A 72089-nucleotide genomic window follows, 5' to 3' on the forward strand; every position below is an offset into this window, starting at 1 on the left:
AAGGAGGCAAATGTCGTACCGATTTTCAAAAAAGGTGATAGGGAGGAGGCACTTAACTACAGACCCGTATCACTGACAAGCATCCCCTGCAAAATACTTGAAAGAATAATTAGGCTAAGACTTGTTGAACACCTGGAGAGCATTGGGTTTGTAAACAAGCACCAACATGGGTTCTGGACAGGGAAATCATGCCTAACAAACCTTTTAGAATTCTATGATAAAGTAACAAGGATAAGGCAGGACAAAGAAGGCTGGGCAGACTGCATATTTCTTGACTGCCAAAAGGCCTTTGATACGGTACCGCACATGAGACTGCTATACAAACTTGAGAGGCAGGCAGGAGTAAGCGGAAAGGCCCTAGTATGGGTGAAGAACTACCTAACAGGAAGGAGCCAGAGGGTAATGGTAAGCGGCGAAAAGTCGGACTGGCGAACAGTAACAAGTGGAGTACCTCAAGGATCGGTGCTGGGACCAATCCTCTTTCTAATTTACGTAAATGATATGTTTACAGGAGTGGAATCATACATGTCAATGTTTGCAGATGACGCAAAATTAATGAGAAGAGTTGTGACAGACGAGGATTGTAGGATCCTCCAAGAGGACTTAAACAGGCTGCAGAGATGGTCAGGGAAATGGCTACTGGAGTTTAACACCAGTAAATGTAAAGTTATGGAAATGGGATCAGGTGACAGGAGACCAAAGGGACAGTACACAATGAAGGGGAACAGCCTACCTGTAACGATTCGAGAAAGAGACCTGGGAGTGGATGTGACACCTAATCTAACTCCTGAGGCACATATAAATAGGATAACGACAGCAGCGTACTCTACACTGGCGAAAATTAGAACTTCATTCAGAAACCTAAATGAGGAAGCTTTTAGGGCACTTTACACTGCCTACGTGAGACCCGTCTTAGAGTATGCCGCGCCATCATGGAGCCCCCACCTGAAGAAACATATAAAGAAACTGGAGAAGGTTCAGAGGTTTGCGACGAGGCTTGTCCCAGAGTTACGAGGGATGGGATATGAAGAGTGGCTGAAGGAACTGAACCTAACGACACTAGAGAAAAGAAGGGAGAGAGGAGATATGATAGGGACATATAAAATACTCAGGGGAATTGACAAAGTGGAAATAGATGAAATGTTCACACGTAATAATAACAGAACGAGGGGACATGGGTGGAAACTGGAAACTCAGATGAGTCACAGAGATGTTAGGAAGTTTTCTTTTAGCGTGAGAGTAGTAGAAAAATGGAATGCACTTGGGGAACAGGTTGTGGAAGCAAATACTATTCATACTTTTAAAACTAGGTATGATAGGGAAATGGGACAGGAGTCATTGCTGTAAACAACCGATAGCTAGAAAGGCGGGATCCAAGAGTCAATGCTCGATCCTGCAAGCACATATAGGTGAGTACATATAGGTGAGTACACACACATACACACACACACACACACTTGTGACTTGTCTTGTGACCATCGTGTTGGGTGGACGTGGGTTGGGAGCTCCTGTCTCACTAGTTGAGTGGGAGGGGTAATCAGGCAACTTCGAAGTGAAAAAGTGTGTACAAGTGAATGAAAAAACCTTGAGTTTTGGCCAGAGCCATAAGGTAGTGAAGAAAAACAGTTTAAATAGCGTAATTCAAAATAGTTGAGGAAGTAATTGTGGCAGTGTGGGAGCAGACCTCACCGACCTCTGACCGCGTGACCTCACCCCGGCAGCAACCTTCTACCACCACGCGGGACGACGCTTGGAGATTCACTCACCTATTGTGTTAGCAGGACGGTAAGATACTTGGAACCCCTGTGGGTAAGGTTGCAGTATAGCAATGACTAGGTCAGGAAGGGTGTCTAGGTCCAACAGTATTATGATTGAGGAAGAAGATAGGTTTGTGGAGAAGATGATTGGGAAATTTGTAGAGAAGAGGGATGTTTGGATAGGTGATCTAATCCAGGGGATTAAAAGTGAAGTCTTTAATAAGATACAGGGCGAGGTTCAAAGACTCAAACAAGAGTTTATGGATTATATTCAAGAGGAAATCAGGAAGAGCAGGGTAGAATGGCAAGGAGAAATATCTAGGCTTACTAATGAATTTGGCAGGAATAAGGGAAGCTTGGCAGGGGAAGGGGGAGTAGTAGTAGGTGGAGTAGCGGGTGTAGGAGGGGTGGGGGTCAGCCAGGGAGAGGGCCACCAGCATGACCATGAACTGAGAAAGAGGACAATCATAATCCATGGATTACTTGAAGCCAGGGCACCATCGAGGCAGGAAAGGATGGAGATTGAGGATTTGGAACTACAGGGGATCTTGAGAGACATGAGAGCCCAGATGGCAGGGAATGAGGTGCAAGTCCACCGACGCATTGGACCATACAACTGTAACAGGAAACGACCTGTCCTGGTACAGTTCACTAACGAAGAGGCAGTGGATTACATACTGCATCACAAACACCTACTCAGAGGTAGCGAAAATTACTACAACGTATTTATTGACAAATTCATGACGAAGGAGGAACAGATTGCCCACAGAGCAAGCAAACAACAGTACGACTCTTCCCATTTGAGCGCAGCTACACACCCCAGTGCTAAACCACCCCATGCTAACCAGCTCACACGTGCTTCTCAGGTCACCCCTTTCCCAAATCAGCCGCCCCTGCTTATCTCCCCAGCACATCCCTTGACCCCTCTGACCCCACTGGAGTCAAATTCATCCCACATTCCAAGGACCCCCTCATCACCTCAGCCCCCAAAACCCGTCCAGCCCTCATCCCCTCAACCCCCAAAACCCACCCAGCTCTCATCCCCTCAACCCCCAAAACCCATCCAGACCTCATCCCCTCAACCCCAAGAACCCACCCAGACCTCATCCTCTCAACACCCAAAGCCTACCCAGCCCTCACCCCTCCTCATCCCCTCTCCTTCCATGTGACCCCCCACCCTTGCGAGGGAGGTGGGAGGTCCCCCCCACCCCCTCTATCCTTCCCCCTCCCAACCTCTCAACCTCTATCTGTCTCCCAACCTTACGCTATCTCCCAACCCCTCTATGCCCTCCCCAATCTTCAGACCCAGTATGCCCTTCCTACTCCAGACCTACCTACCCAGGCCCTACCCCAGACCCTCCTACCTACCTTCCTAGAAGCCCAGCCCCCAGTAGCCCCCCAAGCACTCTTTCTGAACACCCCCCTCCTGAACTCTTTCACCCCCCATACACCCCCCGGACCCCCCCAGACACCCCCCGGATCCCCCCGGACATCCCCCGGACCCTCCCCGCCCCCAGTCATCCCCCAGACACCCCCCAGATCCCCCAGATCCCCTCTGCCCCCAGTCACCCCCCAGACATCCCCCAGATCCCCCCAGACCCCCAGAGAAAGGGAGAACTCTGGTACAAGAGTTTCCATGAAGAATCTCAAGGTTTGGTACACCAATGCTGATGGGGTATCTAATAAAGCAGAAGAGAGAAAAGAAAGAGTGAGTGAAGCAGATCCTGACATAGTTGCAATTGTGGAAACTAAAATTAATGACATGATCTCAGATGCAATCTTTCCTGAAGGGTACCAGGTGATACGAAAAGAGAGGACACAGAGACAGGGAGGGGGAGTAGCACTCCTAATAAAGCGGAAATGGAAGTTTGAAGACCTGGGAAATCGAGTTACCAATGAGTGCACAAGCTTCATACATGGAACTCTGACAGTAGATGGGAGGAAGATTGTGATCCTGGTAATCTACAATCCCCCACCAAACAGTAGAAGACCCAGGCAGGAGTATGATGACAACAACAAAGCATGTATAGATGAACTGCAGAAGGCAGCAACACTAGCCCACAGAATGAGAGCGAAGCTGCTGATCATGGGGGACCTAAATCATGGAGAGATAAATTGGGAATCAAGGAATCCCCATGGAGGGGACGAAACGTGGGGAGCAAAATTAGTAGATGTTATAGACAGGAATTTCCTGACACAACATGTGAAGGAAGACACAAGGGAAAGAGGAGGAGATGCACCGAGCCTATTAGACCTGATTTTCACCCAGAACGTAGAAGATATCGAGAATTTAGAGCATGAAATACCTCTAGGGGCCAGTGACCATTGTGTCCTAGTCTTTGACTACATGATGGAATTCAAACTTATGACCATGGGACAAGAGATCTGGGAAAGGAGAGCTGACTACAGGAAAGGGGACTATATGAGGATAAGGGACTATCTGGGTGAAGTGCAGTGGGAGGAAGAAATTAGAGGAAAAACAGTCCAAGATATGATGGACCTAGTCATACAGAAATGCCAGGAGGCCGAAGAGAGATTTATACCAACGGTAAAGGGAAAAAATAAGAAGGAATATAATAACCCATGGTTTAATAGACAGTGTCAGGAAGCAAAAATGGCCAGCAGACGGGAGTGGAGGAAGTACAGAAGACAAAGAACAGAGGACAACAGAAGCAGATACAACAGAGCTAGGAACGATTACATTAACATAAGACGAACATCGGAAAGGGACTATGAGAACGATATTGCAATCAAAGCGAAAAAACAACCCAAGTTACTACACAGTCATATAAGAAGAAAAATGTCGGTGAACGACCAAGTGACAAGACTAAGGAAGACAGAGGGGGCATATACTGAAAGTGACAAGGAAATCTGCGAGGCACTGAATGCCAGTTTCCATGGAGTGTTCACTACCGAGCCTGATCAGCTCCCATTGTTGGAAGGGGTTACCCTAGATGAAAGACTATCAGATATAGAGGTGACAGCAGAGGAGGTAATGAAACAGTTGACAACTCTAGATGCAACTAAAGCAGTTGGACCAGACAAAGTATCACCGTGGATACTAAAAGAAGCAGCACAGGCCCTCAGCGTGCCTCTGGCAATGATCTTTAATGAGTCACTTATGTCAGGAGAATTGCCCAGTTGCTGGAAGAAGGCAAATGTCGTGCCGATCTTCAAGAAAGGAGATAGGGAGGAGGCACTTAACTACAGACCTGTATCACTGACAAGCATCCCCTGTAAAATACTGGAAAGAATAATTAGGCTGCGACTGGTTGCACACCTGGAGAACATTAGGTTTGTGAACAAACATCAACATGGGTTCTGGACAGGGAAATCGTGCCTAACAAACCTTCTGGAATTCTATGATAAAATAACGAGGATAAGACAGGACAGAGATGGTTGGGCAGACTGCATATTTCTGGACTGCCAAAAAGCCTTTGATACAGTACCGCACATGAGACTGCTGTTCAAGCTCGAGAGGCAGGCGGGGGTGGGGGGAAAGGTCCTAGAATGGATAAGGAACTACCTAACAGGAAGGAGCCAAAGAGTTACGGTAAGGGGCGAGAAGTCGGACTGGCGAACAGTAACAAGTGGAGTACCACAAGGATCGGTGCTGGGACCAATTCTATTTCTTGTATATGTTAACGACATGTTTACAGGCGTAGAGTCCTACATGTCGATGTTTGCGGATGATGCAAAGTTGATGAGAAGAGTTGTGACAGATGAGGATTGCAGGATCCTCCAAGAGGACCTGAACAGATTGCAGAGATGGTCAGAGAAATGGCTACTAGAATTCAACACGAGCAAATGTAAAGTTATGGAAATGGGACTAGGAGATAGGAGACCAAAGGGACAGTACACAATGAAGGGGAACAGCCTACCTGTAACGACGCGTGAAAGAGACCTGGGGGTGGACGTAACACCTAATCTATCTCCTGAGGCACATATTAATAGGATAACGACAGCAGCGTACTCTACACTGGCAAAAGTTAGAACATCATTCAGAAACCTAAGTAAGGAGGCATTTAGGGCGCTTTACACTGCCTACGTAAGGCCAGTCTTAGAGTATGCCGCCTCATCATGGAGTCCCCATCTGAAGAAACATATAATGAAACTGGAAAAGGTTCAGAGGTTTGCAACGAGACTCGTCCCAGAGCTACGAGGGATGGGGTATGAAGAGCGCCTGAGGGAATTGTGCCTTACGACACTAGAAAGAAGAAGGGAGAGGGGGGACATGATAGGAACGTATAAGATACTCAGAGGAATTGACAGAGTGGACATAGACGAAATGTTCACACGGAATAGTAACAGAACGAGGGGACATGGATGGAAGCTTGAAACTCAGATGAGTCACAGAGATGTTAGGAAGTTTTCTTTTAGCGTGAGAGTAGTGGGGAAATGGAATGCACTTCAGGAACAGGTTGTGGAAGCAAATACTATTCATAATTTTAAAACCAGGTATGATAGGGAAATAGGACAGGAGTCATTGCTGTAAACAACCGATGCTCGAAAGGCGGGATCCAAGAGTCAATGCTCGATCCTGCAGACACAACTAGGTGAGTACAACTAGGTGAGTACACACACACACACACACACACACACACACAGCTGTTTCTGGGGTCTGGTAGCTTAGCGGACAGCTCACGGGAATCATAATTCTGTGGCCCGGGTTCGATTCCGGACCAGCCAGAAACAAATGGGCAAAGTTTCTTTCACCCTGATGCCCCTGTTACCTACCAGTATATAGGTACCTGGGAATTAGACAGCTCTTACGGAGCTGCTTCCTGTGTGTGTGTGTGTGTGTGTGTGTGTGTGTGTGTGTGTGTGTGTGTGTGTGTGTGTGTGTGTGTGTGTGTGTGTGTGAGAGAGAGAGAGAAAAAAATAAGTTAGTAGTTACAGTTGATTGATTGACAGTTGAGAGGCGGGTCGAAAGAGCAGAGCTCAACCCCTGCAAAAACAAATAGGTGAATACACACTCACACTCTCACACACACACACAGAGGGATTCGGTTGGTCAGCCAGGGAAGACAAGTGTGGGACGGCGCGTCCCTGATTTAGTTCAGTATTCCCGGGATATTTATGTGCCAGTGAGCCCAAAACATAGTGTTTGGTCCTATGAAGTGTACAGTAACGCAGTAATAGCGTATCATAGTGAATTCTTATAACATTAAATAAGGAAAAATTGAAAAAGAGCGAGTTTGTGGGGAGACAGTGTCACCGGCGGCAGTGGTGAGAAGGGAAGAAGTGGACCACCTCGTGGAGGGCAGTACTGGCCTACAGGAACGACAACAATTAAGGCGGACTCCGCTCCATAAATCACCTAGTTGTGATTCATTTTTTTATTTTTTTTTTGAGATATATACAAGAGCTCCTACATTCTTGTACAGCCACTAGTACCCGTAGCGTTTCGGGCAGGTCCCTGGAATACGAACCCCGCCGCGAAGAATCGTTTTTACAACCAAATACTCATTTTAATGTTGAGGTAAACAGAGGCTACAGTTAAGGATTTGTGCCCAGTAAATCCTCCCCGGCCAGGATACGAACCCATGACAAAGCGCTCGCGGAACGCCAGGCAAGTGACTTACCACTACACCACGGAGACTGGTGGTAAGGACCTCTCAAAGCCAGTCATACATGGTATACAGTGTCTTAGTATAATAATTAGCTTCGGATTCATGTTAAAAGTACGAAAAAGAATCTCGAGAGTCTCAGCTTGATACTAGTTTTCACACCTGTGTGAAAACTTACGCAGCCACCGGCTAGACATCCCCTCCCCCACTCACTATAAAACGCCAACGTAAATACACATTATTAAGATTAAGCAAGAAAGAGAAGGATGGGCGGACTGCATTATTTTGGACTGTCGGAAAGCCTTTGACACAGTACCCCATAAAAGGCTGATGCATAAGCTGGAGAAACAGGCAGAAGTAACTGGTAGGGCGCTCCAGTGGATAAGGGAGTACCTAAGCAATAGGAAGCAGAGAGTTACAGTGAGTGGTGAGACCTCAGATTGGCGGGAAGTCACCAGTGGAGTCCCACAGGGCTCTGTACTCGGACCTATCCTGTTTCTGATACATGTAAATGATCTCCCAGAGGGTATAGACTCATTCCTCTCAATGTTTGCTGACGAAGCCAAAATTATGAGAAGGATTAAGACACAGGAGAACTGTTTGAGGCTTCAAGAAGACCTGGACAAGCTGCAGGAATGGTCGAACAAATAGTTGTTAGAGTTTAACCCAAGCAAATGTAATGTAATGAAGATAGGTGTAGGGAGCAGGAGACCAGATACAAGGTATCATTTGGGAGATGAAATATGTCAAGAGTCAGAGAGAGAGAAAGACCTGGGTGGGTTGATATCACGCCAGACCTGTCCCCTGAAGCCCATATCAAGAGGATAACATCAGCGGCATATGCCAGGTTGGCTAACATAAGAACGGCCTTTTGAAACATGTGTAAGGAATCTTTCAGAACTTTGTATACCACATATGTCAGACCAATCCTGGAGTACGCGGCTCCAGCATGGAGTCCATATATAGTCATGCATAAGACTAAACAGGAAAAGGTTTAAAGGTTTGCTACCAGACTAGTACCCGTACTGAGGGGTATGAGCTACGAGGAGAGACTACGGGAATTAAACCTCACGTCACTGGGAGAGATAAGAGTTAGAGGGGGACATGATCATCACATACAAGAGTCTCAGAGGAATTGATAGAGTAGATAAAGACAGACTGTTTAACACAAGGGGCACAAACTAGGGGACACACGTGGAAATTGAGTGCACAAATGAGCCATAGAGACGTTAGAAAGAATTTTTTGTGTCACAGAAGTAGTCAAATGGAAGGCATTAGGCAGTGATGTGGTTGAAGCTGACTCTATACACAGCTACAAGTGTAGATATGATAGATCCCAGTAGGCACAAGAACCTGTACACCAGTTGACTGACAGTTGAGAGGCGGGGAACAAAGAGCTAGAGCTCATCCTCTGCAGGCACAACTAGGTAAGTACACACACACAAATAGCCTACCGCCAACCTCACCCCGGGACTGACCCTCCGTCACACCCTCCTGATTGTCCTCATTCCTCTCTCCCTCCTGATTGTCCTCATTCCTCTCTCCCTCACTCTCCTCTCTCCCTCACTCTCCTCTCTCCCTCCCTCCCTCTCCCCCTCTCCCTTACTCTCCTCTCTCCCTCCAAGTCCCCCTCTCCCTTCCTCTCCCCCTCTCCCTCTCCCTCCCTCTCCCCCTCTCCCTTACTCTCCCCCTCTCCCTCCCTCTCCCCCTCTCCCTCCCTCTCCCCCTCTCCCTTACTCTCCCCCTCTCCCTCCCTCTCCCCCTCTCCCTCCCTCTCCCCCTCTCCCTTACTCTCCTCTCTCCCTCACTCTCTCCCTCTCCCTCTATATTCTCTCAAGCGAGCCTCACGCCTCCAGCAAATTATCCACACTCATAACCAGTCACTTCTCAATATCCTGATTCACTGTCCATATTTTTAAATTGTCTGTCCTCTTTACTCAAGCTTTTTATGTATGTATCTTCATGTCTACACTTCTGTGACCTCTTATTCAGGTCAGGTCTTGCTGAATAACTCTCAAGGGGGAGACTCGTTTCTCCTGCAGGCTGAGATCATAACAATTCCTATCTACCATGCTCTCCCTCTGGCCCTCGCTCTCCCTCTCCCTCTCGCCCTCCCTCTCCCTCTCGCCCTCCCTCTCCCTCTCGCCCTCCCTCTCGCCCTCGCTCTCCCTCTCGCTCTCCCTCTCGCCCTCCCTCTCCCTCTCGCCCTCCCTCTCCCTCTCGCCCTCCCTCTCCCTCTCGCCCTCCCTCTCGCCCTCACTCCCTCCCGCCATCCCTCCACCGGTTAACCCTACTCCCCACCGTGCCACCCTTTCTCACAATAAACACACACACACACACACACACACACACACAGAAGAGTAAGGGGAGACATGATCACAACCTACAAAATCCTCAGGGGAATGGATCGGGTAAACAAGGATAAACTATTCAACACTGGCGGTATGCGAACAAGGGGACACAGGTGGAAACTGAGTACCCAAATGAGCCACAGGGACGTTAGAAGGAACTTTTTTCAGTGTCAGAGTAGTTAACGGATGGAATGCATTAGGCAGAGATGTGGTGGAGGCTGACTCCATACACAGTTTTAAATGTAGATATGATAGAGCCCAATAGGCTCAGGAATCTGTACACCAGTTGATTGACAGTTGAGAGGCGGGCCCAAAGAGCCAAAGCTCAACCCCCGTAAGCACAATTAGGTGAGTACAGGTCAAGCGATGTGGTAAAACAACAGAACAAAGTTGGAGGAGAGGAACAGAACGAGTCACACATGGTGATGATTGCTCAGGCATGGAAATAAATCAGGAGGAAATTGAAGGACATGAGGGAAACTATAAGTAAGCTGCAGGTAGAACTAAGTGCAGCATAAGAGGAGATAAAAAAACTAAAAACAGGCCCTCCCCAGCCTCTGGCCTAGGCAAACATCCCCCAGGTAACAGGGATGTAGTAATGGCAAGGACCCCTACAATGGGTGCCACCTTTTCTGAAATACTGAAGAGAGCCCCGATGCCAGGTCCACAGTCAAGGAAGTTGTTATGAAAGCAGTAACGTCACTGGAGTCAGCTAGATGCATGAGTCAGGTAATGGATAAAAAAGAGCGGCAGTAGTGGTAGGTATTAGGAAACAAGAGAGTTCCACAAGGGAAGAACGGAGGACTAAGGACAAAGCTGCAGTGTCAGGGATACTAAAGGAGATAGGAATGGAAGGGGACTGAACGAGACAGAAAAAAAATTCTGGCTTAGCCGATACAACAAAGACAAAAAGTGATTGATGAAGGTAAGTAATATTCAGGAACAAGGCCACCAGAGAGGACCTCCTAGTAAAGAAGAGCACACTGAAAGATTACCATCCGAGTGCCGGCGGGTGCGTGGTTCAAATAGCTTCGGCTATCACTTCCTTATGACCGGTCATGATGGTTGAGTGGATTAATGTGTCCTGTACACACCAGTTGCGTTGCTCCTGGAAGTATGGGTTCGAGTCACTTCTTGGGTGTGAGTTTTCAGTTGCATATAGTCCTGGGGACCATTCAGGCTTGTTCGCATTTGCGTTCCTCACGTGTGCCCCAAAGAATGAGGTGATTTGATAAAATAATATGCCCAAGATTACCATCCGAGTTCCGGCGGGGGGAGGGGGGTGGTTCAAATAGCTTCGGCTATCACCTCCTTATGATCGGTCGTGATGGTTGAGTGGATTAAGGTGTCTAGTACATACCAGTTGTGTTGCTCCTGGCAGTATGGGTTCGAGTCACTTCTGGGGTGTGAGTTTATATTATATATATATATATATATATATATATATATATATATATATATATATATATATATATATATATATATAATGTTGTACCTAGTAGCCAGAATGTCGTACTCGGCCTGCTATGCAAGGCCCGATTTGCCTAATAAGCCAAGTTTTCCTGAATTAATATATTTTCTCTAATTTTTTTCTTATGAAATGATAAAGCTACCCATTTTATTATGTATGAGGGCAATTTTTTTTATTGGAGTTAAAATTAACGTAGATATATGACCGAACCTAACCAACCCTACCTACCCTGTCTTTATAGGTTAGGTTAGGTTAGGTAGCCGAAAAAGTTAGGTTAGGTTAGCTTAGGTTAGGTAGGTTAGGTAGTCGAAAAACAATTAATTCAGGAAAATTTGGCTTATTAGGCAAATCGGGCCTTGCATAGTAGGCCGAGAAGTGCATTCTGGCTACTAGGTACGACATATATATATATATATATATATATGTGTGTATATCACGAAAATAAACACGTGATTAAGAATGTGACAATGTCAGACCACGGAGGAAAAATGAAACAGGAAATTTCCTTAAGTACTTTCGTATATTAAATACATCTTCAGAAGGTGAAGATGTATTACCTTCTGAAGATGTATTTAATATACGAAAGTACTTAAGGAAATTTCCTGTTTCATTTTTCCTCCGTGGTCTGACATTGTCATATATATATATATATATATATATATATATATATATATATATATATATATATATATATATATATATATATATATATATATATATATATAGTATGCATGTGTTTACGATATTTATATATTAAATCAATGAGCTGTATACCAAAATACAATTTTTTAAATATTGCTCCTCAGTAAAACACTATTATTGGGTTTCATATAATTGTTATATGCAACATGTCCTGCTTTTCAAGTTAAATTTTATTAATATCTAAATCTAACCCTATCTAAAACTGGCACTTCATTCCCACTCTTTGAGTTCACTTGACTGTTAAACAAACTCTTTAATTTCCTACTTATTAGAGGTCATCCTGGTTATTATTTTTGTGGATTACACTATTCTTTATTAACAACTCATCCTTCTGTTTAGATAGTACCTATTGTGACGATCATCAATTGTTTTGAATTTTTACGTAATTAGCTTTTAGACAGTAGAATACTGATTAGTAAGAAAAATTAATAAAAATTGAAGCTAAAAAATAAATTTAAATATCCCTAGGTATAGCACAAATATGTCCTAAATTAAGTCTAGGAAGGTTAGGTTAGGTAGTTCAGTTTGTCTTTGCAACACAAGTAAAAAATTGTTTTACGGTTAGCCACCTCAATAGTGCTGATTTCTACTTTCTAATTTCGTTGTACGTCGGTAGATATACTATGGTCCTCATTATTACTATAAGTAGTACCAAAACAGAAGGATGGACTGTACTATTGGGGACATTTGAACACAGTACAATAAACTGTCACATGAAATTTCTCGTGAGCCGTGCAAAAGTTTTTCTATCAACTCTAATTTTATCTCAGTCAAAAGAGATAATAATGAATTATCAGATAGATATTGTTCAATAAATAATTAACGTTTTCCTTTCTTCAAAATCATAATTTATTACAAATATATATGTCGGAAAAAGTTCAACAAACTCACATTACATATACCTGAACAATTATATGTTACTAGCAAAATGGACAGCTGTTAATTAAATATTTTATTAAATTTTCATTTGGAAGTAATTTTCAATTTGTTATCCATCGTATTTATTAAAACTGCAATTATTTACATGAATTTGTTAAGCTAGTTTGACTTTTATTTTTTTCAGTATTGTGTATTGCTCCTGTCACGGTAAAATCTCTAGGAAGTGATTCGGCCTGCTCCATCATCACCTATTCTATCATATCACGTCTATATATTCAAGAACTGCAGCAACAACAACTACTTTCCAGATGTCTAGACAATACCACAGTCTACCTACCCCACTCCCCATCACTTTATGGGGCCTCGTAGCCTGGTGGATAGCGCGCAGGACTCGTAATTCTGTGGCGCGGGTTCGATTCCCGCACGAGGCAGAAACAAATGGGCAAAGTTTCTTTCACCCTGAATGCCCCTGTTACCTAGCAGTTAATAGGTACCTGGGAGTTAGTCAGCTGTCACGGGCTGCTTCCTGGGGGTGGAGGCCTGGTCGAGGACCGGGCCGCGGGGACACTAAAGCCCCGAAATCATCTCAAGATAACCTCAAGAAGATAACTGTGGGCAGTGGGGTAGGTAGACTGCCTCGCACCTGGGTCGCTGGGAGCTCACGCCATCCGAAACAAGCAGTTTAAGAGCCGGTTAATAGTTAAAGAAGGAACCAGCGCCATCTGGACGGCCGTCGCTGTGTATATATAGGGGTGCCTAGCCCACTAAGATTCAGATTACTCCTGAGTGCTCTGCTGAGTAGACCTGTTGACATACCCCGGTGTGGTAACAGAGCTATTCAGTTTGACTCACAGTATTCCCGCACCATATTTTATTTGCACATTAACATAACGTAAATTTGATTGTTCATCTTGTTTGTTTTGCACACTTTGTGTTAGAGCCAAGCCTGGATATTTTGTTTTGTAATTTGTTTAATTTCATTTTTCTATCAAAGTAAAGTATTTTTAAATGTTTTTTCTCTTTTGTGCTTTATTCTACAGCTGCCACACAGTGAAGATTACACAGCAGTCTAATTTTTTTTTCTTTTGTGTGACTGACATTCCATCTGTCTAGAGACTGCAATACCATCTATTTTTTTCGTCACACTCCCAAATGGGCAGACACCAACATAGCGAATACGGGTTCGCCTTGGCCCGTGCTGCGTGGTTGTTTTACTCCAGAATGGCTGAATCTAAAACAACAACAACAACATGCTAGACATATTCATAAATATGGTCAAGCCGTATCCTCCCCCAAGATAGCAGCCATATAGTAAGGACTGATGATTGAAATGCGAGCAGAACACACAGTATATTCTTTCATGACCAAAAATCAAAGATCACATTCACTCTAAAAATTTACCATTTACTGGCTATTCATGGCCGTGCCACCTCTTGCATTACTTAATCTTCATCAATGAACCAGTGCAGAAATATGTTTAACAAAATTTCAAGGAATAATTCAGAGGCAGGTCAACTGCTGTTGTAGTCCCGTGACCTCAGCAAGTTATTAACCTAAAGATACTGAGTTTGAGCTTTATGAGAATTCTTCTGCCTTTGAAGAGGGAGTTAAGCTTTTCTGGTCCTTAATCATTTCCTGAGGATTTTCCAAAAGCCGTGACTGACGTCTGTGGTGTGCAGGTTTTGATGACTAGCTGGGCGCTTGTTAAGCTCGGGTCTGTGGCTGTTTATGCAGATTTAATGTTTCGTTACGACAGTCGATCGTTTCCGCTGCCTGGAGATGATGGTACCGTCACTGTTTCTGATCGCAGCAGATCTCGTAAGTATGGTGCGCTTCATGGTGTTCCATTCGAGTTCCCGGACAGTCTGTTACGACGATATTTTTGGAAATTTGCAGTTGAGGTTTACATCCGGAACAACATTATCTCCTCGGGCAGGTGGCAGGATGTCTTGAACAGGACCCGCACCCTGGCTTTATGTCTCAAGTCTCCTATACCATCTTCTGTTACGTTGCTTGGATTCACCATTCGCATTTTCTGGGCAGGTCAACCCAGGACGTGTTTCTGGTGTGGGATTGGAGGGCACCAGGCGGCGGGTTGCCAAAGTGGAGGTGCGGCCCCTGTAAATTTGTTCCAGAATTAAGACTTCCCCGTTGACGGTCCCGGACTCATGTTCGGGTGTGGGCACGTGCTCTTCGGAGGATCTGGTGGTGTCGCCTGCATCTGTGGCTCGTCCTGCAGGCACTGTGGCAATCATGCCTGAGGGCTGTGTGGTTCTTCCATCACCACCTGCTTCCACACTTCCTCACCCCGGCCTGGCCAGTCTCCGGTAGGTGTATCTTTGGCCCCTGTCGACGAGCACGCAGTGCTGTCTCCCGTGGTGTGCGATCCTGCGATCCCATTGCCCGGGTTGTGGAGGCTGCAATCTTACGTGATCGTGCATTGACAGGTGGTGAGCGGCTGCCCGGGGGTTCTGCTGTGGTGCCTCCTAGCGGGGGTGATAGTTCTGACGAACTGTGACCTGTGTCCAAGCGATCGCGGCGATCTTCCCCTGGATTGGCCTCAGCGGGCTCTGCCTGGGCACGACGTGGCGGCCCCTGGTGTTGATGGAGCGGCGTCGGCGATGATGGTGGCGGAGGTCAACGCAGCGGACGGTGGCGCTGGTGTTGGGGGTTCTGTATTGGTTCCTGTGTACACTGCGTCTCCTGATGTACTCACCTGATAGGTGAGTACATCAGAAAAGTACTCAGTACTTTCCTTTGACTCTTTCCTGATGTACTCAGAAAGTGAGTACATCAGGTTGTGTTTTGGCTCTTTGGTCCCACCTCTCTACTGATAATCAACTGGTGTACAGATTCCTGAGCCTACTGGGCTCTGTCATATCTACATTTGAAACTATGTATGGAGTCAGCCTCCACCACATCACTGCCTAATGCATTCCATTTGTCAACCACTCTGACACTAAAAAAAGTTCTTTCTAATATCTCTGTGGATCATTTGGGCACTCAGTTTCCACCTGTGTCCCCTAGTACGTGTTCCCTTTGTGTTAAATAGCCTGTCTTTATCAACCCTGTCGATTCCCTTGAGAATCTTGAATTTGGTGATCATGTCCCCCTAACTCTTCTGTCTTCCAACGAAGTGAGGTTTAATTCCCGTAGTCTCTCCTCGTAGCTCTTACCTCTCAGCTCATACCTCTCTTACTTGAGTTAAACTCTAACAACCATTTGTTCGACCATTCCTGCAGCTTGTCCAGGTCTTCTTGAAGCCTCAAGCTGTGTGTGTGTGTGCGTGTGTGTGTGTGTGTGTGTGTGCTCACCTAGTTGTACTCACCTAGTTGTGCTTGCGGAGGTTGAGCTCTGGCTCTTTGGTCCCACCTCTCAACCGTCAATCAACAGGTGTACAGGTTCCTGAGCCTATTGGGCTCTATTATATCTACACTTGAAACTGTGTATGGAGTCAGCCTCCACCACATTGCTTCCTAATGCATTCCATTTGTCAACCACTCTGACACTAAAAAAGTTCTTTCTAATATCTCTGTGGCTCATTTGGGCACTCAGTTTCCACCTGTGTCCCCTAGTGCGTGTTCCCTTTGTGTTAAATAGCCTGTCTTTCTCAACCCTGTCGATTCCCTTGAGAATCTTGAATGTGGTGATCATGTCCCCCCTAACTCTTCTGTCTTCCAACGAAGTGAGGTTCAATTCCCGTAGTCTTTCCTCGTAGCTCATACCTCTCAGCTCGGGTACTAGTCTGGTGGCAAACCTTTGAACCTTTTCCTGTTTAGTCTTATGCTTGACTAGATATGGACTCCATGCTGGAACCGCATACTCCAGGATTGGTCTGACATATGTGGTATACAATGTTCTGAAAGATTCCTTACACAACTTTCTAAAGTTCGTTCTTATGTTAGCCAACCTGGCATATGCTGCTGATGTTATCCTCTTGATATGAGCTTCAGGGGACAGGTCTGGCGTGATATCAACCCCTAGGTCTTTCTCTCTCTCTGACTCTTGAAGTATTTCATCTCCCAAGTGATACCTTGTATCTGGTCTTCTGCTTCCTACCCCTGTCTTCATTACATTTGCTTGGGTTAAACTCTAACATCCATTTGTTCGACCATTCCTGCAGCTTGTCCAGGTCTTCTTGAAGCCTCAAGCTGTCCTCCTCTGTCTTAATCCTTCTCATAATTTTGGCGTCGTCAGCAAACATTGAGAGGAATGAGTATATATCCTCTGGGAGATCATTTACATATATCAGAAACAGGATAGGTCCAAGCACAGAGCCCTGTGGGACTCCACTGGTGACTTCACGCCATTCTGAGGTCTCACCCCTCACTATAACTCTCTGCTACCTATTGCTTAGGTACTCCCTTATCCACTGGAGCGCCCTACCAGTTACTCCTGCCTGTTTCTCCAGCTTATGCATCAACCTTTTATGGGGTACTGTGTCAAAAGTTTTCCGACAGTAAAAAAATGCAGTCCGCCCATCCTTCTCTTTCTTGCTTAATCTTTGTCACCTGATCATAGAATTCTATCAAGCTTGTAAGGCAAGATTTACCCTCCCTGAACCCATGTTGATGGGTTGTCACGAAGTCTCTTCTCTCCAGATGTGTTACTAGGTTTTTTCTCACAATCTTCTCCATCACCTTGCATGGTATACAAGTTAAGGACACTGGCCTGTAGTTCAGTGCCTCTTGTCTGTCACCCTTTTTAAATATTGGTACTACATTAGCAGTCTTCCATACTTCTGGTAGGTTTCCCGTTTCCAGTGACCTACTATACACTATTTAGAGTGGCAAGCAAAGTGCACTCTTTCAATATCCATGGTGAGATTCCATCCGGCCCAACAGCTTTTCTCACATCCAGCTCCAATAGGTGCTTCTTGACCTCATCTCTTGTAATTTCGAACCTTTCCAAGGTCACCTGGTTTGCTGCCACCTCTCCTAGCGCCGTGACGTCTCCCTGTTCTATTGTAAAGACCTCCTGGAACCTTTTGTTGAGTTCTTCACACACCTCTTTGTCATTCTCTGTGTACGTGTCCTCGCCCACCCTAAGTTTCATCACCTGTTTCTTCACTGTTGTTTTCCTCCTGATGTGACTGTGTAGTAGCTTTGGTTCGGTCTTGACTTTATTAGCTATATTATTTTCATACCTTTTCTCAGCTGCTCTTCTCACACTAACATACTCGTTCCTGGTTCTCTGGTATCTCTCTCTACTTTCTGGTGTTCTGTTATTACGGAAGTTCCTCCATGCCCTTTTGTTCAGCTCCTTTGCTTTCATACATTCCCTATTAAACCACGGATTCTTCCTTTGTTTCTCTGTTTTTTCCTGTTGGGCTCGGACAAACCTGCTTACAGCCTCCTGACATTTTTTGGGTGACATAGTCCATCATGTCTTGTACAGACTTGGTTCCGAGTTCTGTGTCCCAATGTATATTTCCTAGGAATTAATTCATCTCCTTGTAGTTTCCCTTTCGGTACGCCAGCCCTTTGTTTCCCAGTTCTTTTTTGGGGGTGATAATTCCTAGCTCAACCAGGTACTCAAAGCTCAATACACTATGATCACTCATTCCCAAGGGGGCTTCCAACTTAACTTCCCTTATATCCGACTCATTTAGGGTGTGTGTGTGTGTGTGTGTGTGTGTGTGTGTGTGTGTATGTGTGTGTGTGTGTGTGTGGGGTTCTGTTTTGTCCCTCCCGCTTCCCGTGCGTTCCGGTGCTTTCTTTTGTGTGTCTGTGTTGGGTTTTTGTGTTTTCCCTGTGGCCCTTTTGGCTTGTTTTGTCCCCGTGTTTCCCATGTTACTTCTAATGTTCCCTTTTGTTGCTCCTGTGTACGTTTCCTGTGTATACTTCTTGTGTATATTTCCTGTGTTTTCCTGTTTCGTCTTCTGTACTTGTTCTGTGTTTATGCACTTGTTCTTTGTTTATATTATCTTTTGTTTTTGCGGCCCTCGTTTGAATTTTTGATCCTGTTTGTGTTGAAATGTTATTTCTTATTGTATTTATTGTATTTATTGTATTTATTGTATTTATTGTATTTACTTATATAAATAAAAAAATGGTCGAAAGTACCAATCTGTCGAGATGAACCATCGGTAAGTTTACTTTTGAGTTATTGAATTTGGGCAAGAGAGAATTTTTTACCTGCAATATATATATATATATATATATATATATATATATATATATATATATATATATATATATATATATATATGTCGTACCTAATAGCCAGAACGCACTTCTCAGCCTACTATTCAAGGCCCGATTTGCCTAATAAGCCAAGTTTTCATGAATTAATGTTTTTTCGTCTACCTAACCTACCTAACCTAACCTAACCTAGCTTTTTTTGGCTACCTAACCTAACCTTACCTATAAATATAGGTTAGGTTAGGTTAGGTAGGGTTGGTTAGGTTCGGTCATATATCTACGTTAATTTTAACTCCAATAAAAAAAAATTGACCTCATACATAGAGAAAAGGGTTGCTTTATCATTTCATAAGAAAAAAATTATAGTAAATATATTAATTCAGGAAAACTTGGCTTATTAGGCAAATCGGGCCTTGAATAGTAGGCTGAGAAGTGAGTTCTGGCTACTAGGTACGACATATATATATATATATATATATATATATATATATATATATATATATATGACTTAACCTCTTCTAACAATCCTAGACCAAATACATGCTTTCTTAGGCGTAATATATTACATGTATATGTATACTAGGCCTAAGAATACTTAAGTTTGGTTTTAATCTTAATTTTTCCGGACTCTATAAAATTAATAGTACAAAAAGTGGTTTACTGGTGGTCCATCACTACATATTGATATATTCGACGAAATAGTTACTATAAGTACCATCTTTGCAGGAGGATGGATTGTCTTAGCTATAGAAACATACTAGTCACATCACTACACAAAGCGGACCTACAATCACTGGTATATCCCCCAAACTTGGTATATATGTTCTGAGAGTTTACTTTTGCCCTGAATTATTGTCAGGGATTAAAGTATACTTGCCAGCTGGTTACTGAACTATTCTTATTGGCCTTCCTGAAGCTGGTACGCCTTGAGCCCAATAGTAAACCAAACAATACCATGCAGAGGCGCACCACTGACGCTATTAGACACAATAGATGGCTGTCATTGAGCTGAGAGTTCAGCACGCTCGGTTCCTGCGAGGTTTACACCAATCTTCTGCAGCCTCTCCTTTACATGTCCTCAATCATTAATGTGTACTCCAGGAGTCCGTATTCTTCACCACCAGCCAGGTTCGTTACTCTTGTCTCGCCGTCATTGCTTCCTGTCACCGACATGGTTGGGCACCTGTCCTTCATCCACATGGTTGGGCACCGGTCTTTCATCCACATGGTTGGGCACCGGTCCATCATCCACATGGTTGGGCACCTGTCCTTCATCCACATGGTTGGGCACCGGTCCTTCATCCACATGGTTGGGCACCGGTCCTTCATCCACATGGTTGGGCACCGGTCCTTCATCCACATGGTTGGGCACCTGTCCATCATCCACATGGTTGGGCACCGGTCCATCATCCACATGGTTGGGCACCTGTCCTTCATCCACATGGTTGGGCACCGGTCCTTCATCCACATGGTTGGGCACCGGTCTTTCATCCACATGGTTGGGCACCTGTCCATCATCCACATGGTTGGGCACCTGTCCATCATCCACATGGTTGGGCACCGGTCCTTCATCCACATGGTTGGGCACCGGTCCTTCATCCACATGGTTGGGCACCGGTCTTTCATCCACATGGTTGGGCACCTGTCCATCATCCACATGGTTGGGCACCGGTCCTTCATCCACATGGTTGGGCACCGGTCCTTCATCCACATGGTTGGGCACCGGTCCATCATCCACATGGTTGGGCACCGGTCCTTCATCCACATGGTTGGGCATCGGTCCTTCATCCACATGGTTGGGCACCGGTCCTTCATCCACATGGTTGGGCACCGGTCCTTCATCCACATGGTTGGGCACCGGTCCTTCATCCACATGGTTGGGCACCGGTCCTTCATCCACATGGTTGGGCACCTGTCCATCATCCACATGGTTGGAAACCGGTCCTTCATCCACATGGTTGGAAACCGATCCTTCATCCACATGGTTGGAAACCGGTCCTTCATCCTCATGGTTGGAAACCGATCCTTCATCCATATGGTTGGAAACCGGTCCTTCATCCACATGGTTGGGCACCGGTCCTTCATCCACATGGTTGGGCACCTGTCCATCATCCACATGGTTGGAAACCGATCCTTCATCCATATGGTTGGAAACCGGTCCTTCATCCACATGGTTGGAAACCGATCCTTCATCCACATGGTTGGAAACCGGTCCTTCATCCACATGGTTGGAAACCGATCCTTCATCCATATGGTTGGAAACCGGTCCTTCATCCACATGGTTGGGCACCGGTCCTTCATCCACATGGTTGGGCACCGGTCCTTCATCCACATGGTTGGGCACCGGTCCTTCATCCACATGGTTGGGCACCGGTCCTTCATCCACATGGTTGGGCACCTGTCCATCATCCCCAACAGTTCTCATATGGGGATATTGTCCTCATGTTTCTTCCCAAGAGCTACATAGTTACGCTATGGGGGTACCCGGCTATACCCGGGTATCTCCCCTTCATTCCTAACTCTCCCTCACTCGTCTCTCCATCCCTTTCCCTCCTCTCCAACTTTCTCCCCCTTGTCCTCCCCTCTCCCAATCTCCCTGATCTCTCCCCTCTCTTCCCGCTCTTCACCTTTCCCCATCTGCCTCCCCCCTCTCTCTTTCCCTCTCTTCAAACATCCTCCCTTCTCCTTCATTCTCTCCCTATCCTTATCATCTCTGTGTCTGCTTCTATCTGCCTGTTTGTGTGTTTGTTTTTTTGCCTGTCTTAATCCTGTCGCTCTCTATATGCCCTGGTCGACCAGCTCTTTCTCCAGGCCTCTCTGTTTATCTGTCTCCGTCTCTGTATGTCTGTCTCTCTCTGATTCTCTGTTTTTTTGTTGGCTACCACACTGTTTCTGTCTTTGTCTCTCTCTTATAAAAAAATATAATAGTTTCCCACTGGCGTGTGGGTGGACCACCGGTGGTAGGAGACTATCAGTGTGTGAAATATCACAAAATATATTAGTTTTCCATTAGCCTTGAGACTAGACCAGTGAGAACACCTTTAAATCTAGCTGTGTGAGGATCCTCTGTTTTATGCTGCTATGGGCAAAGTATTATGATTAGAAAATTTAGTGTATTTTTCTCTAGACTTGTGAAATTTTTTTCATATTTCAGTATGAAAATAGATGAGATTTTTATTGTTAAAATGTTTAGCAAAGGTGTGGCTGACAAGCAGTGTCAAAATCAGCCATGGGAGTCTGTGTGTGACGGTGGCAAGCTGTCCCCTCTTTAATTCTAGCGACCCCGACCTGCCTATGTCTGTCCCATACCCCAGACCATTTACGCACCAAAGTTGGAAGAGCCTAGCACCAAGTGTCTGGCCTCCAATCTTAGACAGACAGACATAAAAACAAACATTCTCTCTTACATATATAGATTAGCTTACCACTTTCTCCAAACAGCTTTCTCTTTTTCCCTTACCTCACTTTCATTGCTCACTCTCCCAGCCGTATAGCAGATTGCTCCAGCAGCAGCCAGTGTGCACAATATCCAGAAGCAATATTATATCAACACAGAGTGAACGCTTCCAACGTTGAATTAACGGCACTCTTGCATATTGTGACCACTGTGAATGCGTCGACACTGTCAACAACGTTACCAGCCAGCAGTGACCTCGTCACCAGCCAGCAGTGACCTTGTCACCAGCCAGCAGTGACCTCGTCACCAGCCAGCAGTGACCTTGTCACCAGCCAGCAGTGACCTTGTCACCAGCCAGCAGTGACCTCGTCACCAGCCAGCAGTGACCTTGTCACCAGCCAGCAGTGACCTCGTCACCAGCCAGCAGTGACCTAGTCACCAGCCCGCAGTGACCTTGTCACCAGCCAGCAGTGACCTCGTCACCAGCCAGCAGTGACCTCGTCACCAGCCAGCAGTGACCTTGTCACCAGCCAGCAGTGACCTCGTCACCAGCCAGCAGTGACCTAGTCACCAGCCAGCAGTGACCTTGTCACCAGCCAGCAGTGACCTCGTCACCAGCCAGCAGTGACCTCGTCACCAGCCAGCAGTGACCTCGTCACCAGCCAGCAGTGACCTCGTCACCAGCTAGCAGTGACGTTGTCTCCGACTGCCACCTTGTGTAATCAAATTTCATCTATGATAATAAGGTGTGATCTCTCAATACTAATGTGTGGAAGTTGTCATTAATGTTTCTCCTTGACTTCGTGGCTAAATAATTGATTTGCTGTCACAAGTCGCTGATTATCCGTAATGTTTCCGTTCAGCGAAGTAGCATGAACACTGATCCGCGTTCTCGAGCTGAGGTGATCTGGTTAGTCCGTTCTAGCGACGTCACATGCGTCAAATTTGAAGCGGTATTGCTTATCCGGAAGTTTGCGAACAGATGCTCATTTCGTCCCAGAAAGCGATAATATTGCGATATTCCTTTAATTTTTAGTCAGATATCGAGATTTTGACATTGAAGTCGATAGCGTTAAAATTGGGGTGGATTAATTGAGAAAACTGGTTGATCTGGTAGAATCATCAAGCATGAAGAATGGCTGGTGTCACAGGTGGCGTGGGGACCTGGTCGACCCATTCTCAACTTTTTGTATTAAGTTGATTTATTGTGTAACGATCCGGACGATCTTTTTTATCAAAGTAGAACCTGGTTTTGTCTACGTGATTAATGATCTTTTTTATATTATTATTATTTGTTTTCAAGGGAGCGCATTCATTTGTTTGCTTGGCCCCCCTTTCCCCTTTTACCCTCCCCCCTCTCACCTCCCACCTGCATCATCCTTTCCCCATTGTCTACCATTATCACCTGCTCACCCTCCCTTCTAGGCTCTCTCTCTCTCTCTCTCTCTAGGAATACAAGATTTGATTTTTTTTGTTTACAAATTAAATAGTTATCCGTTTGATTTATATCTGTGGGATGTTTGTGGGACAAGGCCAAGACGGTATGGCTCGGGAAGAACAGTTGGCTCTGTTGAAGATATCTGTTTATTGTATTACGGCCGAATTTTCAGTATCAGAAAATTGATGTTATTTTTCCCAAAATCAATGAATAATGTTGTTTTACTAAAAGGAAAGGGAACTTTCAGGAGAAAGCGTCAATTAAGGCATTACGACTGTATGACTAGAAGAAGAAACTATTATTATTATTATTATTATTATTTGTAAATTAATAGTTATCCATTTGCTTTGTATCTGCATGAAGGAGTGTGTTGGGTCTCAACCCGGCCTCTCGAATAATACATCGTATTTTGACGTATAAATAGCTGAAACGTGATCACAGCGGCTCACGAAATTAACGTGATGTCCCGTTTCCTGTTCGTGGGAACTCGGTTTAGGTTAGGTTCGGGCAATTTAGTAAACCAGTTTAGTGACGTAGGGACAAGTTACAGAGGACGGGATGGTGTGGGAGTGATGGCTGTTATGAATGTACGTGTTTGGTAGTATCTTTATCTACCTATCCCTCTTTATCTACCTGTCTCTTTATCTGTCTCTATCTACATGTCTCTTTATCAACCTGTCTCTATCCAATTATACCGTCCTCCCGCTTGAGGAGGGTAGCCCCAGCATCCATGACAAGGGTAGCCCCAGCATCCATGAGGAGGGTAGCCCCAGGATCCATGAGGAGGGTAGCCCCAGGATCCATGAGTAGGGTAGCCCCAGGATCCATAAGGAGGGTAGCCCCAGCCTCCATGAGGAGGGTAGCCCCAACATCAATGAGGAGGGTAGCCCCAACATCAATGAGGAGGGCCAGCATCTATGAGGAGGGTAGCCCCAGGATCCATGAGGAGGGTAGCCCCAGGATCCATGAGGAGGGTAGCCCCAGCATCCATGAGGAGGGTAGCCCCAGGATCCATGAGGAGGGTAGCCCCAGGATCCATGAGGAGGGTAGCCCCAGCATCCATGAGGAGGGTAGCCCCAGCATCCATGAGGAGGGCCAGCATCTATGAGGAGGGTAGCCCCAGGATCCATGAGGAGGGTAGCCCCAGCCTCCATGAGGAGGGTAGCCCCAGCCTCCATGAGGAGGGTAGCCCCAACATCAATGAGGAGGGCCAGCATCTATGAGGAGGGTAGCCCCAGGATCCATGAGGAGGGTAGCCCCAGCCTCCATGAGGAGGGTAGCCCCAGCCTCCATGAGGAGGGTAGCCCCAACATCAATGAGGGGGATAGCCCCAACATCCATGAGGGGGGTAGCCCCAACATCAATGAGGAGGGAAGCCCCAACATCAATGAGGGGGATAGCCCCAACATCCATGAGGGGGGTAGCCCCAACATCAATGAGGAGGGCCAGCATCTATGAGGAGGGTAGCCCCAGGATCCATGAGGAGGGTAGCCCCAGCACCCATGAGGAGGGTAGCCCCAGCATCCATGAAGAGGGTAGCCTCAGCACCCATGAGGAGGGTAGCCCAGGCCTCTCCTGATTACTAATTATTAAAACTCATCCAGTTCTCAAACACTCATTAATGAATAATAATTAATCTCGATATAATCCAGTTAATTTTCCAAATTATAATCAGCTAAACAAAATTATATTTTAGGTTCTCAGTACATATTCAAATACTCTGAAGTTGGTATAATTATCATCAAAAACACTATAATTATAGTGTTTTTATACTATACAAACTATAATTTCAATAATAGTTTGGTCTCCGGGCTGCTTAATTGTTTCCTCAGGTAGCCCCCAGCTGCAGGCTGATAGCAATGCTATGTAAAATATTGCTATCAGCCTCGGATCAATATCCGGCTGATATTGCTGTAAGCAATATGACAAAAAATCATCGCTTTGGGAATGTCTTTCAATGGTTTAATCAATTTTGTTTTCGAGTTCAATATTTCTTTAACAGTTAAATAGCGAAATATGAAAGAAAATTCATCATACAAATTATGGCAAAATAAATTAAAATCCTAGACGAGTTTACTCAATTTTTTTAAGTAAACTTGATAAAAAATAATGGGTTCTGTGATTAGTTATAACATGTATTGCACTCTGAATTTCAATATACGGAAATTTTTAAATTTAGAATACCTGATGCGCTCCTAAGCAAGAGGGTATTTTTTCTGCTAAATCTGGATTGGTGATGTGTGTGTTGCCTTGGAACCGGCTTGCTGATGAGCGCAGTTTGGAACTGGCTTGTTGATGAGTGATGTCTGGTACTGGCTTGCTGATGAGTGCTGTTTGGAACTGGCTTGTTGATGAGTGCTGCTTTGAAATGGCTAGCTGATGAGTGCTGTTTGGAACTGGTTTGCTGATGAGTGCTGTTTGGAACTGGCTTGTTGATGAGTGCTGCTTTGAAATGGCTAGCTGATGAGTGCTGTTTGGAACTGGTTTGCTGATGAGTGCTGTTTGGAACTGGCTTGTTGATGAGTGCTGCATGACGTCTCTACGTAGTGAGGACCGATTCACTGCCCCTCCTAATGCCTGAGACACTCCTAGGCCTGGAGAAATTCATTCCCCTCCAACGGAGGTCGTAAAATGATTCCTCCAGGCGGAATCAGGGCTACCTAACACCTACTTGAGCGGTTTGGTCTACCTTTCCCTGTCAGGCTCAGTACACCTTCTAAGGTGTCCACTTGTGGCTCTGCCCACAGGGTATCGCCTCGCCCTTCAGAGTAGGACTAAATGACCTGGTCAGTGATACGGTCCTAACCAAAAAAAAATTGGTCATGGGCGATGTTGGGATTGAGTACTACAGATGTTGGAGGTAGCATGTTTGGAGCAGATGCTCTTTTGTTTATGATCTTGTTAATAATATTTCATGTACCTGATAATGTTTTGTTGTGGTTACTGGCGGAGAATAAAAACCATGTGGACGAAGATTGTTTGTCTGACCAAAACCATAACAGGCGACGTTTGCAGTACGACAGTTTGGGTTGGCTGCGTACTGGGATGCGCATAATACCAGTCAGTTGGACAGCAGTCAATAAACTAAATTGTTTGTTCATCAATTATAGACGAAATCGGTATTGTTTCCTTCCAAACATGATATTCTCCGGGTCTTGGAGTATTGATGTGCTTTTCCTCCCAAAATCGCGATGTTTTGAGTTGATGGGTGCTCAGAATCTTACGTTTTCCAGACAACAAAATTGTGCAAGGCCAGCTAGCAATGGCGCTGGCAGCGAGTGTTACTGCTCGTTCACACAGCTCGTAGAGTTAGGGGACAGTGATAAGCATAGTCCAGGGTTAGTCACTGTCTCTAAGTATGCTCTACCAGAGTGCCTCATGAGTCTGTACAAAAAAAATACAATAATAGGATATAGAAACATACACATAAAAATATGTATATGTAACTTTAAGAGTATTCATAAATGTATCACAATATAATCAGATGGCAAATCAACACAATGAAATATATAAAAATTCTCTCCAGATAATACATCTACTAAAAAGTAACTAGATTAAGCGTTAACAGACTTATCAGACATAATGTTGCCGACTAAGTACCTCCAGCAGTACTGAGGTCTCCCCCGACTCTACCCACAGCTCCCTGCTCCGCCTCCACCCAGAACAAGGGATGGTAAACAAGTACTTTGACTTAAATTCAACATATGAGAAAAACAGTCGTTCTCACATGGATATGAATAAAAACTAAAATGTAACTGCAATATGTAAATAATATAAGTAACAATGCCACATACTTAATAAAAGGAAAATAATAATATGAATATTAAAAGGTGACATCTAGCAACTGCCACAAATGTACACGGACAATTATTTGGTCCAAACTGACCAGATTAATACAGGTATATTACCTGTATAACTATAGCAAGCCTGCACCATGCTCCAACTATGTTGCCAAGCTATACTACACATTCACAAGTATATACATATAAAGAATTAATTTTAAATAATTTTATTTCATATTGAATGTGAGTATCCATAAGTGGGGATACGTAACAGCGAGTCCCCCACCAGCAACTGACCTCTTACCCAGCCATGGGTACATGTAGTATTGTTCCAACTCACAGTTGTACACCAGTTGGCACATCAGTTGTCAACAATGTTGTTTGATGAGTTTTCGGCACTGTCAACACAGCAGGCAGTTCACAGCATGATCAGCATGTAGAATTGTGTAACACAGAGCATCGTTTTATACACAGCATCGGTGTATATCACACAGCTTCAGTTCGCACATAGCTTCCTCAGCGCACGGCTTCAGTTAGTACAAAGCTTCAGTCAGCACACAGTTTCAGTTAGCACACAGTTTCAGTTAGCACATGGCATTGGTAGCACACAGCTTTGGTAAGCACGCAACATTGGTCACCACACAGCATTGTTCAGCATACAGCATTGGTCAGCACACAACACTCTTCAGCATACAGCATTGGTCAGCACACAGCATTGGTCAGCATACAGCATTGGTCAGCACACAGCATTGGTCAGCATACAGCATTGGTCAGCACACAGCATTGGTCAGCACACAGCATTGGTCAACACAGCACTGGTCAGCACACAGCATTGGTCAACACAGCACTGGTTAGCACACAGCATTGGTCAGCACACAGCATTAGTGTGATGCTCACAGGCATGCTTCTCCTCCTCTTCCCGGGGCGAGACAGCATACTTCTCTCTTGTTCTGAGCTGGACGAATATCAGTTTATCCTGGTCGCCAGTGTGGTGTTGGTGTGGATGGCCTTGGTCGTCGGGTTGATGTAAAGCCATTGCCTGGTTACTGACTTTAATACTTATCATGATACATTACAAGCGTGGCGGGCGTCCACCACGCTCTCTCTGTTTACATCCTGCCGACGTATGAAACGCAGAGCATACACACGGATGGCGCCGTTTGACATGATCGCGACACTTACCACCCCAATATAGCTGCCTTTAAAGAGTTGACTCAAGGGTCACAATATCTAATTACCAGACCGATATAGCTGTCTTCTCTTAATTAAAAAGTGTTGTGGAGAGTCGCAACACATATCTCACTCCCCCCTAACCCAAGAAGATACAGAGCGCCACAGCTTAGGCCAGGATTCGTCCGACATTTATACACGTGACTAATTACGAAACCCGTACATCTTTCCTCGACAATGGATGTTTTTGACTCCATCTATTCAACAGTTCCCGAAAATGGAAACTTCACGCGCTAATGTTATGATTGCCATGAACAACGTCTTATAAACTTCGGAGATCATAAACTGATTAATAATGGGAAATAATGCCATTATGAATGAGTAGAACCAATCGCAATGGATGAAATGGCGCCTTCTGAATGACAATATCTTCCTCATTCATTCAGAATGAGGAAGATGTTGTGTTGGACACTAAAGAATTTGATAAATCCTGGCTTGATTGTATGAATTATATTAGAAACGTTTGTTCATTTGACACAAAATCAGTGTATAAGTGCATGAGTGTAGGCGACTACTGTATGATAGCGCTCAGCTGCAGATTTATAAGTTCAAGATGACTCTCACCAATACTTGAGAACAGGAACCAAAATTTGATTATAGGAACCAATACTTGAGAACAAAAACCAACCACTGAGAACAGGAACCATTACTTGAGAACAGGAACCATTACTTGAGAACAGGAACCATTACTTGAGAACAGGAACCATTACTTTAGAACAGTAACCATTACTTTAGAACAGTAACCATTACTTGAGAACAGGAACCATTACTTGAGAACAGGAACCATTACTTGAGAACAGGAACCATTACTTGAGAACAGGAACCATTACTTGAGAACAGGAACCATTACTTGAGAACAGGAACCATTACTTGAGAACAGGAACCATTACTTGAGAACAGGAACCATTACTTGAGAACAGGAACCATTACTTGAGAACAGGAACCATTACTTGAGAACAGGAACCATTACTTGAGAACAGGAACCATTACTTGAGAACAGGAACCATTACTTGAGAACAGGAACCATTACTTGAGAACAGGAACCATTACTTGAGAACAGGAACCATTACTTGAGAACAGGAACCATTACTTGAGAACAGGAACCATTACTTGAGAACAGGAACCATTACTTGAGAACAGGAACCATTACTTGAGAACAGGAACCATTACTTGAGAACAGGAACCATTACTTGAGAACAGGAACCATTACTTGAGAACAGGAACCATTACTTGAGAACAGGAACCATTACTTGAGAACAGGAACCATTACTTGAGAACAGGAACCATTACTTTAGAACAGTAACCATTACTTGAGAACAGGAACCATTACTTGAGAACAGGAACCATTACTTTAGAACAGTAACCATTACTTGAGAACAGGAACCATTACTTGAGAACAGGAACCATTACTTGAGAACAGGAACCATTACTTGAGAACAGGAACCATTACTTGAGAACAGGAACCATTACTTGAGAACAGGAACCATTACTTGAGAACAGGAACCATTACTTGAGAACAGGAACCATTACTTGAGAACAGGAACCATTACTTGAGAACAGGAACCATTACTTGAGAACAGGAACCATTACTTTAGAACAGGAACCATTACTTGAGAACAGGAACCATTACTTGAGAACAGGAACCAATACTTGAGAACAGGAGACCTAATGTATTAGCTATACGTAACATGATTCAGAACAACATATTAGTGGAACGCTCACATGTTAGCTATGGAGGGAAAATTAGTCAAAATAAAACAAAGAATCAGGAAAAAATTATATGTATACAGGCTTTGTCTTTGTTGTGATTTTGCCAATTATATAAAAGGTGAGGAGAGACAAGCGGATCCTGGGAGACGACCAAGTTAAATATCAAAATGTTGTGGATCCCTTCTCACATTGGCCGGCAGGAACATAATAACGTTGACGCCCTTGCTAAGGTTGCAGTAAATAAAGACAGTGTTGAACGGAATCTAGAGTTATCAAAGAGGTCCCTTAAAATTGTCATTAGACGAGAACTCCTGGATGAATTTGAAGACAGCAGAGCAGTGCAAACAGGAACTAGCAGGTCTATTGTTTATCATAAAGAAATGTGTCAAGTAAAACATGCCTATTTTAACTCCATTAATGTATAATGGTTTCGTTGAAGACATCATAAGAAGGAAGGTGAAACGCCATGCAACCATGCAATTATATATATATATATATATATATATATATATATATATATATATATATATATATATATATATATATATATATGTCGTACCTAGTAGCCAGAACGCACTTCTCAGCCTACTATGCAAGGCCCGATTTGCCTAATAAGCCAAGTTTTCATGAATTAATTGTTTTTCGACTACCTAACCTACCTAACCTAACCTAACCTACCTTTTTGGGCTACCTAACCAAACCTAACCTATAAAGATAGGTTAGGTTAGGTTAGGTAGGGTTGGTTAGGTTCGGTCATATATCTACGTTAATTTTAACTCCAATAAAAAAAATTGACCTCATACATAATGAAATGGGTAGCTTTATCATTTCATAAGAAAAAAATTAGAGAAAATATATTAATTCATGAAAACTTGTCTTATTAGGCAAATCGGGCCTTCCATAGTAGGCTGAGAAGTGCATTCTGGCTACTAGGTACGACATATATATATATATATATATATATATATATATATATATATATATATATATATATATATATATATATATATATATATATAATTGCATGGTTGCATGGCGTTTCACCTTCCTTGTTATGATGTCTTCAACGAAACCATTGGAGAAGCCGTTGTTGACTAGGACCTGCCTTACCCTACAGAGTTCTTCATCGACTTGCTTCCATCCTGAGCTGTGGCTGAGAGCACGGTCGACATAAGCATTAACAACACTCCTCTTGTACCTGTCTGGGCAGTCACGTTTGGCATTGAGGCAAATTCCTATGTTTGTTTCCTTAGTGTAGACTGCAGTGAGGAAACCTCCTCTCCTTTCCATGACTGTTACATCTAGAAAGGGCAGTTTCCGCCCTTTTCCATCTCGTAAGTGAAACGCAACATAGAATTCCGCTCAAATGCCTCCTTCAACTCCTGCAGATGTCTAACATCAGGTACCTGTGTAATAATGTCGTCAACATACCTGCAGTATATGGCCGGTTTCAAGTCGGCCATATACTGCAGGTATGTTGAAGACATTTTTACACAGGTACCTGATGTCAGACATCTGCAGGAGCTGAAGGAGGCATTTGAGCGGAATTCTGTGTTGCGTTTCACTTACGAGATGGAGAAGGATGGGAAGCTGCCCTTTCTAGATGTAACAGTCATGGAAAGGAGCGGAGGTTTCCACACTGCAGTCTACACTAAGGAAACAAACATAGGAATGTGCCTCAATGCCAAAAGTGACTACCCAGACTGGTACAAGAGGAGTGTTGTTAACAATTATGTCGACCGTGCTCTCAGCCACAGCTCAGGATGGAAGCAAGTCGATGAAGAACTCTGTAGGGTAAGGCAGGTCCTAGTCAACAACGGCTTCTCCAATGGTTTCGTTGAAGACATCAAAGAAGGAAGGTGAAATGCCATGCAGCCTCTGAAGAGACAACTAACACAACACCTGTACCCCCTATTAGACTATTTTACAGAACTTCTTTCCACAGCTCATAAAACGGAGGAAAGGGTCCTGAAAGATATTGTTAATAGGAACGTTATCCCTACATACAAAAATCAGAAGAGACAATTGACAATTTACTATAAAACCAAAAAAACGGCCAACCTACTCAAGAGAAACTCTCCAGACACAAAGCAGAACGCTTTAAAAGAGACCAATGTCGTCTATGCCTTCAAATGCCCACTTGGGGACTGTAAGCCTCAAAGAACTCAGTATATAGGCAAGACAACAACATCTCTTTCTAGGCGATTAACGATGCATAAGCAACAGGGCTCCATTAAGGAACATATAATCTCTTCCCACAACCAGACCATCACCAGAGAAGTCTTAACAAAAAACACAGAAATCATCGATAGATACAGCAATAGCAGGCGGCTTGATATCTGCTAGGTACTACACATCAAGAAGTCAACACCAGCAATCAACAGTCAATTAATGCACAACTATATTCTACCCACTTCAAGACTCTGCACCAATATGGAAGCATCAAGAAATATGGGCCAATAGGCCCTTTGCAGTTACTTCCATTCTTCCCTTTAAACTTACCCAATATTATACCCATTGTTTCGTGTTCTGTCTTTTGTTTTCACCTCATCCAAAACTGTTGTAACATATCACCTCACCCAAATGCAGGTATATAAAATGAAAGCCGTTTAAATTATAGCATAGTAGGACTCTGTTTAGTGTTTGCAGGTTATAGTTGTGTGCGTGTAAACTTAAGTCTTTGAAAATGTAATAAGTTATTACGAAACGCGTTCAAGTGTCGCGTCAGACTAGAAATAAAAATGAATTTTGGAGAATTGATTTTTCAATTACCATCGACAGTGAAAAGAAACATATGAAATATTATTGAGAAAATTCGTGTTAGAATTATTAATCTTACTTTTTCGGTTATATTTAATAATATATGTTTACAAGAAAGACTGCTACCAAAATATATTTTATATATATATTATATATATATATATATATATATATATATATATATATATATATATATATATATATATATATATATATATATATATATATATATATATGTATGCAATTGACGATCACTAAACACTGATCATTCGTATGTGGAAAAACCACAAAGAAATGGGAAAGAGAGGTGAACGTTTCGGCCTGTTAAAGCCTTTGTCAACACCAGACTAATTTCTGGTGTTAACAAAGGCTTTAACAGGCCGAAACGCTCACCTCTCTTTCCCATTTCTTTGTGGTTTTCCGCATATATATATATATATATATATATATATATATATATATATATATATATATATATATATATATATATATATAATACAAAGATATAATAAAGAGAACTAAGGCAGAGGACTGGAGCTACAGCTACAGCTAAGCTGTAGCTGTAGCTCCAGTCCCTCAGCTCAGTTTGCTCTTGTAATTTCGATGTCTACAGTTCAATTATCATAAGATTTAAAACAGACATAGTAAAATGGACCATTGTAGATCATGAGCTCTAGCTCCAGTCCTCTGCCTTAGTTCCCTTTATTATATCTTTATATATATATATATATATATATATATATATATATATATATATATATATATATATATATATATATATATATATATATATATATATATACGTATATATATATGCGAACAAGCCTGATTGGTCCCCAGTACTATATGCGACTGAAAACTCACACCCCAGAAGTGACTCGAACCCATACTCCCAGGAGCAACACTACTGGTAACTACAGGACTCCTTAATCCGCTTGACCATCACGACCGGATAAAAGGAAGTGATAGCCGAAGCTATTTGAACCACATCCCCGCCGGCACTCGGATGGTAATCTTGGGCATAGCATTTTTATCAAATCACCTCATTCTTTGGGGCACACATGAGGAACACAAATGCGAACAAGCCTGAATGGTCCCCAGGACTATATGCGACTGAAAACTCACACCGCAGAAGTGAGGTGTGACATACTCCCATACTCCCAGGAGGTTCTGTTGCTCCTGGGAGTATGGGTTCGAGTCACTTCTGGGGTGTGAGTTTTCAGTCATATTATATATATATATATATATATATATATATATATATATATATATATATATATATATATATATATATATATATATATATATATATATATATATATATTGAAATAAATATTCTGTTACTACCTGACCTTATAATTATAAGGTGTGAAGGATAGATGAAATTGTTAATATAATAATCTACGTTGAGGTCTGATGAAAGACCTTTTGTGCCCTCTGTATTTTTTTTTCCGGCATCGCTCACAGGATGAGTATGGGGTGCACAATAAACTATCCACCTTTGGCGGCAACAGTAAGAAAATCAGGAAATGTTGGGGTGAGGCTGGTGGCCGGGTGGGGCAAGCACAGTGTACTGGCCAGTGTACTACTGGTTGTTGTTGTTTAAGATTCACTACTCGAAACAAAAGTTCCAAGTAGCACGGGCTATGGTGAGCCCGTAGTGAACTTATATTACTACTGTTACTGGAGGCCGCCGGTTGGCGACTGCTCCTAGCGGCCAGCTGGTCCTGGTCGCCGGCTGTGTTATTTCAAACCAGTACGGGGAGTTCTGCTATGTCTGTCTATAAGTTTTACTGAACATCTCACTGTGTATACTTATCAGAGTTCGACTAATAAATTTCATCAGCTCTGCCCCCCCCCCCCATAGCAGAGCACCACTGCTAAGCACCTTAATCTTTTCGGCCATCAGAGCTCACTGAGCACTTAGCTATGACTCACCACCTACTGAGCTCTATTGAGCACTTTACCATCTCCGACCATCAGCGCTCTACCGAACCCCTAACCATGTTTAACCATGTTTCTCCAAGGTCTGTTGACACGGTCTGTTGTCTGTTTGCTGAATATTTGAATAAGGTAGATGTATGCTCCGTGTGACACGGTCCTGCAGGTATGTCTAACACTGGCGGCGTGGAGAGTGTGGTTAGTGCAGCGTCCCCCACACTGTCTGGCGTGCTTGGTCACGGCCGGGAGGCACCTCACACCCAGGATCCCTCCCCCAGGATCTCTCACCCACGATCCCTCACCATGGATCCCTAACCGATGACCCCTTGCAAATGCAGCCTATCCTTCTGTTTAAATAGTACCTATTGTGACGGTCGTCAATAATCACGAACTCGTACGTACTTAGTTTTTTGATAGTAGAATACTGACTAGTAGGGAATTCTTAAAAAAAAAAATGAAGCTTAAAAACTCAATATTTCTAGGCCTAGTGTAGCACTCATATGTACCATATTATGCCTTAGATATCGTTTATTAGGCCTAGGAAGGTTAGGTTAGTTTAGTTTGTCTTTGTAACACAAGTATGAAATAGTTTTCCGGTTTGTCCAACTCTTTAGTGTAGATTTCAACTTTCTAAATTCATTGTTCGTCGGTATATTTACTATGGTCCTCATCGTTACCATAAGTTCTATTAAAACAGGAGGATGGGTTGAGCACATGATATACCTTACCCAGGACCCTCCATCCCTCACTAAGGACCCGTACAATAGGACCCCCTTACTCCTTATCTCTCATCTTGTAAGAATCTCCAGGGGTGCATCTCTCAGGCCCCTTCATCTAGGATCCCTTCAATCAGGTCCCCTATTCAAGGACCGCTGCCACACGACCCCTAACCAAGGACCCATCCCTTGGGACTCCTCACCAACGCCCACGCACCCTTACATGGTCATCAAATGCCCTCCTAGCACACCACCCCAAAACATACACACACACTAAATTACCTTCTTCACTAGCACAGTCTTCTTCCTAGACCCGAGAGAGCCAAGTCATCCTGGCTGAACATTTATTAGGTGTGAAGACGGTAGGGTCAAGTGAGGAGCGGCCGTCCTTATAAACACTGGCCAAGTGTCCAACAGATATCCTCTCTCTCTCTCTTCATTAATGAGAAGCACTTTACACATTGCACATAATTGATTACGTTTGAGCTTTTCTCGAACATTGAGTCACTCACATCACATGTCTGAAGCGCATTTCTCTAAATGTTTCGTTTACGTGCTGTGAACACATCCCATCAACAAAACAAAGGGCCGCCAGCCTAACAACATATAGGTAAAATATCGACTTACGTAGATATTAATTAAACAGCATTTGACTTATTGCCCACCTGGTCGTGTTCAAAAATATGACTCGAAACATGCCTGCTTCACTTCCAGTCAGTGCTGTAAACACTCCCTACACCATCGTAACCGAAACACCTGACTTAACTTTACCTAGATCTATGTATACATAAACCCACAATATATAATAATATTAATTAATATGTAAGTAAAAGACTTTGTTATTTCACGATATAACAAATTTATTATTTCGACTGGTTGTCTGTTATATCTATCTGTTATATATATATGTCTGTTGTGTCTATTCATAAACTGATTTGTGATGATTTACTTAATTCACCATTTGACTTATACTTCTGGTCTGAATATGGGTTGAAAACAAAATTTGCAACATAACTAGGACTCCAACTCTTATCAACCATAGACCTGATTATATACAGCTTTATTGTGGTTAATAATATATTATATACATGCAAAAAAAAAGCTTTTAACCACAATGAGCACTTAAAATTTATAATAAGTGTCTTTGCGGGTGGCAGCTTGGACGAGCATAGGCCGGGTTGGAGTATTATATATATATATATATATATATATATATATATATATATATATATATATATATATATATATAATACTCGAGACACAAAAGAAGGTCACTACCAAAGATACCTTACAAGCAGAACTTATTGCAGAAGGAGGAAAGAATCGAGGCAACTACAGAAGCACCATACTGTCCCCCGAGCTTAGAGCGGCAGCTAAAAGCCTTCGTGAGAACAAGGAGATAGTTGTCAGGAGAGGTGACAAGTCGCCAATATATGTCATTCTTAAAAAAGACGAATATCTGGCGAAAATGAACATCATACTCTCTGACCAAACTAAGTTCCAAAGGGTAACGAAGGACACTACAGCCGAATTAAAAGCAAAGGTCAACAAACTGATCGAAACTGTGAACGCCAAGAAATCCGGACTCCACCTGCCAAAGATCATTGGGGAATATAAACCTGGATATGCGTATGGAAATGTCAAGACGCACAAGCCTGGAAACCCACTTCGGCCAATCATTAGCCAGATACCCACACCCACGTACAGATTGGCAAAGCGACTCAACGGCCTGCTGACTCCTTATGTTCCTTGCGCCTTCAGCCTGAAGTCTCCAAAGGAATTTGTGGACTTACTGCGGGGCGCACGGGCCACAGGGATAAGAGCCTCGTTGGACGTAGAATCGCTGTTTACCAACGTACCTGTGGACGAGACAATCGGAATGATAGCCGACAGAGTGTATCGTGATCCAGCCTGTACTCCTCTTGACATGCCAGAAAGTATTCTGAGGAAACTACTCCAAGCTTGTACTAAAGAGGCACCCTTCTTGAGCCCGGATGGGCATATGTATAAGCAAGTAGATGGGGTCGCTATGGGTTCTCCCCTAGGTGTCCTGTTTGCAAACTTCTACATGGGTACCATCGAGCAAAAAGTCTTAGTCGACATGAACTTGAAACCGGCCATATACTGCAGGTATGTTGACGACATTTTTACACAGGTACCTGATGTCAGACATCTGCAGGAGCTGAAGGAGGCATTTGAGCAGAGTTCCGTGCTGCGTTTCACTTACGAGACGGAAAAGGATGGGAAGCTGCCTTTTCTAGATGTAACAGTCATGGAAAAGGGCGGAGGTTTCCACACTGCAGTCTACACAAAGGAAACAAACATAGGAATGTGCCTAAATGCCAACAGCGACTGCCCTGACAGGTACAAGAGGAGTGTTGTTAACGCATACGTCGACCGTGCTCTCAGCCACAGCTCAGAATGGAAGCAAGTCGACGAAGAACTCTGTAGGGTAAGGCAGGTTCTAGTCAATAACGGCTTCTCCAATGGTTTCATCGAAGACATCATAAGAAGGAAAGTGAAAAGCCATGCAACCTCCGAAGAGACAACTAACACAACACCTATACCCCCTATTAGACTATTTTACAGGAACTTCTTTTCCACAGCTCATAAAACAGAGGAAAGGGTCCTGAAAGATATTGTTAATAGAAACGTTATCCCTACAGACAAAAATCAGAGGATACAACTGACGATTTACTATAAAACCAGAAAAACGGCCAGCCTACTCATGAGAAACTCTCCAGACACGAAACAGAACGCTTTAAAAGAGACTAACGTCGTCTATGCCTTCAAATGCCCACTTGGGGACTGTAAGCTCCAAAAAACCCAGTATATAGGCAAGACAACAACATCTCTTTCTAGGCGTTTAACGATGCATAAACAACAGGGCTCCATTAAGGAACATATAATCTCTTCCCATAACCAAACCATCGCCAGAGAAATCCTAGTAAACAACACAGAAATCATCGATAGATACAGCGATAGCAGGCGGCTTGACGTTTGCGAGGCACTACACATCAAGAAGTCAACACCAGCAATCAACAGCCAATTATTGCACAACTATATTCTACCCACCTCAAGACTCCGCTCCAATATAGAAGCATCAAGAAATATGGACCAATAGGCTTTCTACAAACACTTCTATTCAATATCCATTGTTTCGTGTTCTGTCTTGTGTTGATACTTTTAATACCCTATTAATATCCTCTAATGCCACATCATCCTTCCCACCTCACTCAAATGTAATGCCACATCACCCTTCCCACCTCACTCAAATGTAGATATAAAATCAGGGAAATGCAAGTTCTAATCAGTTGTGTATTTGTGAAGTCTTTGAAAATGTAATAAGTTTTACGAAACGCGCCCGTGTCGCGTCAGACTAGAAATAAAAATGAATTTTGGAGAAGTGATTTTTGATTTACCTCCAACAGTGAAGCATAATGTACGAAAGATTGAGAAAATTCGTGTTAGAATTATTAATCTTACTTTTTCGGTCATATTTAATAAAATATATATATATATATATATATATATATATATATATATATATATATATAAATATATATATATATATATATATATATATATATATATATATATATATATATATATATATATATATATATATATTAATCTTGGGCATAGCATTTTACCAAATCACCTCATTCTTTGGGGCACACGTGAGGAACACAAATGCGAACAAGCCTGAATGGTCCCCAGGACAATATGCAACTGAAAACTCACACCCCAGAAGTGACTCGAACCCATACTCCCAGAAGCAACACAACTGGTATGTACAAGACGCCTTAATCCACTTTACCATATATATATATATATATATATATATATGTCGTACCTAGTAGCCAGAACGCACTTTTCAGCCTACTATGCAAGGCCCAATTTGCCTAATAAGCCAAGTTTTCATGAATTAATTGTTTTTCGACTACCTAACCTACCTAACCTAACCTAACCTAACTTTTTCGGCTACCTAACCTAACCTAACCTATAAAGATAGGTTAGGTTAGGTTAGGTAGGGTTGGTTAGGTTCGGTCATATATCTACGTTAATTTTAACTCCAATAAAAAAAAATTGACCTCATACATAATGAAATGGATAGCTTTATCATTTCATAAGAAAAAAATTAGAGAAAATATATTAATTCAGGAAAACTTGGCTTATTAGGCAAATCGAGCCTTGAATAGTAGGCCGAGAAGTGCATTCTGGCTACTAGGTACGACATATATATATATATATATATATATATATATATATATATATATATATATATATATATATATATATATATATATATATATATAAGTTATTTTGGACAGAATAAAACAAGACTTCTGTCTTCACTGAAATATTAACATTTTGAAGCGTATCGTCAATATGATTCACAATTAAATTAAACAAGAACGCGAGCACTTTACATCCTGATGAAGTTAAACTCATTCCAATATTACTCTGAATAATTAGTTCCGCCAGCTACCCGCTCTGATCTAACGCCTGAGGCAAGAGTGGGCTGAAGCCTGGCGGATGGTTCGATCACATAATATTACCTCAGATCATCAGCGTCCTGCCTTACAGGACGCTGATGGTTATTGTACCACAACCACAACAGCTGACTACAACCACAACAGCTGACTACAACCACAACAGCTGACTACAACCACAACAGCTGACTACAACCACAACAACTGACTGCAACCACAACAGCTGACTACAACCACCACAGCTGACTACAACCACAACAGCTGACTACAACCACAACAGCTGACTACAACCACAACAGCTGACTACAACCACAACAGCTGACTACAACCACAACAGCTGACTACAACCACAACAGCTGACTACAACCACAACAGCTGACTACAACCACAACAGCTGAATACATCCACAACAGCTGACTACAACCACAACAGCTGACTACATCCACAACAGCTGACTACAACCACAACAGCTGAACACAAACAAAACAGCTGACTACAGCCACAACAGCTGACCACAAACAAAACAGCTGATTACAACCACAACATCTGACTACAACCACAACAGCTGACTACAACCACAACAACTGACTACAACCACAACAGCTGACTACAACCACAACAGCTGACCACAACCACAACAGCTGCAATTGACTACAACCACAACAGCTGACTACAACCACAATAATTGACTACAACCACAACAGCTGATTACAACCACAACAGCTGATTACAACCACAAACTCATTATGTCCACGATTAATGGACGTGCCGAAAAAGTCTCCCATTCAAACTATCACTAATAGAGTAACCTCATTCATCTTTGCCAACATACAAGGACTGAAAACAAGAACAAACAACAAAGTACAGTTCATAAATGGCCTCCTCACGGAGTCAAATGCAGTATTTGGAGCTTTCACAGAAACCCATGCAGGGGAATTGTTGGACAGTGAGATCTGGATTCCAGGATATAACCTATACAGGTGTGATAGGAAAATTAGGTCACATGGAGGAGTGGGTCTGTATATTAGGGAAGACCTTGTATGCTCGAAGCTCCTAAACGTTACAAATGAGGTAGTAGAGGTACTGGGATTAAAAATAGAGAAAATAAATTTAGTGATTATACTAATATACAAACCGCCAGATGCAACGGCTGAGGAATTCACAGAACAGATAAGCAAAATAGAGAATAGCCTTGATAATTTGGAGAACCCGATACCTGATATTATTTTCCTAGGTGACTTCAACTTGCCTAGTCTCAAGTGGAAAATAGCAAACAATAATATTATACCAGGAAATCTATCAGGAACTAACCAACCACAGATTAGAGAACTACTTAGATTCTGTGACAAATTTTCACTCAATCAGCAGATATCGGAGCCAACGAGAAATGAAAATATTCTAGATCTGGTCTTTACGAACAATGAAGACATTATCAGAGACATTACGATATCAGATACCACATACTCAGACCACAAGCTCATTGAAGTGCAAACGACCATCAATACTCAGAATAGACCTAAAACGTTGATAAAGCGAGAGGGGCTATTCAGTAAATTCAATTTTAATAATAAAAGGATAGACTGGGAGATAATAAACAGGGAACTTACAAACATTCCATGGGGAACTGTTCTAAATAATACAAGTCCTACAGAAGGAATAGAAAAACTTACTTCAGAAGCGTATCAAGTCTGTCTGAAACACGTTCCTTTGAGGAAAGCCAGAAAGAGATCTAACGTAAAAAGAGAACGCAGACGACACTATAAACGCAGGAAAAAAATAACGGAACTGCTTATGCAGACACGAATTTCCCGTCAAAGAAGGAATAATTTAAATAGGGAGATTGAAGAAATCGAGCGGAAATTGAAACACTCATATGAAACTGAAGAAAGGCAGTTAGAACAGAAAGCAATTCAGGAAATAAAGAAAAATCCAAAATATTTCTTCTCATATGCGAAATCAAAAGCAAAAACCACTGCCAGTATTGGACCTATTCGTACAAGTGAAGGTTCATACACGGAGGATGACAAAGAAATTAGTGAAATCCTAAAAAAGCAGTATGAGGACATGTTTAGCACTCCAATAAACAACATGAAGGTGGAAGATCCAGACATTTTCTTTATGCGGGATATTCAAACCCCGGTAAATATAACTGATATAAACACGAGCGCACTAAATTTTGAAAAAGAAATTGAAAACATGCCCATGCACTCGGCCCCAGGTCCAGACTCATGGAATTCAATATTTATAAAGAAATGCAAAGTGCCGGTAGCACAGGCACTCAGTATAGTGTGGAGGAAGAGCTTGGACACGGGGGAGATACCAGATGCACTTAAAGTAGCAGACATAGCCCCTCTACACAAGGGAGGGAGCAAAGCATTGGCAAAAAATTATAGACCAGTTGCACTAACATCGCACATCATAAAAGTATTTGTGAGAGTGATTAGGAGTCAGGTCACCAATTTCATGGAGACCAATGACCTTCATAACCCAGGCCAACATGGATTTCGAGCGGGAAGATCGTGCCTCTCACAGCTACTTGAGCACTACGACAGTCACTGAGGCATTAGAAGAGAAACAGAATGCTGATGTGATATACACGGACTTCGCAAAGGCCTTCGATAAATGTGACCATGGCGTGATAGCACACAAAATGAAGTCAATGGGAATAACCGGTAAAGTAGGACGCTGGATACTCAGTTTTCTGTCAAACAGGACTCAGCGAGTAACTGTCAACCATATAAAATCTAGTCCAAGTGCAGTGAAAAGCTCTGTACCTCAGGGTACAGTCCTTGCACCACTGCTTTTCCTTATTCTCATATCAGATATAGACAAAAATACAAGTCATAGCTTCGTATCATCCTTTGCAGATGACACAAAAATCAGTATGAAAATTACCTCGGCTGAGGACATTGAAAAACTTCAAGCTGATATTAATAAAGTTTTCGACTGGGCATCAGAAAATAACATGATGTTTAACAGTGATAAATTCCAGGTACTCAGGTACGGTAAAAATGAGGACCTTAAACATAATACAGAGTACAAAACACAATCAAATGTACCCATAGTAGGAAAACAGCATGTAAAGGATTTGGGAATAATAATGTCGGACGACCTAACGTTTAAGGAGCATAACCAAGCAAATATTGCGACAGCCAGAAAAATGATAGGATGGATTACGAGAACTTTCAAATCCAGGGATCCCATCACAATGGTTGTACTCTTCAAGGCACTTGTGTTGTCCCGTCTTGAGTACTGCTCAGTACTCACTTCCCCCTTCAAAGCAGGAGAGATTGCTGAAATAGAGGGAATACAGAGAACATATACGGCACGCATAGACGCAATAAAGCACCTAAATTATTGGGATCGTCTCAAAGCCCTCCAAATGTACTCACTAGAAAGAAGACGAGAGAGATATCAAATAATATACACCTGGAAGATACTGGAGGGCCAAGTACCAAATCTACACAGTAAAATAACAACGTACTGGAGTGAACGACATGGAAGAAAATGTAGAATAGAACCAATGAAGAGCAGAGGTGCCATAGGCACAATCAGAGAACACTGTATAAACATCAGAGGTCCGCGGTTGTTCACCGTCCTCCCAGCAAGCATAAGAAATATTGCCGGAACAACCGTGGACATTTTCAAGAGGAAACTAGATTTATTCCTCCAAGGAGTGCCGGACCAACCGGGCTGTGGTGGGTATGTGGGCCTGCGGGCCGCTCCAAGCAACAGCCTGGTGGACCAAACTCTCACAAGTCGAGCCTGGCCTCGGGCCGGGCTTGGGGAGTAGAAGAACTCCCAGAACCCCATCAACCAGGTATCAACCAGGTATCACAATAATTGACTACAACCACAACAGCTGATTACAACCACAACAGCTGATTACAACCACAACAGCTGACTACAACCATAACAGCTGATTACAACCACAACAGCTGACTACAACCTTAACAACTGACTACAACCACAACAGCTGATTACAACCACAACAGCTGACCACAACCACAACAGCTGACCACAACCACAACACCTGACCACAACCACAACAGCTGACCACAACCACAACAACTGACCACAACCACAACACCTGACCACAACCACAACACCCGAACACAACCACAACCTGCAGTTACACCTTACCTTTGAACACTGTCCATGACTAAAATATGCTCTCAGAGTATATCCGAGAAGTCGGGGATATTCACCTCTCAGAGTGCAAATATATCTGTGTAGATAGCATTTGTTTTTATATAATTATAATTTTTTTACTTAATTTTTTGGAAATAATGTATACAATAATACCTTACAATTCCATCTATTTAAGTTGGGATTTATTCTTTAGTATAACTGAACTTAAACGCAATAAATGTTTATAATAAGTTGAGTGTAGTGTTATTAAATGTCTCGACTATTTGATACAAATCACAACTGATCACATTGAAACAATGTGTACCAAAAATTGCAAACTATTAAGTCAATCATAAAGCCATTTGACGCAAGTGTTTATGTGTTAATAACATGAGTATATTATTAATATGGAAAACATGAGTATATTATTAATATGGAAAACATGAGTATATTATTAAAATGGAAACAACAATCAGGTTTTCTCTGCTATTTCCGTTATAGTAAACTGAGGACAGGATAAGAAACACGCTTTGTCATGTTCACTGATAGTGAGGGTTGGTGTCATGTTCACTGATAGTGAGGGTTGGTGTCATGTTCACTGACAGTGAGGGTTGGTGTCATGTTCACTGACAGTGAGGGTTGGTGTCATGTTCACTGACAGTGAGGGTTGGTGTCATGTTCACTGACTGTGAGGGTTGGTGTCATGTTCACTGACAGTGAGGGTTGGTGTCATGTTTACTGACAGTGAGGGCTGGTGTCATGTTCACTGACAGTGAGGGTTGGTGTCATGTTCACTGACAGTGAGGGTTGGTGTCATGTTCACTGACAGTGAGGGTTGGTGTCATGTTCACTGACAGTGAGGGGTGGTGTCATGTTCACTGATAGTGAGGGTTGGTGTCATGTTCACTGACAGTGAGGGGTGGTGTCATGTTCACTGACAGTGAGGGTTGGTGTCATGTTCACTGACAGTGAGGGTTGGTGTCATGTTCACTGACAGTGAGGGTTGGTGTCATGTTCACTGACAGTGAGGGTTGGTGTCATGAGCAGCAGTGAAGTACCGTAATGTGATCCTTAAGGTACGAGCAGCGGTGAAGGAAGGTTGCAATACTCCCACTTATGCGTCTCCCCAAAACTTCAGTGAACTTCCTGCATCTCCGGAATAGCTTTTCCTTGAGAAATAGATGACACTTGAAGCCGTTGAGCTGCTGAATCAGACTTTTCCCAGACCTCGTTTAGCAGGCAAGGCTAACCAGCTCAAAACACCTCAAAGTTTACCAGAGTGAGTCTTGAAGTACTTTTAAAGAGTTTTTCTAAATCATATATGATTACATTAGTTTTATTATATATCAAATATATATATTTCACCCTTTTTCCCCAAACATCCCCTCTTTCCCCCTCTCTTTAAATCTCATCCCCCCACCCTCTCACCTCTCTCTCTTTTTCTCCCCTTTCCTCCCTCCTCACCGTTCTCTCTTCCTTCCTTCCCCTCCCCAACATCTCCCTCTCCTCCTCATCTCTCCTTCCCTCTCACCACTATTCCCCCTCTCTCTTAATATTCTCCTTCAAAATCTCCCCCTCTCTCCTCTCTCCTCTCCACTCTGTCTCTCTCTCTTTCACTCTCAGAAAATGTAATACTGAGTTAACGTTTTTCACTTTTAAGTCAAGATATCTCGGGACTCAGGCAGACACCTGATACCGATTTTGTGAGTGGATCACTACTGGGCCCGACGCCCTCTTAATAAGACATACCACGACCACCCTATGACAACCCCGGTCACCACACCATTCACCCAGCAAATTTTTGGGAAGCTAGCACTAAGCGTCTAGCCTCCACCCTTGAACAATCAGACTGAGATACAGACAAGAAACATACATTATATCTGGAAAGAAAATGATGCTTGTGTGATGAGAAAAGCACGATGATAATGTTGGTGTGATGAGAGACGTATGATGATGGTGCAAGTCCTATGATGAGAGGCACAATAGTAGGCTGAAGGTGTGACGAGGAGCACCATGGTTATAGTACTGTGATGGGACAAGATGATGATGCTGGTATGATGAGACAAGATAATGCTGATGTGATGAGACATGATGATGATGCTGGTGTGATGAGACAAGATGATGATGCTGGTGTGATGGGACATGATGATGATGCTGGTGTGATGGGACATGATGATGATGCTGGTGTGATGGGACAAGATGATTATGCTGGTGTGATGAGACAAGATGATGATGCTGGTGTGATGAGACATGATGATGATGCTGGTGTGATGAGAAGATGATGATGCTGGTGTGATGAGACAAGATGATGCTGGTGTGATGAGATATGATGATGCTGGTGTGAGACATGATGATGATGCTGGTGTGAGACATGATGATGATGCTGGTGTGAGACATGATGATGCTGGTGTGAGACATGATGATGATGATGCTGGTGTGATGAGACATGATGATGATGATGCTGGTGTGATGGGACAAGATGATTATGCTGGTGTGATGAGACAAGATAATGCTGGTGTGATGGGACAAGATGATGATGCTGGTGTGATGAGACAAGATGATGATGCTGGTGTGATGAGACAAGATGATGATGCTGGTGTGATGAGACAAGATGATGATGCTGGTGTGATGAGACAAGATGATGATGCTGGTGTGATGAGACAAGATGATGATGCTGGTGTGATGAGACAAGATGATGATGCTGGTGTGATGAGACAAGATGATGATGCTGGTGTGATGAGACAAGATGATGATGCTGGTGTGATGAGACAAGATGATGATACTGGTGTGATGAGATACAAAATGAAGATGCTTGTGTATAATGTTTTAAGCATTTTCTACTGGAGACGTGACCATGCACTTACACATAGCTAACCATCATCCATACATTTTCTTTTGTCCCCCGTGAACAAAGTTAGATATCTGTTCTCCTACATTTAGTGCAGTGTGTTATTGAGCACTGAAGCTCGGAAGGTGATTGTAGTGCTTTTAAAATGCTAATCAACATGCATATATTCTCACCTGTTCTATATTATCAGAGATATAGATGACTCAAACATAAATAGAAAATGGAGAAACGACAACGTTTCGGTCCACCCTGGACCATTATTAAGTCGTCACTTTCAGAACGTTATTGAAAGATTACGCCCGCAGCCCTCTTGTGAAATACTTAGTCATGATGTTGACTCTCGTTTACCAATGTTCTCCTTGATGATGTTCTCTCTTTCGTTAGTCAGACACTAGTCTCCCGCTTCCTACTGACGTATTCCTCGAGCTCTTCAGACCCTGTGTTGCCTCTAACTCTTTCTCTTTTAATTGTAAATACTTCTCTCAAATTTTCCGTGTCGCTGTGAGTTCCCCTCTCTCCCCTGTTCTTGCCAATCTCTATATGGAATACTTTGAACTGTTCTTCTCACTATTGATACTCGTCCCTCTCTCTGACTTCACTGTGTTGATTATATCTTTGCTTTATGGCCTCATGACTAGTCTTTTCCAGCCTTTCCTCTCCTCTCTTAACAATCTTCTAAGGCAGCCATAGAATTAGGAGCAAGGGAGGAATCCCGATCATGTGTGTCATTCTTTCAAGACAAGGAATTGGAAATGAATGATTATCGAGAGCACTTAGTGTCAATTGCCGTCTGGACAAATATTGCAAATCAAATGCAATAACATTCATAGATAGCTGGGAACACTTTTATGGAAGAAATGACATGTATGCTCGGGATAGGGTGCATCTATCTAGGGCTGGGGTTGTTGCTGTTGCCAACTCGTTGGAAGCTGTAGGTGGAGGGGTTTGTTTGGGTTTAAACTGTTAGTAGATAGTGGTATGGGAATTCATATCCAGAAAGGAGGTAATAAAGTATATGTTTGTTGGAGAAACAAATTGGCAAAATAAACAGGGAAAGAGATGGGCATCAAATAACAATACACTTAAGGTATTACACACAAAAATCACAATAGCGTGATTCATCAAATGAATCCACGGCCCTTGTGGATTTGTTAACTTAAGGTATATTACTCGAACAGTAGGAGTCTAAGAAAAAATTAACAATATAAATGCTCTTGCCTGCTAAGCACAAAAAATAGATATTATTGCACTTACCGAATCATGGATGAATGTAGAAAATAGAGAACTATTAGCTGAATATCAAATAAACGGATTTAAACTATTTCACACAGATAAATATATAAGACGAAGAGGGGAAATAGCCATATACGTTGGGGTAAATTTGAAATGTAGTCTCAAAGGAGGAATCAAAACTGAGCCACACACAGAAACTATCTGGCAAGAATTAAACGAAAAAGCTAAAAATCTTATAATGGGAATTATATACAGGCCATCAAACTTAGAGAGAATGGAAGCAAAGCATCTATGGGATGAAATATCTAGAGCATCTAGGTCTAACAGTATTTGTGTCATGGGTGACATGAATTTTAGTGGAATAAACTGGATTAACAGAACAGGGAATAATGAAGCAGAAGTTTTACTAGAATTAGTTGACGATTATTTTCTTAAGCAAAACAATAAAGAATCTATGCAGGGAAAATAGTAGTTTAGACCTAGTTTTAACTAACAGGGAAAATCAAATTAATTAAATCGAAATAGGGAGTGAGATAAGGAACAGTGATCACAAAGAAATCAGATTTATCATAGAATGGAATAGATTTGTCGGAGAAAATTCTCTTAAAGGGCCAGATTTTCGAAAAGCTGATTTTAATGTTCTAATAATTTTTTGAGTGGAATTGATTGGAAATTCCTGGACATGGGGGGTGGACTTGTCTTGGAGCGAGACGTGAACCCAGCGATGGGTGATGTAAAAAGAGATTTCGATGTTGATTCAAAATATAACTGATTTAAAATTAGTCTAAGCGAAGCACAGGAACGTAGTATACCTTACAAATTGAATAGATCGAATACTAATGACCAGAAATGGATAAAAAAGGATCTGAAGAACCTTATAGGTAGAAAGAGCTTGGTACAAAAGGATTAAAAATAGGGAAGTCAGTTTAGAACAAGAATTCGTACAACTGGTTAGAAATGTACAAAAAAGAGATAAGGAGGGGGAAAAAAACTATGAAGCTCGCATAGCAGGGCAAGCACTTAACACTATGCCTTTAGCCGAACAAGACCATGTGGGTGGGGACGAGGACAAGTTAACTAGTTTAATAACATCATCCCTGGTAACTGCTAAACAAATAGAGAAACTCAAACCAAACAAATCCCCAGGGCCTGACGAAGTGTTTGGCAGGGTGTTTAAAAAATGCAAAGAGGAGCTTTGCCAGCCATTGTCTACCATATTTAATAAATAATTAGAGTCAGGCAGAGGGCCAGAGTCGTGGAAGGTTGCTAATGTGGTATAATTTTTCAAGAAAAGAAATAGATCACATGCGTCAGACTATCGGCCAATTAGTGGGAAAGTTACTTGAATCGATAATTGCAAATACCATTCGTCTTCATCTTGAAAAACATAAATTAATAAATGATTCACAACATGGTTTTACAAATAGCCGCTTATGTTTAACAAATCTGCTATCATTTTATTTCAGCATAGCTGAGGCAGTTGATAGTGGTAAGGTTTGTGATGTTGTGTACCTTGACTTTAGCAAAGCTTTTGATACAGTGCCACATGAAACACTGATTATAAAGACAAAGGCTCACGGTATTGGGGGTGCTATATTAAGTTGGATTAGGGCATGGCTATACCAAAGGAAACAGAGAGTTAGCATAAATGGGGTTAAATGAGTGTGGGGAAAATGTTGTAAATGGAGTACCTCAAGGCCTCCATTTTGGACCTCTGTTGTTTATAATATTAATAAATGATTTAGATTCGGGTTTGAGCAGCAATATTAGCCAATTTGACGAGGATACAAAACTCGGAAGGGAAATGAACACGGAAAGGGACTCTATCATTTTAAGACGATCAAATTAGCGTTTTGAAATGGTCATAAGATTGGCAGATGCAGTTTAATGATGACAAATGTAAGGTTTTAAGACTTGGTAATGATGATATAGATAATTGATATTTGTGAAACCAATTATTAATAAGAGCTGCCTGGTATGAGTCAGTAAGTCTTCTGCAGTTACCTTTATTCTTATGTTCTATCAATTTAAAAGTTAAACGGGAATCTAGCTCCATCCTTCCTTTTCTTGACGTTCAGGTTTACAACTCTGTATCCGGAATCTCTTTCTCTGTCTACCGCAAGCCTATGCACAGTGATATGTACATTCACTTCTTTTCCTACCATCCTCCTTCCCTTCAGAAAAGTGTTCTTGTCTCTCTCTTTTCCTCCGCGTTCCTCGCATCAGTGACCCTCAGTTTCTTGACTGTTTTTTTTACATTGAATAGTCATTCTCTCGCCTTAGTTACTCCTTACATCTTATCAACTGCGCCCTATTCTCAAGTTAAATTAAATTAAATTTCATGGGAGCCGGTCGACCGAGCGGACAGCACACTGGACTTGTGATCCTGTGGTCCCGGGTTCGATCCCGGGCGCCGGCGAGAAACAATGGGCAGTTTCTTTCACCCTATGTCCCTGTTACCTAGCAGTAAAACAGATACCTGGTTGTTAGTCAGCTGTCACGGGCTGCTTCCTTGGGGTGGAAGCCTAATCGAGGACCGGGCCGCAGGGACACTAAAGCCCCGAAATCATCTCAAGATAACATCCCAAACTTGTTTCCAACACTAGTAACACTTTGGTGGGCCTTCCCTACAAATCTGAACTAAAAAATCTCCCTAATACCCCTTCGTCCTCTTGACGTTAATCTCGAGTTTCGGCAAATTAACACACACTGTAGTAATGTGGTTCACACTGCTCCTCCTGCTTACAGTGCTGCTGGAGTCCACGCTCCTGTTCGTCTTGCCCTGTCCAATACTTTGGTGAAACTTGCCGTCCACTGACTGACTTAAGGATCATAAAATAAGTGTTTAAGTCTTCAGACTCAAGGCTTCCTTCTGTCATGTTAAGGACTCTAGTCATCCTATAGGTTCGTCTTCTTAATTCATTTTTCCTGCCGCTACTCACCACAGACGCCGTCTTCTTGACACAGCTCTGAAACACAACCTCCCTAACATGCCCCTCAGTCCTGGCGTTGTTGACTGTTGACTCTTCCGCTTTACAATACATACACAAATGCTCCAACCTTCTTAACAAATGTGACCTAACTTAAGCGTTTCTTAACAAACGTGATCTGACTTAAGCTTTTCCTTTTTCTCTTATTCTTTTCCCCCTGTTCTTATTCTTACCCATTTTTCTTATTCTTACGTTTCACCTTACTTTTACCTTTCATCATACTCTTACCTTCCACTTATTCTTACCTTTCATCTGATTCTTACCACTTCTTATTCAACCACTTTTCCTGCACGGTAGAGGGACGGTCTCGCTTCATGCAGGTCGGCGTTCAATCCCCGACCGTCCAAGTGGTTGGGCACCATTCCTTTCCCCCGTCCCATCCCAAATCCTTATCCTGACTCCATCCATCCCATTATAGTCGTAATGGCTTGGCGCTTTCCCCTGAGAATTCCCCTTCCTTACCCCTTTTCTCTTCTTACCATTCTTCAAATTCTTAACTTTAATTTTATTCTTACTTTCTTCTTTCTCTTACTTGCTCCTCACCTTTCATCTTACTTTAACCTTATTTATTTGTCTGTCCATTCTTCTCTATTTTCCACACCCACTGACATTAGTCAGGAAGGTGATGATATCGTGCTCTTATTTTCATGTGAGGAAAAACTCTTGACCAACGATGCCATACTTCGCAAGGAGCACCACCTACATCCTCATTTCCCACGTCAGTTCCTGGCCGGAAGAACTTTTTTACCACCAGGACCAGCCAGTGGGTCGCTGACCGACCGCAACATCATAATATGAACAATATCGAGGACGAAAATCCGAACGTGGGTGTATTCAACTAAGAGTTCTGCAACACCGACAAATCATCAATGAAGATTACTTTCGCCACCATAGCTGCGACCACCCAGGCTGCCACGCAAGGTTTCTACTGCTTCGGCTTACAAATACAACGTCACCAAGTAAAACAGGAACGATACTATGAGCTCCAGCAGTGCTTCAGGTGCTACGAGCTCTCCCACCCCACCAACAAGTGTCAACACCCCGTCCAGACGTGCAGCCTGTGCGCACTGGACCATCACTACTCCATATGTAAGGCAACAATCCATCGCTGCTTGCTCTGTGATGGTAATCACCCCGCAATTTCCTCCCGCTGCCCCCGCAGACAGGAAAACATCAAGGACCAGGTTGAAGCCAAGAGAAACAACACTTCTACCTCCGCGACCAGAGCCCCAGGCGCTCAACCCACCACCTCAGCTCCCACCAACCAACTAAAAGACTTTCCAGCCTTACGAAAGAGTGGCTCCTCCCACCAGGCGACCCAGCCTTCACAATGGGGACCCAAGGCCCCACAGGCTCCTTCACAGCCTCCTGCAGCACGTGCAGGCATTATCCCTGGTCTTATTAGACTAGCGGAGAGACTTGCTGGACCATACAACCACTGTTTTGTCAGTGAATTGAACACATTATACCTAGCCAATGGCCTGGACCCCATCATAGCCAACGCTATAATGGGGCCAATAACCAACGCTCCTGAAATAGCTTCTACCACCAATCCACGACACTTGAGCTTACCACAGGCTGCGAGACCAAAGACGAAAACACCAACTACGGAGGTTACGGACTCCTCAAACGAGGAAATCTTAGTAGGAGCTACACCGCCGCACCACATATACGACACCTACACGGTACAAGACCTCCTCATGAAGGCCACGTCACCAAACACCAACGACAGCACGGTTCAGCCAAAGTCTCAGGCAAGGAAATAACGGAAGACTTAGAGGTCTACACTAACCCACCAGCTCCATAACTAGTACAGCCAGCCCTCCAGGGCTGAAAACCACCATGAAGACCCCCATCCATCGCCAGATCTCAAGTATCAGCTATTGATACTGATATTTTCTCCAAAGAGCCTCCACTTATGGGCTCACCATAGCCCGTGCTACTTGAAACTTTGTGTTCTGAGTAGCTGAATCTAAAATAACAACAACCTCTCTATCTCTGTTATGGGCTACTCTTGCCCGTGCCACTTCTTGGGTGGGTTAACCTTCATCTTGAGGTTATCTTGAGATGATTTCGGGGCTTTTTAGTGTCCCCGCGGACCGGTCCTCGACCAGGCCTCCACCCCCAGGAAGCAGCCCATGACAGCTGACTAACACCCAGGTACCTATTTACTGCTAGGTAACAGGGGCATTCAGGGTGAAAGAAACTTTGCCCATTTGTTTCTGCCTCGTGCGGGAATCGAACCCGCGCCACAGAATTACGAGTCCTGCGCGCTATCCACCAGGCTACGAGGCCCCAATCAATCAATAATCAATACTTTCTATCTATTACACGACTTGATGATGGTTCAGGACGGACCGAAACCGCATCGTTTTTCCATTTTCTGTTGTGTTGTTTGGTCATCATATCTTCAACTACGTTATTGTGACTCATTGTCTGCACAGAGATAGAGAGCTGCTGCAGGACATTGTGAGTTATTGGCCATTCAACCACATAAGGTGATCGGAGTACTTTCTTCCAAGTTAACCAACGTATAGACAATGAACACATTTCCATCTGTCATATGTATACAAGGTTCGAGATCCGTTGCGTTACATATAGTACTGTACAGTTTATGTGGGGAAAAAACAAGCTGATTGTGCTGGTATGATGAGAGAGGCTTCAAGTGTAACACATTAAATGAATATTTTCTCAAGTGATATGCTTATCCTGCTTGGAAGAAACATGAACATACCATAAAACCTCGGCATCGATTATAAAAAAGAAAGAATGTTCTGCACCCTTAATCTGCAAATACTGCAAAATAGTGAGTGATCTGTGGAATGGGGCATGAAATTGTTCGCTATATAGCAGAAAAACTCTTACGTCTCTTTGGTATGGTGTTTGGTTTACGACCAATCAACCGTGGAGAGTTGTTAAGCCAGTAACACTAATTAAATAACCAACGACGCGTCTGTAGACTGTAAAGTACCGTTTCATACCCCGTGCCCTGCTGTACGTGCTTCTATGCCCCAGACACCCACGTGTAAAAGTCAACAGAGATGTTCTCGCGCCGTGTAAAGGATGTCATTATTTTTGGTTCTGTGAGGAACTATCTGTTGACACGCGAGGAAGGTCACGGCTCTTCCGAGAGACCGTGAAATCACGAATTTTACGGAATAGCTTTGAAGCGAGTTAAGACCTCTATTGCCCACATAACAACACACAATACATTATATATGAAAAAATTCTTTACCAGTTTATTTATCCCAATTAGACTGGCAATTGCATAAGTCAGCATACATGTTTCTGATAGAAGGCAAGTTTATTTGTGGGAATTTATAAAATAAGAATAATATTTCCCTTAGGAAGGTCAGACCTATTTGATCTCAGCACCACACTATCAAGATATAATATAATCGTTAAAGAGAAAGATGGTGTAGATGGACAGATCTGTACTGCACTTACAGATCTGCAGTTATCTCTATTCTTATGTTCTTACTGCAACAGGTGGGCTGGAACGAGACTTCCTTTCCTGCTTTGAAGGATCAAGAGACTCCTCCTACAATTAAATCTTAAATGATACAACAATACCAGATATTACCAAGAAGATAAATCCAGTTCCCTCTCTCCCCCAAGATGGTCTATTAAGCTGTTAGCCTGGAGGGTGTGCTCGGGCGGGTTGACTCAAAGACTTCATCAAAGCCGGCGTAGCAAAATATGCTGCACTTCAATATGTATTTTGTTCTGCTGTTAAGAGCCACACGAAGAGAATAATTTGATTCTCAACATATATATTCCCCCCAAAAATGTATTATGATCCCCCAAAACTGCCGAACCACTTGGGCTGGACGGTAGAGCGACGGTCTCGCTTCATGCAGGTCGGCGCTCCATCACCGACCGTCCAACTGGTTGGGCACCATTCCTTACCCCGTCCCATCCCAAATCATTATCCTGACCCCTTCCCAGTGCTATATAATCGTAATGGCTTCGTGCTTTCTCCTGATAGTTCCCTTTCCTTTTTCCCAAAACTGTCCTCTCTATTGCTTTATAAAACGTGAGAGTGGCATACATCAGCGAGTAACGTTGGCTACTATAACGTATAGTTACTATATAGTAGCTACGTTGGCTACTACTTATTACTGTACTGGTGGAGGTAGTTACTGTGATGTACTCTCAATTATGTCATCAGGCATGAGATCACAGTCATTTACCTTTACATGCACTCACAGCGTGCATGTACTGAAATATGTACTCACAGTAATCTACTCACAGTCGTGTACTTGCAGCATTGTACACAGTCATGCTCTCAGTTAGGTGTTTATGGTAATGAAGACTCTCTTATGTACTCTGACATGTTCATAGACATGTTCTCAGTCATGGAATGATAGACATGTGCTTGAGTACATGCCTGTCATGACTGTGTACATGCTTGTCATGACTGTGTACATGCTTGTCATGACTGTGTACATGCTTGTCATGACTGTGTACATGCTTGTCATGACTGTGTACATGCTTGTCATGACTGTGTACATGCTTGTCATGACTGTGTACATGCTTGTCATGACTGTGTACATGCTTGTCATGACTGTGTACATGCTTGTCATGACTGTGTACATGCTTGTCATGACTGTGTACATGCTTGTCATGACTGTGTACATGCTTGTCATGACTGTGTACATGCTTGTCATGACTGTGTACATGCTTGTCATGACTGTGTACATGCTTGTCATGACTGTGTACATGCTTGTCATGACTGTGTACATGCTTGTCATGACTGTGTACATGCTTGTCATGACTGTGTACATGCTTGTCATGACTGTGTACATCCCGGATCCCTTCTCCTCCATTCTCTCCCTTTCCTGCTACATCATTTCCTCTCCACTCTCTCCCAATCGCCCTCATCTCCAACACTTTCCATATTCCTTCACCAACAACTCCCCTCTCCTTGATCCCCTCTCGCAATCTTCCCTCTCACACCTTTCTTCCCTCTCCACTTTTCTTTCCCCATCTCGCCCCCTCTCTTCATATATCCACATTTGTCTTTCCTTCTCATTCCCTCTTCCCCCTCTCTCTTTTCTTTTTTATCCCCTCCCTCTTTCGTTATCTTTTTCTCGGAGAAAAATTATATAATTGGGTTGTACTATATTTAGGTACATCTGCATTTGTGCCGCTGCCCTAGACTATTTGAAGGGGAGCGCAGAGTGTCAATAGCTAGCTACATGGTGGTAAATGTCCCAATCACACAGGATGGTTAGTCATACAGGGCCATATGTTCAGTAGCCTGCAAAGTATTTTTTTTTTTTTTTTTTTTTTTTTATTAAGTTATGAGGTACATCTGCATTAGTGCAGCTACCCTAGACTATATGAAGTGGAGTACAGTGTGTCAAAAAAAAAAAAAAAAAAGCTAACTAGGTGATGCTATAAAATCCCCATCACACAGGATGGTTAGTCATACAGAGACATGTGATAGGCGGTCTGCACTGGCAGACTCCGGATGCATTTTGAGGATATCAACAACACAAGATTGAATAAGGTAGCAGTGGTAATACAAGTCCCCATCTCGCAGGATGGTTAGTCATACAGGGCCATGTGTTTAATAGCCTGCACTGGCAAATTTTGGGTATACTGTGAGGATATCTTCAAGAATACGAGAGTGAATAAAGTAATTGCAAAGCTCCAGGTACCTCATGCCAACTGGTCTGAAAGGTCTAATAAGGTCTTTTTTTTTTTTTTTTATTAACATATTAGGTACATCTGCATTAGTGCAGCTACCCTAGACTATATGAAGTGGAGTACAGTGTGTCAAAAAAAACTAACTAGGTGATGCTATAAAATCCCCATCACACAGGATGGTTAGTCATACAGAGGCATGTGATTAGCGGTCTGCACTGGCAGACTCCGGATGCATTTTGAGGATATCAACAACACAAGATTGAATAAGGTAGCAGTGGTAATACAAGTCCCCATCTCGCAGGATGGTTAGTCATACAGAGTCATGTGTCTGCAAAGTATTTGCACAGAAACGGCTGCATAACTCTACGGACAACATAACTAATTTTTCAATCATCATGAAAATCGCAGTGAGATCGTTTTGATGATATTTCTAAAAGTGTGGCTCTGGGGCTGACCTCGACTGGCCACACCTCCACACCCTACATACTTCATGACTGTAAGTTGGGTGTGACTAGCCCCAAGTGTCTGGCCTCAAACTCTGGATAGCCACACACATTATTTCTTATATATACAAGTAGTTCCCCAATTACGAACAAGTTACATTCTGAAACTCTGTAAAGCATTTGTTCGTAACGCGGATCGTGATTTTCCATGGGCGCAATGCAGCCTGTCCTCCAAACAAAGACCAAAGTCCATTCCATGGACCCGCCAATCCCCTCTTTATGAATGAAAAACGGTTTACACACAACTCACAACAGATGACGTTCAGCACTTCCGGAACAAGTGCTTCACTGACGAATTTTGTTCGAACCACAACGCTGTAAATGCTTCACCCACGTACTTCAAGTGCAAATAATCGCCAAAAGAACCTAAACACCTAACCTAACCAGTGTCCTAAATATGTACAATGTGGTAATATAAAAATAATAATAATTAATATTTGAGAAAATTTCTGTTATGAATGAACTGTATGTTAAATTTGATTAATGAGTCTTTGGGGGTCGACCGCTGGATGGAATGGACTTGGTCTGAGGCCGGGTAGCACAATGTTGTAAGTGCGAGATGCGTTCAAAGGCTACCAAAAATCCTCATAGAGTCAATAATTTTGGGACATATAAAAAAAATTATTTACCTTGCATGATGGAATTATCCTGCGTGTCAAAGTTAGCTGTTTTTCAAGAGTGAAGTGGTATAATTACATGAATAAATAAATGAAGACACATGTCCCCTGTATTGGTGGTCCGCAAATTTGTAATTGGCCTCAAAAGTAAATGCTTACCCGCCCTCCTCCTATCACCAGCCCAGGGGCCCCACCCTCCTATCACCAGCCCAGGGACCCTCCCTCCTCCTATCACCAGCCCAGGGACCCTCCCTCCTCCTATCACCAGCCCAGGGACCCACCCTCCTCCTATTACCAGCCCAGGGACCCTCCCTCCTCCTATCACCAGCCCAGGGACCCTCCCTCCTCCTATCACCAGCCCAGGGACCCTCCTTCCTCCTATCACCAGCCCAGGGGCCCCACCCTCCTATCACCAGCCCAGGGACCCACCCTCCTCCTATCACCAGCCCAGGGACCCACCCTCCTCCTATCACCAGCCAAGGGGCCCCACCCCACCAATAGAGAAAAAAAGATCAAATCCTGTGAATGTGGGTTATTGAGGACTTGAAGCCTCTGGGTATCGAGAGTGTATCAAGAGCATGTATATGTATACTGTATATGCATATGGATATAGAATTGGATAGATATTTATATGATACATATTGAGATGGATATATAAATATTTATATGGATAGATATTGATAAGCATAGATATTGATATGTATACATCTATTCATATATCAATCCAATTATCCATATATCCATCTATTCAACTATCTTTCTATCCATAGAGCCATCCATGCATTTGTCCATCCATCTGTGCACCTCTCCATCCATCTATCTTTCTATGCCATCTGGCTATCCAACTATTATCTATATTCATCTTTCCATCCATCGGACTAGCCAGCTATCTATCATCTATTAATCTATCCATCCTTGACTGGATAGATGAATCTATCCTCCCAGCTATTCATCTATCGACTCGTATGCCTATCCATATATCTATCTAGCTATCCACTTATTCATCTATCTTTACATTTGTCTGATCATCTTTCTATCTATTTATCCATCCATCTGTCTATTAATCTATTTTTCTGTCCATCCATCTATATATCTCTCCAACTAACTATATACCTATCCATCCATCATTCAATATATATATATATATATATATATATATATATATGTCGTACCTAGTAGCCAGAACTCACTTCTCAGCCTACTATTCAAGGCCCGATTTGCCTAATAAGCCAAGTTTTCCTGAATTAATATATTTACTATAATTTTTTTCTTATGAAATGATAAAGCAACCCTTTTCTCTATGTATGAGGTCAATTTTTTTTTATTGGGGTTAAAATTAACGTAGATATATGACCGAACCTAACCAACCCTACCTAACCTAACCTAACCTATATTTATAGGTAAGGTTAGGTTAGGTAGCCAAAAAAAGCTAGGTTAGGTTAGGTTAGGTAGGTTAGGTAGACGAAAAAACATTAATTCATGAAAACTTGGCTTATTAGGCAAATCGGGCCTTGAATAGTAGGCTGAGAAGTGCGTTCTGGCTATTAGGTACGACATATATATATATATATATATATATATATATATATATAATCATCTATTCATCTATTCATCCATCAATCCATCTTTCAATCTGTCTATCCATCAATCTCTCCATTTATTTATCTACTCTCTCTGTCTCATATTGTCCCATGCATCATATTGTCTCATATTGTCTGTCTACCTATTCCTGTCTGTCTGTCTTTGTCTGCCTTTCTCTGTCTTTGCTTCTGTCTATCTCAATCCGTCTGTCCCATTCTCTCTGTGTGTGTCTCTCTCTCTCCCTCTCCCCCAAGTGGTGTGAAATGTTAAAAAATTTAATACTTACCCCACAGGAAGGGAAGGTCTGGGGAGAGATCTTAGAAGTTGTGAAGGATCTTCTGTTTTATGCACCTATATGCATAATAATGGGCAGTAAGTGTCTATTATTTTATGCGGGCATTATTTATTACTGCCCATTATTTTATGTAGGCAAATAATGGGCAGTAAGAAATTGCTGTTAATTTTCCCGATATCAATAAATAATGATGTAAATTACTATAAGTATTTTTTTATGTTTGTTTTCAAAATATTTAGCTGTGTAGCCGACGGTCTGTGCTAAGAGTTGTCGTGGTGGACTGACTGTGATCCTGACATGTTGTTTTCCTTTGAATCTTGGCGACCTCGACTGGCTCTATGTTCATCCCATACACTAGACCATTCTCTCTATCAATTTGAGTGAGGTTAGCCCCAAGCGTCTGGCCACCAACTTTGGACTGACAGACAGACATTCTCTCTTAAAGGTATAACTAAGTTCTCGTTTATCTATAAAAAGAAATATAAAAAAATCTTCGTTAGGTTTAAGCACTTTTTAGATCGCCTCGCTCTGGTCCGGCGAAAAATAATTAAATCTAATAATGTCATCTTAACCCAGTGGCACTAATGGTCGGCGTTCCCACCTTATTGGCTTGATCATGACACTAATTGCCTCTAAACAGTGCAGAGCGAGGCAGCTGTGTGGACAGACCTCGTGTATGGAACGGCCGTTGTTTATAACAAACATGTGGGACGCTGGAACATTCCAGAACCAACACCGACCCAGTTCCAGGAACCAGTTAAGGCCGCATTCCAGGACACAGCGAGAGCTGCATTCCAGGACACAGCGAGAGCTGCATTCCAGGACACAGCGAGAGCTGCATTCCAGGACACAGCGAGAGCTGCATTCCAGGACACAGCGAGAGCCGCATTCCAGGACACAGCGAGATCCGCATTCCAGGACACAGCGAGAGCCGCATTCCAGGACACAGCGAGAGCCGCATTCCAGGACACAGCGAGAGCCGCATTCCAGGACACAGCGAGAGCCGCATTCCAGGACACAGCGAGAGCCGCATTCCAGGACTCGTCAGAGGCAGTATTCCTGGATCCAGTAGAGTCACACTCCAGGTCCAAGAAAGCCACATTCACGAAACGAGTAACACTTAGCAAGAGGATTATGAGAAGGATTATGACAGAAGATAATAGTATGAGGCTACAAGATGACCTAGACAAACTGAACGAATGGTCCAACAAATGGCTACTAAAGTTCAACCCAAGTAAATGTAAAGTGATGAAAATAGGTTGGAGAGACAGGAGGCCAGACACTGGATACCGAATGGGAGAGGAAGTCCTCTACGACACGGACGGAGAGAAAGATCAAGTTGATATCACGCCAAACCTGTCGCCTGAAGCCCACATCAAAAGAATAACATCGGCGCCGTATACGAGGCTGGCCAACATCAGAACTGCCTTCAGAAACCTGAGTAAAGAATCCTTCAAAACCTTTTATACCACGTATGTAAGGCCAATCCTGGAATATGCGGCCCCAGCATGGAGCCCATACCTTATAAAGCACAAGACGAAGCTGGAAACAGTTCAGAGGTATGCACCTAGGCTAGTCCCAGAACTAAGAGGCATGAGTTATGAGGAAAGACTGTGTGAACTGTACTTCACGTCGCTGGAGGACAGAAGAGCTCGGGGAAACATGATCACTACATACAAAATTCTCAGGGGAACTGGCAGGGTAGACAAGGATGGATTATTTAACATGGGTGGTACACGCACAAGGGGACACAGGTGGAAACTGAGTACCCAAATGAGCCACAGAGACATTAGAAAGAACTTTTTCAGTGTGAGAGTAGTTAGTAAATGAATTGCACTAGGAAGTGATGTGGTGGAGACTGACTCCATACACAGTTGCAAATGTAGATATGATAGAGCTCGAGAAGCTCAGGAATCTGTACACCAGTAGACTGAAGGTTGAGAGGCGGGACCAAAGAGCCAGAGCTTAACCCCCGCAAACACAACTAGGTGAGTACAACTAGGAGAGTACAACTAGGTGACTACTTAGTTGGCCTGCCAAAGGCACAGGGCCCGCACGAGAATTTTCCTGTCCCCTCCCCCCCCGAAAAAAAGGCCCATTTATGAACGAATAACAGGACGTTCTCCAACCTGTTCCCTTTAACTCAGTTATGCTTTATTAATTACAAGCACTTCATAGTCTCTCTTGCAGCGACCCATCAATACCAAATTTACTTGTGAGATTTTTCTATATTTATGCTAACTCAGCTGGTATGTTGGGCCTCCACAGATGGACTGTCAGCTGCAACATGTGCACTATAGCATCTAAAGAAGAAATACAATAATGAATTGACGAGGCTAAGACAACACGAGAACCATGCTGAGACATCCGGACACGACAACTCAACACCGGGGACACGACAACTCAACACCGGGGACACGACAACTCAACACCGGGGACACGACAACTCAACACCGGGGACACGACAACTCAACACCGGGGACACGACAACTCAACACCGGGGAAATGACAACTCAACACCGGGGACACGACAACTCAACACCGGGGAAATGACAACTCAACACCGGGGACACGACAACTCAACACCGGGGACACGACTACTCAACACCGGGGACACGACAACTCATCACCGGGGACACGACAACTCATCACCGGGGACACGACAACTCATCACCGGGGACACGACAACTCATCACCGGGGACACGACAACACTCTCTCTCTCTCTGTCGCTCTCTCTCTCTCTCTCTCACACTCTGTCTGTCTGTCTGTCAGTCTTATGGGTAAATTATGATGTTAAAATAGGTTGTCGTAATAGTGGGTGGTGGCGGCTTGTGTTTGTGGGTGTATTAGTTGTAGTGAGAAATAACTGAACTAGTAGTGGTAGATACCAGATACAAGGCTTCTCTCTTTCTTTGGTCTCTGTACTTCACTTCTGAATTAAGACTATGGGGCTTGAACACTACTTCTGTATTATCTCTAAGGGTTTGCCACCCACTTATGAACCAAGTCTTTAGTTTGAACACTACTTTTTTAACAATAAGGCTACTGCATCTCATTTCAAGTCTAATGGTTTGCTCACTGCTTCTAATTTAACTCAATTTTTTTTATTAATACATTAGGAACATCTGCATTTGTGCAGCTACCCTAGACTATATGAAGGGGAGTACAGTGTCAAAAAACAAGCTACGTGATGATAAAAAATCCCCACCATACAGGATAATTAGACATATAGAGGCATTTGATACGTAGTCTGCACTGACAGACTCCGGGTGCATTATGAGGATATCATCAACACGAGAGTGAATAAGGTAGCAGTGATACTAAAAGTCCCCATCTCGCAGGATGGTTAGTCATACAGGGCCATATGGTCAGTAGCCTGGCAAATTTTGGGTGCAATATGAGGATATCGTCAAGAACACAGGAGTGAATAAAGTAATTGCAAAGCTCCAGGTATCTCATGCCAACGGGTCTGAATGGTCTAATAACTGGGCATTCGGTGATGTAGTGTGGGGAGATCATGCCGCTGTTCCTGCTCACAGAGTTAACACTTAGAGTGCTCAGGATTGGGAGATACGGTAACCCAACCTGATCCTGGCAACCACTGTGGCAGTCTGGTGGAGGTTTTGTGCTGCCCATAAATATACGTTTCATATCTGAGCAAATCATAGCTTTTTATACTGATGCTTTCAGGTCGTTGGGAGTCAGTAATTTCTTTCCAATCAGACCTGAGTGTTTGGAACAATATAGTTTTGACAGCAAAGATGGGGATACCTAGCTCTAATTCAACTTCATCTTTGTTACATGCCTATTTGGCTGCAATGTCTATCTCATTATGATGGGTTATATTTATGTGTGATGGTATCCATACAAAGGATATTCGAAACCCTTAACTCTTTGTCGTTTGAGATTCTAGCTTTCGATCTTCCACGAGAAGTTTTGACTGCTTGAAGAGCAGACTTTGATTATTCCTCTTCCAATGTTTTTTAATGTACTGGTAGCTAGTTGTAATTCCGCTAGTTCTGCTTGTGTGGAGGTCAGCCAGCTGTTTAGCCGTAGATTTGCAGTTCATTTTTTTTATCCAACAAAATAAGTACATGGGTTTTGCCCACCAAATTTAAGTCTACGGGTTTTGCCCGCCGTCCTCAAAGTGGAGGGGGACACTTCTAGTCCTCATTTACCCTACTCGACTATACCTTACCCACCTTATGCAACTGACGCCAAGTATCATTTGTTCTGAAAATCCTGTATTTGTAATGTTTTTTCATTCCACAAATAATTCTCAGTGCCTGTATCCGCTGTGTTCAAGACAGGAAATTCCATGGCATCAGACGACGGTAACAAGGAAATGTGATGACACCGCGTCCCTAAGGATACCTGTGTATGACGCCGGGCCCCTGAGGATACCTTTGTATGATGCCAGGTCCCTAAGGATACCTGTGTATGATGCCAAGTCCCTGAGGATATATGTGTATGACGCCAAGATACGTATGTATGCATGACACGGTTAAATATTCCAGATTACCAGCCACCCAGGCCAGGCTCTGTCTGATGTTGTGCTGTTTAAGCTCTATCAACCTCTGGAGAGTTATGAAAACCGTGACTAACCTGCTAACCAGCAAGCAAGTTTACCTCAGAACTAAAATAAATTGAAAATATGCGCCGATAAGCGGGATATGTATACACCTCTTAGGGTATATATATCCTGCCACAGCACAGTTTATTACAGTGTCCTCTCCAAACCTACCAGATGACCCAAAACAGAAAACGGGACAGTATGTCCAGAGAGCGCGTGTGACTACAGCTGTGGGAAGGGCTGAGCTGGGAGTGCCTAACGGGGGGGGAGGAACACGAAGGGAACCAACAGAACTAACGCTGTTCATCACTCGCCGTCGTTGTGACCCGAGAGACCAAACACGGCTCACATCAACAACACACCTCACGGCGAGTCTACATTATTAATCTCCACCACGGCGACATGTGGCGTCGCCGCTCTCATATATCACACAACACCCAGCAATTAGGGGCACGCCCCCCACCCCGCCCCCCTCGATCACACTTAGAGTCAGCAGCAATGAGGAGCCTGAACGATGCTGAGTCACCAGGCAGCGACCACACCAGGTGGCGACCACACCAGGCAGCGACCACACCAGGCAGCGACCACACCAGGCGACGACCACACCAGGCGGCGACCACACCAGGCGGCGACCACACCAGGCGGCGACCACACCAGGCGGCGACCACACCAGGCGGCGACCACACCAGGCGACGATCACACCAGGCGACGACCACACCAGGCGACGACCACACCAGGCGACGACCACACCAGGCAGAGACCACACCAGGCAGCGACCACACCAGGCAGCGACCACACCAGGCAGCGACCACACCAGGCGGCGACCACACCAGGCGGCGACCACACCAGGCGGCGACCACACCAGGTGGCGACCACACCAGGCGACGACCACACCAGGTGGCGACCACACCAGGTGGCGACCACACCAGGCGGCGACCACACCAGGCGGCGACCACACCAGGCAGCGACCACACCAGGCGACGACCACACCAGGCGGCGACCACACCAGGCGGCGACCACACCAGGCAGCGACCACACCAGGTGGCGACCACACCAGGCGACGACCACACCAGGTGGCGACCACACCAGGCGGCGACCACACCAGGCGGCGACCACACCAGGCAGCGACCACACTAGGCGACGACCACACCAGGCGGCGACCACACCAGGCGGCGACCACACCAGGCAGCGACCACACCAGGCGGCGACCACACCAGGCGGCGACCACACCAGGCGACGACCACACCAGGTGGCGACCACACCAGGCGGCGACCACACCAGGCAGCGACCACACCAGGCGGCGACCACACCAGGCGGCGACCACAAAAGGCGGCGACCACACCAGGCGGCGACCACACCAGGCAGCGACCACACCAGGCAGCGACCACACCAGGCAGCGACCACACCAGCCAGTGACCACACCAACCAGAGATCACACCAGCCAGTGACCACACCAGCCAGTGACCACACCAGCCAGTGACCACACCAACCAGAGATCACACCAGCCAGTGACCACACCAGCCAGTGACCACACCAGCCAGTGACCACACCAGCCAGTGACCACACCAACCAGTGACCACACCAGCCAGTGATCACACCAGCCAGTGACCACACCAGCCAGTGATCACACCAGCCAGTGACCACACCAACCAGTGACCACAACAGCCAGTGACCACACCAGCCAGTGACCACACCAGCCAGTGAACACATCAGCCAGTGACCACACCAGCCAGTGACCACACCAACCAGTGATCACACCAGCCAGTGACCACACCAGCCAGTGACCACACCAGCCAGTGACCACACCAGCCAGTGACCACACCAGCCAGTGACCACACCAGCCAGTGACCACACCAGCCAGTGACCACACCAACCAGTAACCACACCAACCAGTGATCACACCAGCCAGTGACCACACCAACCAGTGACCACACCAGCTAGTGACCACACCAGCCAGTGACCACACCACCCAGTGACCACACCACCCAGTGACCACACCAGGCAGTGACCACATTGGCAGTGACCACACTAGCCAGTGACCACGCCAGTCAGTGACCACACCAGCCAGTGACCACACCTCCCAGTGACCACACTAGCCAGTGACCACACCAACCAGTGATCACACCAGCCAGTGACCACACCAACCAGTGACCACACCAGCCAGTGGCCCCACCACCCAGTGACCACACCAGCCAGTGACCACACCGGTCAGTGATCACACCAGCCAGTGACCACACCAGCCAGTGACCACACCAGCCAGTGACCACACCAGGCAGCGACCACACCAGGCAGTGACCACATCAGGCGGCGACCACACCAGGCGGCGACCACACCAGGCAGCGACCACATCAGGCAACGACCACACCAGGCGGCGACCACACCAGGCGGCGACCACACCAGGCTGCGACCACACCAGGCAGCGACCACACCAGGCGGCGACCACACCAGGCGGCGACCACACCAGGCGGCGACCACACCAGGCGGCGACCACACCAGGCGGCGACCACACCAGGCGGCGACCACACCAGGCGGCGACCACACCAGGCGGCGACCACACCAGGCGGCGACCACACCAGGCGGCGACCACACCAGGCGGCGACCACACCAGGCGGCGACCACACCAGGCGGCGACCACACCAGGCGGCGACCACACCAGGCGGCGACCACACCAGGCAGCGACCACACCAGGCAGCGACCACACCAGGCAGCGACCACACCAGGCAGCGACCACACCAGGCGGCGACCACACAAGGCGGCGACCACACCAGGCAGCGACCACATCAGGCGGCGACCACACCAGGCAGCGACCACACCAGGCAGCGACCACACCAGGCAGCGACCACACCAGGCAGCGACCACACCAGGCAGCGACCACACCAGGCGGCGACCACACCAGGCAGCGACCACACCAGGCGGCGACCACACCAGGCGGTGACCACACCAGGCGGCGACCACACCAGGCGGCGACCACACCAAGCAGCGACCACACCAGGCAGCGACCACACCAGGCGGCGACCACATCAGGCGGCGACCACACCAGGCACCGACCACACCAGCAGCGACCACACCAGGCGGCGACCACACCAGGCAGCGACCACACCAGGCAGCGACCACACCAGACTGCGACCACACCAGGCAGCGACCACACCAGGCGGCGACCACACCAGGCGGCGACCACACCAGGCGGCGACCAAACCAGGCGGCGACCACACCAGGCAGCGACCACACCAGGCGGCGACCACACCAGGCGGCGACCACACCAGGCGGCGACCACACCAGGCAGCGACCACACCGGGCAGCGACCAAATCAGGCGGCGACCACACCAGGCAGCGACCACACCAGCAGCGACCACACCAGGCGGCGACCATACCAGGCAGCGACCACACCAGCAGCGACCACACCAGGCGGCGACCACACCAGGCAGCAACCACATCAGGCAGTGACCACATCAGGCGGCGACCACACCAGGCAGCGACACACAAGGCAGCGACCACACCAGGCAGCGACCACACCAGGCAGCGACCACACCAGGCAGCGACCACACCAGGCAGTGACCACATCAGGCGGCGACCACACCAGGCAGCGGCCACACCAGGCAGCGACCACACTAGGCAGCGACCACATCAGGCAGCGACCACACCAGGCAGCGACCACACCAGTAGCGACCACACCAGGCAGCGACCACACCAGGCAGCGACCACACCAGGCGGCGACCACACCAGGCAGCGACCACACCAGGCAGCGACCACACCAGGCAGCGACCACACCAGGCAGCGACCACACCAGGCGGCGACCACACCAGGCGGCGACCACACCAGGCGGCGACCACACCAGGCAGCGACCACACCAGGCAGCGACCACACCAGGCAGCGACCACACCAAGCAGCGACCACACCAGAATGCGACCACACCAGGCAGCGACCACACCAGGCGGCGACCACACCAGGCAGCGACCACACCAGGCAGTTACCACACCAGGCAGCGACCACACCAGGCGGCGACCACATCAGGCAGCGACCACACCAGGCAGCGACCACACCAGGCAGCGACCACACCAGGCGGCGACCACACCAGGCAGCGACCATCCTGCAAGTTCAGGATGGTCAGTAAGAACTTGCGTGACCTGGATAACTCTCTGCAGAGTTTGATAGGCTTCATGTCAAACATCAACACTATATGCAAAGAACTAGCTACTAGTAGTACAAGCCATGCATGACCCTCCCGAGTTCCATCATGCTAGTACTAGGCTCCTGGCCACTAGCACCAGACTGCGTACACAACAATATACTGGCCGCTAGTTATGACAGTCCTGACCATCACCTCTGGTGCTAGGCTGCAGGCGCCTGCAGACGAAGCAACCAGCACTGAGGACCCTATTAATGTACTCTGACCATGTAAAGAAATATTTTTATATTAAGAAAACAATAACAGCAGCGGCTGATCACACCAGCCAGTGATCACACCAGCCAGTGATCACACCAGCCAGTGACCACACCAGCCAGTGATCACACCAGCCAGTGATCACACCAGCCAGTGATCACACCAGCCAGTGATCACACCAGCCAGTGACCACACCAGCCAGTGATCACACCAGCCAGTGATCACACCAGCCAGTGATCACACCAGCCAGTGATCACACCAGCCAGTGACCACACCAGCCAGTGATCACACCAGCCAGTGATCACACCAGTCAGTGATCACACCAGCCAGTGACCACACCAGCCAGTGATCATGTCGGAAAATCCGACACCATTTAATATAACATACAGACAGATAATAATTGCTGTATTGTATACACAAGTTAACCCATAGAAAACGTAACTTGTAGTGGAATTACCGTCTATAGAAAACGGGATATCATCACCACATACTGTTATAAATTCACCAGCTATTCTGCTGGGAATTATTCTTAAATACATTAGTCTTTGGACTTTACCATCAGAAAAACATCTAATATAAATTAACTTAATTATTAATATCAAAATAGAGTAAATGGGACCCTTCTATCACTTTCTGTCATCTGGACAATGTAAGCCAGGCGTCAGGGAGTGGTGAGGGAGCAGCCATTGTTTACTGAGACCAGAGAGGCTCACGGGAGCAAATACAGCTCCTGTTAATTTTACTTGGACGTAGTGTTATGGAAACCAAAGGTGTACCATCTTCAACACGCTGTCAACAAAACAAGTTAAGTGTTCTTCCGAAACCCATTTATCTTTCATTTATGGCCATTAATGTCAGTGGATATAGGGTGACCCGGTTAGAGCACAAGATAGCCTCATACTAAAGGTAATTAAGCCAGGTCTTCATTGTTCCATGTACAGTGTTTTCTCTGATATAGCTTGTCATATATTAGGAACCTGGCTTCACAGTTAGCACCCTTTTGACAGGTCAAGACGAGGAAGCATGCTTTGTGCATCAGTTACCAGGGTGATGGAAGCTACCTCAAAGAGGGAAAATGTGGTGTCTACATCCTGGTTATACCTGGTGGACTAAGGCCTGCTGTACAAATAAGATAAGGAACCTCTTCAATGTTTAATAATGTGTACTTAATACTGTAGTTTGATTGGCTGCATATATATTCAATTAATATAAACCCCCACCTAATGTGTAGAGGATCGATTTGTGAGATTATGAGATTATTGCAGAAATACAGTCCACTTAACATCATACAAATTGCTATCGAAGTATATAAATTAACGTAAATATAAATTCATATAAATCAAATAAATATAAATCTCACAGGTCGGTTCCCACAGATCACACCAGCCAGTGATCACACCAGCCAGTGACCACACCAGCCAGTGACCACACCAGCCAGTGACCACACCAGCCAGTGACCACACCAGCCAGTGACCACACCAGCCAGTGACCACACCAGCCAGTGACCACACCAGCCAGTGACCACACCAGCCAGTGACCACACCAGCCAGTGATCACACCAGCCAGTGACCACACCAGCCAGTGCCCACACCAGCCAGTGATCACACCAGCCAGTGATCACACCAGCCAGTGACCACACCAGCCAGTGACCACACCAGCCAGTGACCACACCAACCAGTGATCACACCAACCAGTGATCACACCAGTCAGTGACCACACCAGCCAGTGACCACACCAGCCAGTGACCACACCAACCAGTGACCACACCAGCCAATGATCACACCAGTCAGTGACCACACCAGCCAGTGACCACACCAGCCAGTGATCACACCAGCCAGTGACCACACCAGCCAGTGATCACACCAGCCAGTGACCACACCAGCCATGCAGTGACCACACCAGCCAGTGATCACACCAGCCAGTGACCACACCAGCCAGTGACCACACCAACCAGTGACCACACCAGCCAGTGACCACACCAGCCAGTGACCACACCAGCCAGTGATCACACCAGCCAGTGACCACACCAGCCAGTGACCACACCAGCCAGTGACCACACCAGCCAGTGATCACACCAGCCAGTGATCACACCAGCCAGTGACCACACCAGCCAGTGACCACACCAGCCAGTGACCACACCAACCAGTGATCACACCAACCAGTGATCACACCAGTCAGTGACCACACCAGCCAGTGACCACACCAGCCAGTGACCACACCAACCAGTGACCACACCAGCCAGTGATCACACCAGTCAGTGACCACACCAGCCAGTGATCACACCAGCCAGTGACCACACCAGCCAGTGATCACACCAGCCAGTGACCACACCAACCAGTGATCACACCAACCAGTGATCACACCAGTCAGTGACCACACCAGCCAGTGACCACACCAACCAGTGACCACACCAGCCAGTGATCACACCAGCCAGTGACCACACCAGCCAGTGACCACACCAGCCAGTGACCACACCAGCCAGTGACCACACCAGCCAGTGATCACACCAGCCAGTGACCACACCAGCCAGTGACCACACCAGCCAGTGACCACACCAGCCATGCAGTGACCACACCAGCCAGTGACCACACAAACCAGTGATCACACCAGCCAGTGACCACACCAGCCAGTGACCACACCAGCCAGTGACCACACCAGCCAGTGATCACACCAGCCAGTGATCACACCAGCCAGTGATCACACCAGCCAGTGATCACACCAGCCAGTGACCACACCAGCCAGTGACCACACCAGCCAGGGACCACACCAGCCAGTGACCACACCAACCAGTGATCACACCAACCAGTGATCACACCAGTCAGTGACCACACCAGCCAGTGACCACACCAGCCAGTGACCACACCAACCAGTGACCACACCAGCCAGTGATCACACCAGCCAGTGACCACACCATCCAGTGACCACACCAACCAGTGAC

At 44.6% G+C, this 72089-nt stretch overlaps 5 protein-coding genes across 5 annotated transcripts; 2 read left to right on the plus strand and 3 right to left on the minus strand.

Annotated features, from left to right (window-relative positions):
• Nucleotides 1-20023: 20023 nt before the first annotated feature.
• Nucleotides 20024-21298, minus strand: LOC138370550 (uncharacterized). The gene has a single exon (XM_069334935.1). The coding sequence runs from the start codon at nucleotides 21296-21298 to the stop codon at nucleotides 20024-20026; it is 1275 nt and encodes a 424-aa protein (XP_069191036.1).
• A 25471-nt stretch (nucleotides 21299-46769) lies between these two features.
• Nucleotides 46770-47348, plus strand: LOC138370551 (S-antigen protein-like). Its single transcript, XM_069334937.1, has one exon. It carries the CDS (start codon nucleotides 46770-46772, stop codon nucleotides 47346-47348), a length of 579 nt encoding a protein of 192 aa, XP_069191038.1.
• Nucleotides 47349-55897: 8549 nt separating this feature from the next.
• On the minus strand, nucleotides 55898-56353 carry LOC138370552 (zonadhesin-like). The gene has a single exon (XM_069334938.1). The coding sequence runs from the start codon at nucleotides 56351-56353 to the stop codon at nucleotides 55898-55900; it is 456 nt and encodes a 151-aa protein (XP_069191039.1).
• Nucleotides 56354-60953: 4600 nt separating this feature from the next.
• LOC138370553 (cathelicidin-B1-like) lies at nucleotides 60954-61298 on the minus strand. Its single transcript, XM_069334939.1, has one exon. It carries the CDS (start codon nucleotides 61296-61298, stop codon nucleotides 60954-60956), a length of 345 nt encoding a protein of 114 aa, XP_069191040.1.
• Nucleotides 61299-65172: 3874 nt separating this feature from the next.
• On the plus strand, nucleotides 65173-65907 carry LOC123759485 (uncharacterized). Its single transcript, XM_045744591.1, has one exon. It carries the CDS (start codon nucleotides 65173-65175, stop codon nucleotides 65905-65907), a length of 735 nt encoding a protein of 244 aa, XP_045600547.1.
• The last annotated feature ends 6182 nt before the right edge of the window (nucleotides 65908-72089 follow it).

This window comes from Procambarus clarkii, chromosome 32 (assembly GCF_040958095.1).
Source record: "Procambarus clarkii isolate CNS0578487 chromosome 32, FALCON_Pclarkii_2.0, whole genome shotgun sequence".
NCBI lineage: Eukaryota > Metazoa > Arthropoda > Malacostraca > Decapoda > Cambaridae > Procambarus > Procambarus clarkii.

Coding starts and splice junctions, on each gene's coding strand:
- LOC138370550 (XM_069334935.1), bottom strand. CDS start 21,298: ATGAGAACTGTTGGGGATGATGGACAGGTGCCCAACCATGTGGATGAA.
- LOC138370551 (XM_069334937.1), top strand. CDS start 46,770: ATGAGACAAGATGATGCTGGTGTGATGAGATATGATGATGCTGGTGTG.
- LOC138370552 (XM_069334938.1), bottom strand. CDS start 56,353: ATGTACACAGTCATGACAAGCATGTACACAGTCATGACAAGCATGTAC.
- LOC138370553 (XM_069334939.1), bottom strand. CDS start 61,298: ATGTGGCTTTCTTGGACCTGGAGTGTGACTCTACTGGATCCAGGAATA.
- LOC123759485 (XM_045744591.1), top strand. CDS start 65,173: ATGTGGCGTCGCCGCTCTCATATATCACACAACACCCAGCAATTAGGG.